We start from the raw sequence: 70,328 nt of genomic DNA, 5'->3' as shown, positions 1-70,328 counted from the left end.
ATTTCATCACGACTTTAAAAAGGTTCAGCATACCAAATGTAGGCTTTTGCTTGGAGTTCACTTCCTTAAATCTCCAGCTTTTCCTCTCAGACCTTGACCAGGATACCTTTTATGACAACTCAGCACAGGCTGAAGTTACAGGTTTCCTAAGATTGGTTCTATGTGAAGAGCATTCTGAGAGTCTGGGTATTTCTGCTCAGGGCTGTGCCTGGCTAGTGATGGCATTAAGCAATTGCTGGCAGAGTAATCTTTTAAGATGTGACCCTAATGAATGAAACTACCCCCACTGGCTAGTGTTAAGAGTCAGAAAATAATTATGTCTAATTAAGAACATATGGGTAGTCTCCACATACAGAGGACGTAGTTTACTCTGGTGGAACAAGTATGACTCCAAAGAAAGAGCAAGGGCATGGGATCAGCTCTGACAAGACCATGCTCAGACCACACCAACATTATAACCTCATCTCATCTGTGCTCCAGAACCTCTTTCACTCCTGATGTATCCAAAGAGCAGCACACAACTAGACCATCCAACATGGGGGTCTTGGGAGATGGAACCTCACCTGAACTCCATAGAGAAATTCCTCTGATTCATTATCTCCCTCCGAGTCGTCATCATTCCAGAATTGGCCTTTGATGTCCTAGTGATGAGAAATAAGGATAGCATGCTTTGTTGGGTCCCTATTATCCCATGGAAGCGGGTGGGATGATATGATGGGAAACAGATTCCCACAAAGATTGGGAAAAGACAGAATAACTGAAGCCCTGATCCCTTTACACCTTTCACCTCACCCTTTGGGAGAGTCTCAGTCTCTTCCTGATATGATCATATCCATAGACTAGCTCTTAGTGGGACAGAGGAAAACATCTAGGAAATTTTGGCCTTCTGAAGTCTCAGTATGATGATTGAGAGGCTCTGGTAGCCAGTAGGAGAGAAATGCAAATAACTTCAATGTCAAGGTTGATTCCTAAGCATATCTAGGTTCCAGTATAAGCTGGCCTCTTCCAGGATCATTACCTAAGACAGTTCCCAAGCATACCTAAGCTCTCGTCTCATTATTTTCTTTCTATCCTTTAAAGTACTTAACTCTCCTCTCTCTCCCCAAGAAAACCCACCTACACAAACACACCAAGTAATACTGTTTCTGTGCCCCTTCCCTTCCCTTTAACTTCAAATAGCCACTCTATCTTCCACAAGGGTAGAAGGGAAAATACCAAGAAAGGGTGAGATCTGCACTTTGTCTCCTCTACCCTTTGAACAATCAGTTGGAGAGGTGGGCAGTCAGTTCTCACCATTGGGTCAGTGGGTCACACACACTCTCAGGTCAGTGCTAGGCAGCACCCCTCCATACCACCAGCCGAACCAAGGTCAACGAAATCGGCATTTAGGAGACCACAAGAGGAGGGAAGGTAGGGCACGATGTCAGGGACAACTGGAGATCTGTTGGGATGGCTGCTGCTGTGGTGGTAACAAGTCACTGTCCTGTGGAAAGTAGAAAACAATGGGTTTCATCACCATTTAATAGCTGGGTGGTATATATACAGGCACACATATTTATGAATATGCTTTTCTTTTGAGACGGAGTTTTGCTCGTCATCTAGGCTGGAGTGCAATGGCTTGATTTTGGCTCACTGCAACCTTCACCTCCAGGGTTCAAGCAATTCTCATGCCTCAGTCTCCCAAGTAGCTAGGATTACAGGTGCCCGCCGCCATGCACAGCTAATTTTAATATTTTCAGTAGAGATGGGGTTTCACCACGTTGGCCAGGCTGGTCTCGAACTCCTGACCTCAGCTGATCTACTGGCCTCAGCCTTCCAAATTGCTGGGAATACAGGCGTGAGCCATTGCACCTGGCCATTAATACACTTTTATTATACATATAGATACTTGCATATAAAAAGACATGCTTGTATGCATATACATACACACTTGCACATGCAGTTCTTTATAGATAATGAAACACAAAAGCACTATATACAAGATATTGCTATTCTACTTAAACCGGAGAGCTGGGATTAGAGCAAGACCTTGCTCTAGCTCATAATGTTACAACTCCTAAAGCCAAAAGTGATGGTGGCAGGACAAGATGCTTATGTTTACTCTGTCAGTTAATTCTTCAGAGTACCAACTCACACCAGAGTTAAGATTCAGAATCGGATTATTTCTAGACTCTTTATTCTTAGTTATTTCTCCATATTGAGCCATTATCTCTCTTTAAACATCAGTATTACTAGCTATTATATGGCAATGATAGCTAACTTAAAAAGTCCTCAACGGCCGGGTGCAGTGGCTCACGCCTGTAATCCCAACACTTTGGGAGGCCAAGGTGGGTGGATCACCTGAGGTCAGGAGTTCAAGACCAGCCTGACCAATGTGGTGAAACCCTGTCTCTACTAAAAATACAGCTACTCAGGAGGCTGAGGCAGGAGAATCGCTTGAATCCAGAAGGTGGAGGTTGCAGTGAGCCGAGATTGCGCCATTGCACTCCAGCCTGGGCAACAAGAGCAAACACTCTGTCTCAAAACAAAAAGTCCTCAACAACAGTCACTGAACATCTTTTGGCAGTTATGATCTCAGTTGTCATTGCCAAAATAATGCCCTAGAGTCAGCTTGGAACCTGCTTCCCAAATAAAAATGCAATAATTATCCCAAAATATGCTTAGAAAAACACTTAATCCAGAGCCCTTTCATATACAGTTCCCTGCTTGCTTCTAATCTCACAGACTCCTAATCCTATACCAGCAACTTTTAGCCCCACTAAAGCCTCCACATATAGCAGAAAAACAAAACAAAACAAAAAACTCATCTGTGAAATTATGAAGGCTTTAATGGCTGAAGATGGCAAAGTTCCCCTAAGAGCAGGCTAAAAAAGCTTTCTGCTGATCTCTAGACCAGCAAGTTACTAGCTCTGCATATATCTCAGTTGAAGCTACTCCAACCTCAAACAGAGGTGTTCTTGGTCTCTAACACAGTTCTTCTTCTTCTTCTTCTTTTTGTTTACTGACAGAGTTTTGCTGTGTCGCCCAGGCTGGAGAGCAATGGCGTGATCTTGGCTCACTGCAACCTCCGCCTCGCGGCTTCAAGCAATTCTGTCTCGGCCTCCCAAGTAGCTGGGATTACAGGCGCCCGCCACCACGCCCAGCTAATTTTTGTATTTTTAGTAGAGTTGGGGTTTCACTATGTTGGCCAGGCTGGTCTCAAACTCCTGACCTCAGGTGATCCACTCACTCTGGCCTCCCAAAGTGTTGGGATTACAGGCGTGAGCCACTGTGCCTGGGCGGTCTCTAATAAAGTTCTACGGAATGTCACATTTCCAGATTAGTGATTCTCTGACTGGGGTTGGTGGACCTGTGGCATCAGTATCAACTAGGAACTTGTTAGAAATGCAAATTCTCAGACTCCTCCTAAGACCTACTGAATTAGAAACTACAGAAATGGCCAGGCACTGAGGCTCACGCCTGTAATCCTAGCACTTTGGGAGGCCCAGGTGGGCAGGTCACCCGAGGTCAGGAGGTCGAGACCAGCATGGTCAACACGGTGAAACCCCATCTCTACTAAAAATAAAAAATTAGCCAGGCATGGTGGTGCACACCTGTATTCCCAGCTATTCGGGAGGCTGAGGCAGGAGAATCATTTGACCCGAGGAGGCAGAGGTTGCAGCGAGCTGAGACTGCGCAAAAAAGAAGAAAGAAATTCCAGAAATTGGACCCAGTAATCTGTGTTTTAACACACCCACCAAGTTGTTCTGATGCATAAAATTTGAGAACCACTGTTCCAGTTCTAGATCCTTGTGTGTTCTAAGGACCTGTGGTTCATTCCTTAGATACCAACTTAAATCTGGTAACTATGCCAGGATGGGAACAAAAGGCACAATGCCAGAGCAGAGCCAGCATAGGAGTCTTCCAGCCGACAGTGTTGCCTGATCTCTCAGAAACAACATGCAAAAGGAAAGTATAACTGAAGTTCTTAGAGATGGAATGACCTGATCACTGAGATTTGTTTTAAAATACTACCCTGGCACACACACATAAAAAAAGGAGGGAGGATAATAGATGAAATAAATATAGCAAATAGCAAAATGTTGATTATCAATGAAGTTAAGTGACGTACATGAGGGTTTTCTGGTAATCCCTACCTCCCTACTTTTGTGTAAAGTTGAAAAGTTTCAAAATAAAGTTAAAAAAAAAAATCAGAAGCTACTCTAACGGACTCTCCTCAGAGTCAACTCTAAATGTTAACAGGAAGATTAACCAAGGCTCTACAACTGCCTCATTTTGCTGTTTGCTGTTCTTCAAACTCACCAAGCATATTCCCATCATATTCCCAAGCATATTCCCACCACAGGGCCTTCGTCCCTGCTGTTCCCTTTCTCGGAATGCTTTCCACCCACATATCCACATGGCTTGTTCCTTCACTCTTCCAGATCTCTGCTCAAAGGCCACCTTGACCATCCTATTTATTAAAACAGCAACAACTCAACACCCACATACTAGCACTCTCTATTTCCCTTCCCAGCTTTATTTTTTTCCACTTACCATGTTCTAACATATTATACACTCTGGTGGCAGAGGCTTTGACTGTTTTCAGTCTACATTCTTAGTCCCTTAAAACATTTCTTGAATGAGTGAATGAATGAATGAACCCTCTGCTGGATACTTAAGTCTAATGGGAGATATATACAATAACCTACATGTTTCTACACATAGACAAAAATCACACAAAAAATGATTTTAAAAACCAAAACTTCATTCACCTTCAAGAGTAGCTGAGAACCAGAATGTGAAGATCTTGGGGTGAGGTTCGTGAGATTTGAAAATAAACAGTCAAGTGCTGATCTGGATGATCACAGAGAAGTAAAGAGGGAGGCACTAAATGTCCAGCCTAGGTTGCCCTGGCGTGAGGGGTAGGATGATGGCAGCGTTAGGCCAGAAGTGCCAACTTTTCACGGTCTTTGTCGCTGCAGAAGTCAAGAAAAATTTAGCCTCTTTCCAAGGGCTGTTGCTGCTTGGTTTCTGTTGCTATCACAAGGAGAAAAAGGTAGTTGAGAGGGAGATTGTCTCGCTCAAGAAGAGACAGTTCAGAGATTACCAGCTTTTTCAAACCAGGCTGCTTTAGTGAAAGGGACTTGCTCCCTCTCCTCTCAATGCCCTTTCCTCTGGAGAGATGGAAAGTGGATTTAAAAGGTGAAGAGTTGGAAAAGGAAGGTGATGGGTCATGGAATTCACAGAATCACAGACACTTTTTAAAAAACAAGCCAGAAAGGTGGCCTAATTCAAAGCTTTCATATTACACACAGAATACTTAGACCTACAGAGGTCGAGCAATTTGCTTAAGGTTAGGAGTACAGAAGCACTGGGATGTAAAGACATTGGACAGGTCCTAATTACATCTAATCTTCACGTGGTGTGGTTATAATTAATTGCGTTGTTCATGAGTTAAGCGAGAAAGACCTATCTGATTTATCTAAATGAGGTAAAGAATGGGACCTTACAAAAGAAGTTGGGCCAAAAATAAGACATGATGAGTGTCCAGAGAAGGTGTTAAACTCAGCAGCTAACATAGCACGCTTTATGAATTTCCACGGGAATAAGTCAAATGTAAACGAGCAAGTCTGGATCACAAACGTCTTTCTCTAGGCCCATGGGCGCTTCTCTGGGTGTGACAACTTCACGTCTAGTCAAAGCAGCTTCAGAGCTCGCCGTTGAAATTGGGGGTTGGGCTCCCGGCTTTGTGGTCGTGGAAGAGGTTACCCCACTCCATTCCGTGTGCTCCCTTCTCAGGACTAGGCCACTAAACAAAGACTACTACGAAGAATCACTGGGGGGCGATTCCCGCAAGTCAGCGCTATCTCGGGCACCCAGTAGGGAGAGAGGACAGGGCTGCACCCCCTCCCCCCGAAAACACTCTCTGGCACCCGTGCTTCCAGGACAGGCCCTGAGGCCTCTCCCGGGGAAGCAGTTACACCGGTTCTCCGGGGCTCCCCTGAAGACCCCAAAAACACTCAACACCTGCCTCCCCAGGGAAGACGCTCTGTGCCCGATCTCTGCCGCTCGGTCGCCGGGCCTGAGAAGCTGTCCAGCCTAGGAGGGACTCTCGGAACCTCCCGGTCCAAGCCCCTCACTTCGTCCACCCCTGCGGAGGCGGGGCGAGCCCCGCACCCTTCCCGCGGCCCGGTCGCACCGCCCCGTGCCAGTGGTGGTGGCCCCACAGGCCAGCCTCGCGAGTACTCACGGCGACCCCGGGCCGCGCGCGGCCGCAGCCGACGGGACGAGCGGCCCGGGACGCCCCGCGGGGGCGGAGCGGCAGACCAAGGGGCGGGGGCCGGGCCTGGCGGGCGAGGTCGCACACCCCACGCCTCGTCGTTCCGTCACGGGCGCGCTCAGCCACTCTGCGCACGCTCGCGCAGTGACACCATGGCACGTGGCCCGCTCCTAACCAACAGCCTGACGGCCCGCTGCCGCCTGGGCGCGCCTCAGCCGCCGACGCCAGCCCTGGGACGCCTGCGCGACTGTCACTGGTCGGGAAGGGGTGCGGGGTGGCGCCTGCGCCATGGGTCGGGGAGGCAGTGGAGAAGGAAGAGGGACTCTGGGGGCGTGCGGGGAACCTTCCAAAGGAGAATGCTTGCATTTAGCGCCCCGTGTGGTTGGGAGGAACGAGCAGGGAGGGTAACCCAGATTGCTTGTAGGCTGGAAGTCCCCTCGCTGGAGGCTGGGGCTGGCAGGTAGAGACTGAGGGAAGTCCTGAGGCCTTGCTGACTGCTGGATTCTCTGGTTCGGTAGTGGAAGTCGAACACCTCGGGCTTTTAAAAATTCTGACATTTAACTTATTTGTTCCCCGGTAGCTGCAGCGTGATGGAAAGCACCCTGGCCTTCTAGTCAATCTGGGTCTGAAGCTTAGGTTCGGCACTTATTGATGGTCCAGCCTTAAACAATGACTTTCACTTTGTGAGTCTGATTTCTCCTCTTTGAGGTGGAAACAGTAACACGTGTTTCTTGGAGCCGTTGTGGTAAGGATGAACTGAGATAGTGTTACCTTGAACCGTATGAAATTGCTATTTTTGTAGTTTATAAACAGTCCAATACCTTCAATTTCATACAATTCCAACTAAGCCATGTCAAGTAACCAGCAGAGTACCTGGGACTAGGAAGTAGTCCATACATGGAAGCTGTAATTGTGGTTATTGTGGTTATTAACCCTAGACATGGCCAGACCTCCTTCATCCTTATCAGTCTTGGGGCTTCCACGTGACCCTCTTTTCTATCAGCACTAATGGGAAAAGGCTTATCTTAGACCTACTCTGTTTCCTCACTCCCTCTTTGTAGCTGGACACAGTACACACAAAGAAGGCTTTGGCCCTGAATGATATAAACATGTCATGTCTATCCCTCCTAAGCTGGTCTCAGAAGTTTCCCAGTTAACTTTTTGTTGTTGGTTGATTTACATTTGCACATTCTCAGCCTCTCCTTTCTAACTCCTTTCCCTTTTGATGTCCCCTCTGCTCACCTTGCCATTCAGCCTGGGCCACAACACTGTCTCAGTATGAGTTTGTTACACCTATTGCTTATAGTAACTGAAAAAAGTGAGGGATCAGTATAGCCTCGGTTTCAGAGTGTGGAAGTTCAGAGTAGTAGGGGAAGGAGTCGGGCTTGCTCTCTAAAACAACTCACCATCAAGGGCCCCATAATAGCTTTTGAGAACCAAGTGTGTATGGGAGTGTTGGAACATAAGCAGTGTGCCCATGAGTGACAAGTCCAACTCCAGTATTCAATAACCTTTAGAATTCCCCATTCCGAGCATACCACCAGCTCTTCTATATCATGAATCTCAGCCACCTCATAGTTTATCAGTATCTTCCAGGCTTCACCTGTTTTCCTACTTAGTCCAGATCCTTGGTCAGTCACTTTTAATCGCATTTTTGTTAATATGCTTGCACTGACTCTGTAAAAATCACACCCCTGGGTCATGCCAGCTATCTACTTTCTCTACTCTCCCATCCTAAACCAGGATAAAGGACGTCACCGAATCCTGCACACTTAAGTGGACACCATCTAGGTTAATTTAGCCCATGAACCCTATTCTGTGGGAATTATAGTTTCCACACCCACACTATGGATCCACAGGCCCCAGGGCCATGTTCATCTTATGTGACCCCTAGCACTCTAGCTGCAGTTTATTGAACTGTGAGTGGATTCCTGATCTAAGCTGTGTGAAGCAGATGTTCTCCTGAAAATCTGGGATTAGAGCTAACAGATTATGATTCTAACTGGACTGGTTTCTTAAGCAAAAGAGATATAGACTTAGGAGCTATGGTACCTCCCACCTACTATGATGAATGAGAAAAGGAAAAAGACCATCTGGGGACACAGAATGAAGCATGGAGAGGCAGAGACCAGAAATGGTGAGACTACTGTCTGCTTCCTGGCAGCTTCCCAGGCACCCCCCGTTTCTTCATTTTTTTTTTTTTTCTTTTTTGACAGGGTGTCACTCACTCTGTTACTCAGGCTGGAGTACAGTGGTGTCATCATAGCTTACTGCAGCCTCCAAGGTTCAAGTATGCATTAACATATCTGGCTAATTAATTTTGTGTGTGTGTGTGTGGAGATGGGGTCTCCCTGTGTTGCACAGGTTGATCTTGAACTCCTGAGCCCAAGCAGTCCTTCATCTTGTCCTCCCAAAGTGCTGGGATTACAGGTGTGAGCCACCACACCCTGCCCCAGGCACTTTCTGAGGCCCTCTGATCTTGGGGGACTAGGAGTCCGTTTTTATCTAGAATAAATGGCTTAAGCTAACTTAATGTGCGCTCAGTACAGAGCTCCTATAAATTCACTGTCTCCTCAGCAGAGCCCTCAGTGTACCCAGCAACCCTTCCACATGTCAGCCTCTCCCACCATCCCCCATTCTGCTTCACAGAAAAAATAAAGGCTATGGGTGCCAGCTATTTGGGTGGCTGAGGCAGGAGGATCTCTGGAGCCCAGGAGTTCAAGGCTACAGTGAACTGTGGTTATGGCACTGCACTCCAGCCTCAGCAATGGAACAAGAGACTCCCCATCTCTTTTTAAAAAATAAAATAAAAGGCCATGGGAGAACTGCCTCAATTTTCTGTCCCCTCCAAACATTTGAATCTCTCCCATCCTTTCTGTTTCAGAAGTGGCAAGGTCTGTCTTCAAATACAAAGTTAATCCTTTCACTGTGATCTGTATTTCATTCCTTTTTGCCTCTTTGGGAAATTTGCTGCTTCACTTATCTCTTTCTTTCATTTATATTCGACTTTTTCCTCTCCCTTACTCTTTGATCTCAGTATATAAACTTGATCAACTAGCCCAACCTTAAAAAGAAAATCCAGGCCGGGCGCGGTGGCTCAAGCCTGTAATCCCAGCACTTTGGGAGGCCGAGACGGGCGGATCACGAGGTCAGGAGATCGAGACCATCCTGGCTAACACGGTGAAACCCCGTCTCTACTAAAATACAAAAAAAAACCTAGCCGGGCGAGGTGGCAGACGCCTGTAGTCCCAGCTACTCCGGAGGCTGAGGCAGGAGAATGGTGTAAAACCCGGGAGGTGGAGCTTGCAGTGAGCTGAGATCTGGCCACTGCACTCCAGCCCGGGCGACAGAGCAAGACTCCGTCTCAAAAAAAAAAAAAAAGAAAAGAAAATCCAATTTGAATCCTATATGCCATGCTACTGATTTTTCTTGCCTCCAACCAAGCTTCTAGGAGTAGGCTATACTCTCCCTCTCCACTTCCTTGTCTTCAGTTATTCCTTAAATCTGGTGTCATCTGACCTCTCCCCACAATTTCTACTGAAAATACTTTCACCAAAGTGTCACAGGACTTACAAATGGACAAATCCATTGGGAATTTTCAGGCTTAATTTATATGATCACACAGTGTCATTTGGCATTGTCAATCGTCTTGCCCCTGCAATCGACCGCATGGTGTCATTTGACATTGTTGATCATCCTGCCCCTGCAACCCTTTCCTCTGTTGGCTCTTATGGGCTACACTCTTCCAGTTTCTTGCTACACCTCATAGTATCCTTCATAGTATCCTTATTATACTCCCTTTCCTTCATTCCCTACTTCAGTATAAAAGCAGCTCAGCCCATGCCCATTTCACCTGTTACTCTTCCTGGTGGCCTCCATGGCCACTTGAATGAGATCTTGATAATTTGGAGTTGCCCAGAAACAGAATCTCCTTCTTATGTTACAAGTCTTAGAAGTAAGCAGAGCCCATCTTTCATGACAGACAGTAAAAAGGTTGGATCTTTGCTTTCCCAGCTCTCTAGCTAAGACAGAGGCATGTGGCCTCGGCCTGGCCAAGCATCTTCCAGAAATGTAGATTCTGGAGTGATTCAGAGAAATAGAATCATAGAGAATTCATGCCAGTGGCAATGGTGACAGGAGAGCAGGGTCAGCTTTACCCCATGCCCAGGGACTCTCGTGGTGTGGGTACTGGTAGTGGTGACATCCCATGTCCAATAATGATGACAGCAGCAGTGGTCTTGTGGGACTGGTTCTGGCTTCTGAATTTGGCCTGTGCTCTGGTGGACTGGCCTCTCATTGTTCCTGCCTATTTTCCAAGCTTGGGTCTTTTGCCTGGCAATCCCGTGACCCACCTAGTACCCTTTCAACAAATGGCTTGTTTAAATCCACCTGAGTGACACACAGTTAGAGACTGGAACTCCCAAGTCTATATTTCCATCCTGTACTGCTGCTGCTGCTGCTGCTGCTTCTGCTGCTGCTGCTGCTGCTGCTGCTTCTTCTTCTTCTTCTTCTTCTTCTTCTTCTTCTTCTTCTTCTTCTTCCTCTTCCTCTTCCTCTTCCTCTTCCTCTTCCTCTTCTTCTTCTCCTCCTCCTCCTCTTCTTTTTTTTTTTTTTGACGGAGTCTCACTCTGTTGCCAGGCTGGAGTGTGGTGGTGTGATCTCTGCTCACTGCAACCTCTGCCTCCCAGGTTAAAGCAATTCTCCTGCCTCAGCCTCCTGAGTAGCTGGGACTACAGACGCACGCCACCACACCTGGCTAATTTTTGTATTTTTAGTAGAGACGGGATTTCACCATGTTGGCCAGAATGGTCTCAATCTCTTGACCTTGTGATCCACCCACCTCGGCCTCCCAAAGTGTTGGGATTACAGGCGTGAGCCACCACACCCGGCCTCCATCCTGTACTTCTTGAGTTTCAAGTTGACTTTGGTCAAGTTGTCTTTTGGACAACTCCACTTGGATATCACATAGGCAAACATCTTCTCACTGTATTTCTTTCATGTTCCTAACTTAGTAAATCTCACCTATGACTTATTCAGACTGAACCCTGAGAAGAAAGCATCTTAGACTTCTCCCAGCCTTATTTAAATGGAACCAATTTTACCTCATAAACATTCTAAATTTTACATCTTAATATGTCTTCTTCTTCTTTTTCTTTTTTCCAAACTCTGGCCTCCTGCCCTCTAGCTGCCTAAAAGCACAGAGACTCAGAAGCCAGAACAGGTCACAAGCCTGGGTCTAGCTTTCCCCAAGAGATATCTTAGGTGCTCAGCAGAAAATGCAAGAGACTAAAAAGAAAGTCTGTGGAATACTCAGCTTCCTGGGGAGTAGTAGACAGAGTCTCACTATGTGGCCCAGGCTGGTCTCAAACTCCTGGCCTAAAGTTATCTTCCTACCTCGACTCCCCAAAGTGCTAGGATTACAAGTGTGAGCAAATTAATACATCTTAAATCAATCCCTCCTTTATATTCCTATTCCTCCTTACCAGAACTATTGCATTTGCCTCCTAATAGACTCCTTATCCAGTATCTATTCCTCCAATCTATTCTCCACTTAGCTGCTTAGGGGATCTTTCTAAAACTCAAATCTGATCACGTCACTCCTCTATTAAATCCTTCAATGGGCCGGGCCTGGTGGCTTATGCCTGTAATCCCAGCACTTTGGGAGGCCAAGGCGGGTGGATCACTTGAGTTCAGGAGTTTGAGACCAGCCTGGCCAACATCATGAAACCCCGTCTTTACTAAAAATACAAAAATTAGTTGGGCGTGGTGGCAAACGCCTGTAATCCAAGCCACTCCAGAGGTGAAGGCAGGAGAACCACTTGAACCTGGGAAGCGGAGGTTGCAGTGAGCCGAGATCGCGCCATTGCACTCCAGCCTGGGCGAAAGAGCGAGACTCTGTCTCAAAAAATAAAATAAAATAAAAATAAAACCCTTCAATGTCTCTCTACTGCTCTCAGGATGAATACACCCTTTCTATAGATATGACCCTATTGGACTCTCACCACCCCCTCACATGCATCCTACACTCCAGCCTGGCCAGATTATACATTCTTATAGGCCATGCAGGACATACTTGTTTGTTTTTGGTTTTGTTTTTGCTTTGTTTTGTATTTTTTTTTTTTTTTTTTTTTTTTTTTTTTTTTTTTTTTTTTTTTTTTTTTTTTTTTTTTTTGAGATGGAGTTTTGCTCTTGTTGCCCAGGCTGGAGTGCAATGGCGCGATCTCGGCTCACTGCAACCTCTGCCTCCTGGGTTCAAGTGATTCTCTTGCCTCAGCCTCTCAAGTAGCTGGGATTACAGGCATGAACCACCACGCCAGGCTAATTTTGTATTTTTATTGGAGACAGGGTTTCTCCATGTTGGTCAGGCTGGTCTCGAACCCCCAACCTCAGGTGATCCGCCTGCCTCGGCAATCCCAAAGTGCTGCGATTACAGGCGTGAGCTACCACGCCCGGACGCATACTTTTATACTTTGTAAGTATTGGTAGTTAGTGGGGCTGACAATCACAATGCTACCTCCTGCCCCTTCTACTCCACACAAATGGATGCGTGACTCATTAGGTCGGGCAAAGGACTCCATCATCCTGACCAAAGTGATTAGTTCAGGTGTGGGTTTGTGACCTAAGCAAAGCCAACCATAATCTTCTGCTCAAAGTTTTGAGGTTAATGTACTAAGAGGATATGAGATTGAAGCTGCTGGTACCCAGCTCTCCCTGCCACAGGACAGAGAATGGGGCCAAGGCATAAAGAGAAGCAGAGCTCTGAGAAGTGGAATGAGAGAGACCTGATGACATTGTTTGAGCCCCTGAGATCAGCCTTGCCTGAGGTCAGTAATACCACCACATTTCTCAGTTCTCATCTTGCTTAAGTTTGTCTTGGTTTGCCTTGGTTCCTATAACTTGCTATTAAATCAGACCTAACACAGAAATGGAATGAAGTATGGAATTGATGGCACTGAAGTGAAGTTGAGGCAGTGGAGATCCCCACTTGGCTGGGGAACTGGAAATCCCTGCTATTTGATATCAAACCAGCTGGTTAAATGATCGTCTATTTTATCTTGAGATTCGAGTCATGTATCCATCAAAGTGGAGATTTCCAGCATGCACTGGAAAAAAAAAAAAAAAAAAAGCTTGGATGTTGGAGTATGTTGACCCCTTCTTGAGATTTTCAATAAGGTCCTCCAGTTTGACTTTCCTCCATGCTGGCAGAATCAGAACAGTATACAGCTTTGTTTAAAGTTGACATTTCTGCCTTTTTTTTTTTTTTTCTTTTTTGAGACAGAGTCTCTCTCTGTCACCCAGGCTGGAGTGCAATGGCGTGATCTTGACTCACTGCAACCTCCGCCTCCTGGGATTAAGCGATTCTCCTGCCTCAGCCTCCTGAGTAGCTGGGATTACAGGCACACGCCACCACGCCTGGCTAATTTTGTATTTTAGTAGAGACAGGGTTTCACCATGTTGGTCAGACTGGTCTCAAACTCCTGACCTCAGGTGATCCGCCCACCTTGGCCTCCCAAAGTGATGGGATTACAGGCATGAGCCACGCACCCCACTGCCTTTTCTGCTTTTGACCAGCAATCCAGGGTGCTAAAGCTCATATAATCATGCATCTCATAGACTATAACAGCCAAATCCTTTGCCCCAAACTAAAGAAAGAACAAAGGCCTAGAGGTGGAAAATCCAGTAGGAGATATTGGAGTGAGTTTAGGGTCTGGGAAGTTCCAAAAAAAAAAGGGAGAATTCTGATCCTCCAAGCTATACCTGAATGCTTCCCTTTCCACACCCCCAAATTAAATAAGATGTATTTGGCTTGGAATTCAGACAGTGTTGGGGGTTCTGGTGCCTGGGGACTCTGGCTGTGAATCCTGTGGGAGAGAATGGGATGTATTGGGCACGCACTTCATGCACCTTCTTGGATTCCCTAAGCCACCTCCTTCTTTCTCTGTCTTGGTTGGCACCCTGCCTGTGCTAAGTAGCCCTTCTACTTCCACATCTATAGTAGAAATGCCACGCAGCAGACCATGGGAGCTGACTTCCCAACAGCCACCCAGGGAGCAAATGATGCAACTGAGAAGTGCAGGGGAGTTAGCTCCTTGTGGGGTATAATCTTGGCCAACAGAAAACAGGAGAAAAGAGGGGAACAGAAGCATCAATTCCTTCTTAAATCTCCCTTTGGTGAACTGCCCCAAGGTGCCATTTCTCCTTGCAAACACCATGTGCTTGGCAAACAAGCCCGACAAGGGACCTTCTCTCTCCTAATGGCTCATATGAAGTGGCGGCCAGCACAGTACTGCATCATCTTGCATTGCCTTCGTTTCTTCTCCCTTTCACCATCCTGGACTTCCACCTCCCTGCAAATTGTCAGCACTTGCCTCAGTCTGCTTTCTAGAGTACTTGGGTTAAGATACGGAGACAAAATCAAAGCCCCCATCTCTACACTAAGTCCCAACAGTGGGGTAACATAAAGGTCCTGAGGACGTAGCTGAGTTTTCCTACTCAAATGCAGGGAATCCAGCCCAGACTGCTGGCTTCCTCTCGGGAATCCAGTGTCAGGTCACTGGGTCAGGCCATCTTGGGACTACTCCCCAGGAGGCTGAGGCTCATTCCACAGGCTTTCTTTTTACTCTCTTGCATTTTCTGCTGAGCGCCTAAGATACCCCGTGGGAAAAGCCAGACCCAGGCTTGTGGCCTGTTCTGTCTTCTGAGTTTCTGTTCTTTTAGGCAACTAGAGGGCAGGAGGCCAGAGTCTGGAAGTTCAAAGTCCCCTCTACAGATGGTCAGCTAAAGGCTTTGGTCAGCCCAGGGTTCTAGAGGGCAGAGGTTGCCATAATAGCTGTGTCTGGAGTTGGGGCTAGGGAGAAAAGGTGTGGCCCTCTGCCCCTTCTTAGTTTGCACTTGGCACAGACTTGGCCACCTCTTTGCAGATCCCAGCTGGCTCAGGCTGCAGGCTGGAAGGGCAGCAGAATGGCCCACATTGGTTCTTAGCTCCCTGAACTCATGCGGTTTCTTCCAAATAATACAGGGCTGTGTAACATAATTGTGCAAATATACTAGCCATGAATGAGGCCCAGAGGCCAGAAGCAGCCTGTGAGTCCCTGCTGGGTTTGGCTATGTCATGATGGGGGCAAGTGCAATCAGGACAGTGGTTGCTCAAAGATTACAGCCCAAGCTGGAAAGGATCAAGTGAGATTCTGTGAACTCCACATCACAGCACCCTCCTTTGGAAGGTATTATATGCATGTTCTGCTCCACTGAGGCCGGGGTGAGCCCCCAGGTCTGGTCAGAGGACATAGCAGAACCAGAGCTGCTTCAAGGTCAGAGATCACCAGTCCTATCTCAGACCAGAGGACTTTTCTCCCTACATCCAAGACACCCAGGTTGCATCCAGGAAGAGAAATTAATTATAGGGGCTCTACTGGAGGCTGAAGACTCTGCCCAGAGCCCCCAAGTTCTAGAGGTTCTCAGAGGGCCCCCAAAATTCAGTGTCAACTGATAGACTCCCCTGAGCAGTCTTTCAACAATGTGGGCTCAAGGAAATAATGGGCCACGGCCAGAGTTGGAGGAGTAGAGCAAGCTGCAGGTTGCTGGCCCAAGAGTACTTGACTGGTTGCTTCCATCCTGTCCTATGCATCTCCTTGGGGCTTGAGGTCTAGAAGCCGGTACTGCTAAGGGATTTTGACTATCTGGCCAAGACCAAGGTCACTGGAGCGTGAGTTGGCCAAGTGTTGAATGGGTAATCTCTCTTTGGGGGTAGTGAGCAGATTAAGGTTGATTTACCACCTTGGACAGGCCATTATGGAAACCATGAAGCTGAGGGGTAGGGGAATGGCCAAAGTGTCACCTGGTGTTAAGATACAGAAACCACATGAGCTAGATTGAGACTCACGGAGCAGGACGTTATCAAGGATCCCTCATGATGGTTACCACAAATCACAGAATCCTCACAACTGACAAACAAGGATCTGGGAATGCTTAATCTCTACGGCAACCTTTAAACCCAAAACTGGCTGGGCATGGTGGCTCACACCTGTAATCCCAGCACTTTGAGAGGTCAAGGGAGGTGTTATCACTTGAGGCCAGGAGTTCAAGACCAGCCTGAACAACATGGCGACACCCCATCTCTACTAAAAATATAAAAATTAGCCAGGTGTGGTGGTGGGCACCTGTAATCCCAGCTACTCAGGAGGCTGAGGCATGAGAATCACTTGAACCCAGGAGGTAGAGGTTGTAGTGAGCTGAGATCGCACCACTGCACTCCAGCCTGGGTGACAGAGGAAGACTGTCTCAATAAATAACCCAAAACCATGTCAAAAGGGAAGTGGGATGCTTCAGTTCCAAAGGTCCATCCTCTCAGGGATGTGCATAAAGAACAATGGACAAAGGAGACATTTCCCAGTGGAAAGGACCAAAAACAATAGGTTTTGTTGACCAAGAAATTCACTCCACTGTCCAGAAGGATGTGTTATATGCTGTAGATTAGCGACCATTGTATTCTCCTCTCCCCTATTCCAAATGGAAGGTTTTAAAATAACTGTTATAGCAAGGTGCAGTGACATGCACCTATAGTCCCAGCTAGTCAGAAGGCCGAGGTGAGAGGATCACTTGAGCCTAGTAGTTCAAATCTAGCCTGGGCAACATAGCAAGACTCCATCTTAATTTAAAAAAAGAATTAAAAATTATTCAGTTGTGTGTATCTGTAGTCCCAGCTTCTCAGGAGGCTGAAGCAGGAGAATTGCTTGAGCCCAGCAGTTCAGGTCCAGCCTGGACAACATTAGCAAGACCCCATCTCTTTAAAACATATTGTTATCCTCTTTCTCTCCATTATTTTACATTGGTTATAGGACAAGTATGGGGTAGCTAAGTTTATCTTTTATCCATAGATGGCAAAATCTTAAGAAGTCATATCCAGACCTGAGCAAGAATTGTCCATCACCAAGGGACCCTGGACTGAGGACTCAATAAAGCAACTGGATGTGATTCTGTTTTATCTCCCATTGGGAAATAGGTGAATGTGGTTTTTGTTGGGTCTGTGATTATTGCATTGTCAGGCAGACACATTTTTGAAATTGTATGTGTGTCAACAAAAGTATAGGTGGATGCAATAAAGGGTGGGATGTAGTGGATGCATATTATCTGCCCATCATCTCTTCCTTCTGGACCCATTTCTCCCCCTCCACACAGTCCTGATGAAAGTTGTCAATTATGGTGGCCTACTCTTCCATCCTAGTGGTGGGCATGTGTCCAAAGCTGGCCAAAGTCCTCCCTGGGATTTTAGAACTAGAACTAATGAGGCCAACATATGGAAGGAAGCGGAGCCAAGAGATGGAGGCATCATCCTTTGAACCCCTAGATCCAGCCATGCTTCAAGGCAGATACATCCTTTGATTTACAAGTTATGTAAACCAATTAATTCCAATTGGCCTAAACATGTTTGAGTTGGGTTTTTGACACTTGCAACTGAGAAGGTCCAGACTAATACATGCACACAGAGAGACACAAACACCATATTGTTCAAACTCATCAGACATTATATAAGTCTTCCATGACCTTACTGGGGTCAGCAAACTTTTTGTCTAAAGGACAAGATAGATATTTTAGGCTGTGTGGGCTATATATGGTCTCTGTTTCACTTTCTTGTTTCGTTTTGACGACCCTTCAAAAATGTAAAAAAAATTTCTTAGTTTGGTAGTTCATATAAAAATAGGCCACAGACCAGATTTGGCCCACAAGCCATCGTTTGCCAACCCCTGATCTAGACCATGTCAACCCTGAAGCTTTGGAACCACACAGTCTGCCAGTCCCTCGCCCATACTCTAGAGTATGAAGCAAGATACTTTAAATATCATTTTGGTTCAAGTGTCTTGACATGACTCAGTAATGGTAAGGTTCAGGGTAGCGTTAGGAATGGGAAAAGGGTCTTATCTTGTGCCCATTATCTGCCACGCAACAGGTACTGAATAAATGGTAATTACTATTATTTCTTGGTAATAAAGATAATTTTTCAAAATGATGGAGCTGTTGAAATGGCTTTGTCCAAATGTCTCAGTTCATCCTTGAAGACTTTTCCCCTTTTTTTTTTTTTTTTTTTTTTTTTTTTGTTGTTGTTGTTGTTGTTTTGAGACGGAGTCTCGCTCTGTCGCCCAGGCTGGAGTGCAGTGGCCGGATCTCAGCTCACTGCAAGCTCCGCCTCCCGGGTTTACGCCATTCTCCTGCCTCAGCCTCCGGAGTAGCTGGGACTACAGGCGCCCGCCACCTCGCCCGGCTAGTTTTTTGTATTTTAGTAGAGACGGGGTTTCACCGTGTTAGCCAGGATGGTCTCGATCTCCTGACCTTGTGATCCGCCCATCTCGGCCTCCCAAAGTGCTGGGATTACAGGTTTGAGCCACCACGCCCGGCCTGACTTTTCCCCTTCTTAATCTCCTTCAGAAAGTATTTCACAGACCTCCCCTACCAATAAAGTCTGAATTAGGTACTCTCCTTGTTAGCACAGACCTTCTATGGCCCTCCATTGTAACTGGATTATTTGTCTCTCTTTCCCCTTAACTCTGAGTACTTGGAACATGCCTGAGCCCCAACACGTAGCATAGTGCTTAGCACCTAGCCTGAGAGGACTCTGTGCCTCCATGTGAATATCAGTTTGAGGGTGCAGGTACTGTGTGTCTCTGTTTGTGTCCAGGATGGTCACTCTAGGTGTCAGCATTGTGCTGGTGTACATATACCCTCTGGTTCTTCTCTCAGTTGGAAAATATTTGTGGATGTCCATCACACCTTACCTGGTAATATTACTGCCAGATCTATGTTTCATTCCCATTCCCTCCAAAAATGAGTCGAAGACAGAAGAACAGGTGGGAACAAGTTTTCTTAGAAACTGTTATGAAGGAGGAGTCCTCCAACCCCACCCCCACATCTTTTACTATCTGACATGTTATCAGATCAGAGGCCTTCAGCCTCAGCAACATCTGGGGATTAGAGTGACCCCACACAGCTGGGGCCTCAGACTAAGCTGATCCATGTCTGTGGGGTGGAGGGGAAATCCTCCTGGGAAAAATATGTGCAAGGCCCTACAGGCCCAGGAAAGGCTGACCAAGGCAAGGTGAGTCATGGTGTTCTAAGCTGAATCTTTTGCCCATCTCACAGAAGCAGGCAGGAAGCACCACCATTGATCAGCTTTATATGGCACCCACTGTATACAACAGACAGACAAAGACAGACAGACAGAGCACACACCACTTCTAAGCTCAACACTGCTCACCAACTAGAAGCACCTCGGTTAAGCACATGTGAGACACTCTTGCATAGGAAAGATGTACTTTTTAAAGGAATGAAGAAGTATTTTGGCAAAACATCTACTTCCCTCTCAGGTCCGGGGTAAAGAGGGACCTCTAATTCTGAAGCTTCTACATGTTGAAAAATTTCCCCTTCTCAATGGCAGTATATACAGTAGCAAACCTTCCAAGTCTGTTGTCACAGCCCTCTACAGATATCCTGAATCTACTTTACAGGTGGGCAAACTTAGACTAAGAGACAGAAGGTAGCCTGGAGCAAGGGGACATTGGGACTGGTTCAAGGGGAAGGGAAACAAGAGGTGTCTCAGCTCAGCCAAAGGCAGGGCCTCTGTCTACCTGGATTGGCAAGGGAAAGGCTCAGGTGGCCAGAACTCCCTCTTTCTTCCTGCCTGGGGAAGCAGTGGTTCCACAGGAAAGGCAGTCCCACTCTTGCTGGCTAGGGGGCCTCCTGGGATGGCAAAGGCCAGGGTGGACCTGAGCTCCGCCTGGGGCCTCTTCCGGGATGCACTCTGAGTTTGAGGATTGTGGATTGCGGGTTCACTGCTTCCATAACTTTCTCATTACCTGCATATGAGCCTAGACCTCAAATCCTTAATTATTTTTAAAAGGGCAGGGTCGGGGAGTGGCTTCAGAGGGAATGAGACACAGAACAATCTTTCTACAGCCTCCCTCTGCCTAGGCTGGGGCTGTCAAGGGTCTCCTTCACCCTGTCTCCTAGGGATATTTAAAGGCAGCTTTTATGAGACTCTATACTGTCTTTTTTTTGTTGTTTGTCTTTTTTTGTTTGTTTCTTTGTTTTAATTTATATAGATATATATATTCTTAAAAAAGCAATAGTCCTTTGGTCCCTAAACTCTAAGGAATGATATGATTTTGAAAGAAGTGAATCCGGGCTTCCCTTGCGGAGAAGCCCTTGGCACCCCCAACGCCCTCTGCTGGTTCCCCTGGACAGTCACTCTTCACCAGCCCTAGTTGCTCTGCCAGCCTGCGCTCTATGCTGCAGGCACAGAACAACGCACTTGATAAAAACAATCCTTAGAGTGGCCTTAGCCCCAGGCACCAGCCTTGGGTCGGATCCACCTCCGTCTGTCCGCAGCTGCTCCTTTGGGAAGGGCTGCTCAAGCGTTTCTGTGCTTTTCCTCTCCTTTCTTCTCACTCTTCCGTTTCTGTTGTTGTGTATTAATTGATAAAGAGAGAGAGAAGAAAAAAGGCAAAAATCACCTTGGACGGCAAGACCAGAAGAGCAGCTTGCCCCCATCAGTGACATCTCGGATGAGTGGCTGGACCTCTCTTCCTGAAGAGCAGGGCTGCAGCAGGACCCAGGCAGCAGCCCAGTCCACTGAAGCCAGACTTGAGTCCTGAGCAAAAGACCCCAACCCCACATCCCCTCCAGAAGGCTCCTGGGGTAGCTCAAAGTGAGGCAGGGCCATGTGGGCCTTCTGAGACAGAAAATCTCTAAAAGTTGCAGGCAGCATCCTATGGACCCATGACCTTGCCAAAAATGTAAAAGAACTTGGCCCATCTCTCTCTCCATCACCCACCAGGCCCTGCAGATTCTACCTCTGAAGCATGTTTGCTTCTCTTCCTCCATCTCCATGTTCACTGCCATTATCTCAGCCCTTACTTCTAGTCCTTTCTCTGCTTAAGCTCCTCAATGGTTCTTTCTCATCTTCAGGATAAAGTCGAAACTCATGGCCTGAAGACTCTTGAAAACTGGCCCAGAGCTACTTTTCTAGTCTCATTTTCCAGCCTCCTGGACCCTCCCTACATACAGGTTCTCTACTCTCATTGGCTATCTCTGGAGTAGAACTGCTTCCCCAGGCAGAAAAGACTCTGATTGTCTCTCCTAGACTACGGGGCAGGAATGTTGTCTAATTGATCTACTTGGATTGAAGGAAAAGCAAAGTCACCATCTGAGGATTCCCCCTAGCTCCTGGCTCTTCTCTCTATCCCAGACTTTCTCAGAGGTGGATGCCTCCAAGGTCCCAAAAGGAGGACCATCAAAGCTGGGAGGGCCTCATCACTCAGGCCTCATCTACCTGGGGTCCATCAGGGACTCACCTTTCTGTGGCTGGTCGGTGAGAGCAGGTCAGTAAGGCCGGTTGGCATCCTTGGGCCGCTTTAGCTGGACCTTGAGCCTCTTCATGCCAATTTGAAAGCCATTCATTGCCTGAATAGCAGTCTGGGCACTAGTTGGATTGTCAAAACTAACAAACCCTGGAGGGTGTAGGCAAAGAGATTAGCTGGGAACTCTGCCTGGCAGGGCCTCTGACCCAGCCCCCTCCGGCCAGTTCCATCAAACACATACCCCTCCACTGTTTGCACATGGATATACAGTCATAGGCAGACGGCCTGAGATTCCTAAAGGTGTGATTCTTGGAAGGATAGGAGGCAACTCTGAGTGTGTGTGCAGGGTCAGTGTGTTGATCGGGATGTTTCCGTGTTTTTCCTGGCATGTGTTGGCTGTCTCCCTCCACAGCTCCCATTCTGGTCCTCAGAACATCGTTGGAGTTGGAAGAGATCTTTGGTCTCAGAACCAAACTCCTCGTGCCCTGGCCAGACTCCAAAGCTCTGACCTAGCTGGCCACATTCCCAGTGGACACCTGATCATCATCCCAGGTAAACCTGAAATAAAGCTTGTTCTTTTTTTTTTTTTTTTTTTTTTGAGATGGAGTCTTGCTCTGGCGCCCAGGCTATAGTGCAGTGGTGCCATCACAGCTCACTGCAAACTCTCCCTCCCGGATTCAAGAAATTCTCCTGCCTCAGCCTCTTGACTAGCTGGGATTACAGACACCCATCACCACGCCCAGCTAATTTTTGTATTTTTAGTAGAGATGGGGTTTTGCCATATTGGCCAGGCTAGTCTCAAACTCCTGACCTCAAGTGATTCACCTGCCTTGGCCTCCCAAAGTGCTGGGATTACAGGCATGAGCCACCGTGCCTGAACAAGGCTTGTTCTTGGCCTAAGCTTAGCCCCATCACTGGTTTGTGACCCCATTTTGTGCCATACATTCAATCTCAGGAAATCACTGCATTATGGAAAGACAATCGTAGGGTCTGTAGGGAATCCTTTATAGTCAGAGGTGGGAGAGGCCTAGGGGTAGGTTCTCAGCTCACCAAAACACTTGCTCTGGTTGGTGGCTCGATCCACAAAGACTTTAGCAGAGACAACGGCTCCAAAGGGCAGGAATGTCTGTATGAGTTCCGCATCACCAAACTCCTGAGGCAGGTGATAGATGAAGAGGTTACAGCCTTCCGGGCCTGCAGGAACAGTAGCAGGCTGGTTCAGGGGAGGGACCCTGAGTCCAGCCCCACCAGGCTCTGCTCTCCAGTCCCCAGTCCCTCACCTTCTCTCTGCTGCTGGGGCAGGGCTGAAGGCTGCTGGGGAAAAGCTGTGCTCACTGGGGCATAGGCCGACGGATAGGCTGCTGGAGACAGAGGTGGGAGTGGGCAGTGATCCCCAGGAGCCCTTCCCCAAGCAGGGTCCCAAGTGCCTGGCCGCTTTTGACCAATTCAGCCCAGTCCACCATAACCTTCACCCCAAGAGAGGTCGTTCTGCGAGTAGGAGGGGATGGGAGGCTCAACTCCTTGCAACAGAGCCTAAATCCCCCACAACTCTCCCTATTTCTTTCTGGGGCCCTTCAACCTCCCCCAGGCCGCGTAGCGCCAAGTGAAACCTGCGTAGTGGTGCATCCCAGCGTAGGCCTGCTGCAGGGGGTCAGCCACGCCGGGGCTCTGGGCTGGGGAGAGAGGGGCGCAAGGCCCACGGTGAAGGCAAGCGAGCGAGTGGAGTGGGTGAGAAGCTCAGGGAGTGTGGGAGGTGGACGGCGGCTGTGAGAGGCAGCAGGGAAGGAGGGGGATCTCTTCCCAGGGAAGCCAGGCCCTACCCCCCATCCCCCCGCTCCCCACTCCATTTCGGGGGGATTTGGGCGGAGCGGGGGGCCCACCTGGGTAAGGGGAGAGCCCGTTATTGTAGAGCGTATCGGAGCCCGGCTGGCCGTTGGTCTGGGGGGTCAGAGGGCCGAATCCATTGACCCCGATGGGCGCCGGAAGACCTGGGAGAGTGCCAGGGCCGCTGCCGGGCGGGGAGTTGGCTGCTGATGGCGGAAAAGGTCGGAGAGTCAGGACGCCGCCCGGCCCCGCCCGGACCCTCCCAGGCGCGCCCTAGTCCTTGGGCGCCGTACCTGCCGCGGGCAACAGAGGAGCAGCCACCAGGCTAAAGGCCGCCACGTGCTGCATCTGGGCCGCCACTGCCGCCACCGGGCCTAGGCCTGGGCCCTGTGCCGCGGCCAGCAGGGCCGCCTGGTGCTGCAGGATCTTTGGGAGGAAAGATGGGCGAGAGTGGAGGGCCAAGGGGCAGTCAGTTGCCCGTGCTCCTAGCCCCAGGCCTGGCCCACCCACCTGCGCGCCCTTGCACGCAGGTGCCGGGTACCTACCGCCGTGGTGTAGGCGCCGCAGGCCCCTAGCGGCAGTGGCGCGGGGTGGAAGGCGCCCAGCTGGCCGGCCATCTGCTGCATCCGCCGCAGCGCGCGCTCCCGGTCAGTGTCCGCCAGCTTGACCACAAGGCTGGACGAGGCGCCCTGGACAGGGCAGGGGAGGTCGTGGTGACCGGTTCTGACCCTGGCCCCGGCCCGGAGACGAGCGCCTTCCCAATCAGGTCCTTTCGCGGGGCACCGAGCACACTTGGGGAGGAGAAGCCCGTCCCCACCCCACTGGTCTCACCCTCAGCCCGGGGAGTCCGCCCTCACCGCCATGGTCCGGCTGCCGTGCAGACCCTGGATGGCCGCCTGAGCTTCCCCTTGACTCCCAAACTTCACAAAGGCACAGCCTGGGACAGGACAGAGGGAGCGGGTGGCTCAGGCCACAGGGGCCAAAGAGTCTTGTGGCCCAGAGTGAGGAAGGGTCACCAGGAAATCCCGGGGTCAGCTCAGGTCACCTTTACTGGTGCCGTCAGGACTCCTCAGGACCGTGCACTCCTCGATGTGGCCAAAGGGCTGGAACAGGCGTCTGACGTCCTCCTCACCCTGCTGCTTGCCCAGCATCCCCACAAACAGCTTTCGGTCCTCTGGAGACAAAGCCAGGAATGACCTGGGGACCCCAAGTCTTCCTAGATCCCCCAAGAGTAGCCCGAGGAACTTAGGAAGGTAGCTCACCAGTCTCACTCTGGGAAGCAGAGAGAGTGAGAAGGCCCTGAGCTTCCAGGGTTGGTTTTCATTGAGGGGCAGAATCTGGGGAAAGGATCTGGAGAAGGGACCTCAGCTCAGCTTTCCATCAGGAAAACCTGGGTCCTGGGGAAACCCAGAGAGTCTCAGGGCTGCTCTTGTGGGGAGTGATACAGTCTTGATATCTTTGACTGGGTACAGCCCTATACGCATGGTTTTACATGTTTGACCTTTCTGTTCTTAGAGTTTGGGAAACGCTGTTTCGGACCATTTCTGTAGTATTAAGGAAGAGGGTGCTCAGAGAAAGCCTTTCTATTCAGACTGGGTCCAGAGAAGAGAAGTACATCCTTGCTGGTCAGCCTGATAGTGCTGGCTAGAATCAATGCCCCTTCCTGCTCATATCAAGGAGGGTTCTGGATTTAGAAACAGCACACAAAACAGTCCTCTCATCCTACTGCCTCATCTTTAGGCACTGAGCACTGGCATGATGAATCCTTAACCTCTGCACCACATCCAACCTGGATGCCCCTCCCAAAGGCCTACAGAGAGCAGGACCTTGGTTTCCTGAGCCTCCAACATTAGCATTTTCCCTACTACAGTTGCTGAACCCCTGACCCCTTTCCTTAACTCCCACCTCCACCACCCTGTCCCTTCAGCAAGCTTCTAGTGCTGTGTCTGTATCCTTCCCTCTGATTCCCCTGTCCTCTTGCCCTTAATGCCTCCCAAAATGTTCATGATATTAGATAAAAAGTTCTGCCTGCAGACCTGGATTGCCATCAGAGAACCAGTCTGATTCCTCCCTGTGTCTACCCTTTCTATGGGAGTGGCAGAAATGCAGGAAAGGCATGCTGGGCCTGTGTACCTCGAAGAAAACTGGAGAGCTGGGGCTGGAAACTAGGGTTTTGTTGCATATCCAGCAAGTTAGGCCTCAGGAACACTCTCTGGGAGCCTGGGGTAGAGGGGTTCAGCCTGCTGTTAAAGTGTGGCTTTTTTCTCTAAACCAATGTAAATCTCTGAATTTGGGATGGGGCTTGACCATGTAGGGGACAATACAAGTTGGGAGAGAAGGAGTGGATAGGAAACTGGCTTCAGGCTTTATCTTCAAGAGCTTGGAGTGCAGGAAAACCCATCCTAAATGGTTCTATTCCTTGACCAGCTTGACTAGGCAGATGAGGGTCCTTGGATTCTGAGTGCAGGGGAAACAAGGCTAGTGGAGGGGGGTCATAGACTGAAGCCTGGGTGACAGCAAAGGAAGAACAGACTGTTCAGAACTGACTGAAGTTAGCAGGGGAGAAATCTCCAACAAGACTATGTGTGTGTCCATGTGTCACCCAGGTGTTGTGGGGTTTGGCCTAGGTTGCCCTGGGGATCCTGAGGTGTCTGTCTGTCTGACGATGCTATGTCTGTGTGGAGGGCAGGGGCTGAAGTTCATAAGAGGTGGGCAAAATGTGTTTTAGCAAAATTCTGCCCTCTGTCCAGAGAGGTACTACCTGATGATCCTTGGGGAGGGGATGGATAATGGACTTGTGGCTGGAATTCTGATGGAGGAAAGAAGGTCTCGCCACTGACCTTCTGTGATGAGAGTACAACCCAGTGGGTGTGCTTTGCTTCTGGGGGTGTCAACCATAGAATAGTGCCCTTGGAACAGACCACTGGTTTCCCAACCTTTTGAAAAATCAGTGGAATACATTGTTCTAACGTAAATATTAGGATGAAGCTCAAAATGTAAGAGAAAAGTAGAAACTGCTGTGACTGAAGCTAGAAAAGGAGGGGTGGAGTTCGTCTTGCTTGATCCTCCCCTAATACTCCCTAGAGGGGCTCCAAGGAAAGCCCTTTGAAATTACTGACCTAGAAGATAGAGAACAGAGTTCCAGCTGGTGTATGAGGGGGGATCTGAGATCATCCTGTTCAGGAGCCTGAGAAGACAGGAAAGGTCTTTCATGAGTCTCTTGACCAACCTGATGGCTTTGCCTTGACATTGGAAAATGGGCTCATTTTGCCAGAGAATGAAACCCCAAAAGATCATGCCATTGTTCTAAGTTATTTTGGGCTGCAGAAGGCCTGGGAGAGGCTGAGAAGAGTTTAGGGCCTTCATAGTTCCAAGGGGGGCTTCACAATGCCCTAATTTGTAGTGGAGCTGTGTCATTGGGTAGGGTCTGAAAAACGGTGATGGCACCCAGATAAGATGTCATACCACATGGACCAGAATCCAGGTAGCCCTGTGTAGGAAGAGAGACATCACAGGCTGAGATAGAGCCCATAAGACAGAAAAGAGGTTTGTACTGACAGTGGTGATCTGATCCTTCATCTGCTCTGCCTCTTGTTGCTTTTTCTGCTGATGGTGGTCAGTTCAAACTCATGTCTTGACCCATGAAATTTTCCGATCCTCTTTTCCAGTGAGAATCTCACAAGTTAAGAATTTTCAGCAGGGCACAGTGGCTCACGCCCATAATCCCAGCGCTTTGTGAGGCCAAGGTGGGCTGATCACTTGAGGTCAGGGGTTTGAGACCTGGCCAACATGGTAAAACCCCATCTCCACTAAAAATATAAAAATAGCCTGGCATGATGGCACATGCCTGTAATCCCAGTTATTCAGGAGACTGAAGTGGGAAAATGGCTTGAACCCGGGAGGCGGAGATTGCAGTGAGCCAAGATTATACCACTGCACTCCAGCCTGGGTGACAGAGTGAGACTCCATCTAAAAAAATTTTTTTTTCCATTTCTCTTTCAGGGCACTGACCCTATGGTTCTGGACTACTGGGATGTACAGAGTTTGGAATGGAAATGAGTACCTACCATGGGGTGGGCTCTAGGCTCCTGTTTCCCAGGTATCACCTTAAATCCTGGTATCGTCTTTGGCACTTTACAGGGACCTTGATTGTGTTTGACAGGAGGATAAGCTGGGTCACAGTGGTCATGAGCCTCAGGTGACCCAGAAATGGTGGGTTAAGTTTCTTAAGAGACCCAGTCAAAAAGAAGTACATGCTGGACCCCTAAGAGTAGCCCCCCAAACCCACAGATCTGAAGATTCTGATGGCTGATCATTGCCTCCAGAGAGAGATGATGATGGGATATAGCCCAAATAATTCAATTTCTTCTAGGTCAAATTCTATCATTTTGGTAAAAAGCGGATGCTACAAGAGGCAAATCAGAAATGTCTGAATAAAAGTATCCCATTAGTGGTGGGAAGGATCCTAGAAAGATGGGAATATCAAACATGGAGGCTCAACCGTCCTGGATTGGAAGGAATTAGAAAGCAGCATCAGTGTAGAGTTGAGACATAGTTGGAAAGCCATATGATTGAATGGTATAACTACATTTTCCTGTTGGCAACTGATGTGTACTGCTTGATCTTCTATCAAATGCTTATTTTTTTTTTTTTCTTTTTTTGAGACTGAGTCTTGCTCTGTCACCCAGGCTGGAGAACAATGGTGCGATCTCAGCTCACTGCAACCTCCTCCTCCCGGGTTCAAGTGATTCTCCTGCCTCAGCCTCCCGAGTAACTGGATTATAGGCACATGCCACCATGCCCGGCTAATTTTTGTATTTTTTAGTAGAAACGGGGTTTCACCATGTTGGCCATGCTGATCTCAAACTCCTGACCTCAGGTGATCCACCCACCTAGGCCTCCCAAAGTGCTGGGATTACATGCGTGAGCCACCACGCCCGGCCTCAAAAGCTTTTTGAATCCAAAACAAGTGGCTTAGGCTCCCAGAGGCCCATCTCCATGAAGCTGCCTTGTGCAGCTGGTCATATAGGTCGAGGATTCGAATGCAGCAAATGATGGGGTTGACATCCCAGTAATCATAGCATAATCAGTCCAGACTGCTTCTTCAGAAAGGGCACCAGGATGCTGTTCAAGGAAGGAGCCTCTGCTTCAAGTTGCTCCAAAGAAATTCCTGAGGTGTTCAAGTTTCTGGTTTCTAGGCCACTCACACCAAATCACCTCCATGTTGGTGAAATGTAATGATTGTAGGGACAGTGTAGGGAAAGATCCAGCCTTGGGGCACCAACTACCAGACACATCCTAAAAATACTGGTCCATTTTTCAGTTTAACCAACCCAGAAAGTCTTGCTGGTGGCAGTAGTTGTATTATAGCAAAGCAACTCTCTCCTGATACTCTTAGTGACGACTGCAGCATAAGAAGCCACGGGGAAAGTGACGGAAGGAAGCAGCCAGGACGAGCAGTCTCCTGGCCAGATGTAACAGGCATCAGGAGGGACTTAAATTACACACACACAAAAAACTCTTAGAACAAATAACCCAATTCAGCAAAGTTGCAAGAAATAAAATCGACACACAAAAATCATCACACTAGCAATGAAAAATCTGAAAATGAAATGAAGTGAAAGCAAAAGCCAGTCACAGTGGCTCACGCCTGTAATCCCAGCACTTTGGGAGACCAAGGCGGGCGGATCACATGAGGTCAGAAGTTCGAGACCAGCCTGGCCAACACGGTGAAACCCTGTCTCTACTAAAAATGCAAAAATGAGCCAGGCATGGTGGCATGTGCCTGTAGTCCCAGCAACTCACAAGGCTGAGGCAGGAGAATCTCTTGAACCTGGGAGGTGGAGGTTGCAGTGACCTGAGATTACGCCACTGCACTCCAGCCTGGGAGACAGAGCGAGACTCTGTCTCAAAAAAAAGAAAAAAAAAAAAAAGTCTGGGCGCAGTAGCTCACGCCTGTAATCCCAGCACTTTGGGAGGTCAAGGCGGGCAGATCACCTGAGGTCGGGAGTTTGAGACCAGCCTGACGAACATGGAGACCCCTCCTCTCTACTAAAAATACAAAATTAGCCAGGCGTGGTGGCACATGCCTATAATCCCAGCTACTTGGGAGGCTGAGGCAGGAGAAGCACTTGAACCCGGGAGGCGGAGGTTGCGGTGAGCCGAGATCGTGCTGTTGCATTCCAGCCTGGGTGACAACAGTGAACTCCGTCTCAAAAAAAAAAAAAAAAAAAAAAAAAAGAGAGTGAGAGAGAGATGAAAGCAAACAATTCTATTTGCAATAGCATTGAAAAGAATAAAATACTTGGAGGCTGGGCATGGTGGCTCATGCCTGTAAACCCAGCATTTTGGGAGGCTGAGGTGGGTGGATCACCAGGGGTCAGGAGTTTGAGACCAGCTTGGCCAACACGGTGAAATCCTGTCTCTACTAAAAATACAAAAATTAACCATGTGTAGGTGGCAAGCACCTGTAATCCCAGCTACTTAGGGGGCTGAGGCAGGAGAATCCCTTGAACCTGGGAGGTGGAGGTTTACAGTGAGCCGAGATTGAGCCACTGCACTCCAGCCTGGGTGACAGAGTAAGACAGTCTCAAAATACATAAATAAATGATAAGATAAAATAAAATCCTTGGGAATAAACCTAACCCAGAAGGTGAAAGACTCATACACTGGGCCGGGCGCGGTGGCTCAAGCCTGTAATCCCAGCACTTTGGGAGACCGAGACGGGCAGATCACGAGGTCAGGAGATCGAGACCATCCTGGCTAACACAGTGAAACCCCGTCTCTACTAAAAAATACAAAAAAACTAGAAGGGCGAGGTGGCGGGCACCTGTAGTCCCAGCTACTCGGGAGGCTGAGGCAGGAGAATGGCGTAAACCCGGAAGGCGGACCTTGCAGTGAGCCGAGATCCGGCCACTGCACTCCAGCCTGGGCGACAGAGCCAGACTCCGTCTCAAAAAAAAAAAAAAAAAAAAAAGACTCATACACTGAAAACTACAAAATGTTGCTAAAGAAATTAAGAGGTCAGGCTCAGTGGCTCACACACTTTGGGAGGCCGAGGCGGGCAGATCACAAGGTTGGGAGTTTGAGACCAGCCTGGCCAACATAGTGAAACCTCATCTCTACTAAAAATCCAAAAAATTAGCCAGGCATGGTGGTGGGTGTGTGTAATCCCAGCTACTCAGGAGGCTGAGGCAGAATTGCTTGAACCCAGGAGGCAGAAGTTGCAGTGAGCTGCAATCACGCCACTGCACTCCAGCCCAGGTGGTAGTGTGAGACTCTGTCTTAAAAAAAAAAAAAGAAGAAGAAGACACAAATAAATGAAAAGACAACCTGTGTTCATGGATTAGAAGACTTACTATTGCGAAGATGTCAATGCTACTCCAAGTGATCTAGAGATTTAATGTAATCTCTATAAATTCCCAATGGCATTTTTTGCAGAAATAGAAAAATCCTTTCTAAAATTCATATGGAATCTCAAGGGACTCCAAATACCCACCAATCTTGAAGAAGAAGAAGAACTCCCTGTTTTCAAAACGTATTACACAGCTATAGTAATCAGCACTATGGTACTGGCATAAAGATAAATATATAGACCAATGGAATAGAACACAAATCCCAGAAATAAACCCTCTTATATATGGTCAAATGATTTTTAACAAGGGAGACAAGATCATTCAATAAGGAAAGGACAGTCTTTTCAACAAATGGGGCTGGGAAAAATGGATATCTACATGTAAAAGAATGATGTTAGACTCTTACCTTTCACCATAAACACAAGATTAAATGAAAATGGATGAGTCCTAAATGTAAGAGCTAAAACAATAGATGTCTTAGAAAACTGAGGGGAAAAAGACTTCATGACTGGATTTGGCAATGATTTCTTGGATATGACACCAAAAGCACAGGCAACAAAAGTAAAAATAAATAAATTGGACTGACTACATCAAAATTATAAACTTTAACAAGGATATATTGGAGGGCAAAAACAAAAAACTAAAAAACTTCTGTCCATCAAAGGACACAACCCACAGAATGAAAGAGCAACCTCTGGAATGGGAGAACATATTTGCAAACAACATATCAAGATGAGAGGTTAACATCCAGAATATATAAAGAACTCGTGGCCGGGTGCGGTGGCTCACGCCTGTAATCCCTGCACTTTGGGAGGCCGAGGCGGGCGGATCACGAGGTCAGGAGATCGAGACCATCCTGTCTAATACGGTGAAACCCCATCTACTAAAAAAAAAAATACAAAAAATTAGCCGGGCGCAGTGGCGGTCTCCTGTAGTCCCAGCTACTCCGGAGGCTGAGGCAGGAGAATGGCATGAACCCGGGAGGCGGAGCTTGCAGGGAGCTGAGATCGCGCCACTGCACTCCAGCCTGGGTGACAGAGTGAGACTCTGACTCAAAAAAAAAAAAAAAAAAAAAAAAAAAAAAAAAAAAAAAAAAAAAAAAGAACTCGTACAACTAAATAGTAAAAACAACAACAAACACCAAACCTTCTATTTAATAATGGGCAAAGGATTCCTATAGACGTTTCTGCAAAGAAGAAATGCAAATGGCCAACAAACAAAAGAAAAGATGCTCAAAATGACTAATTGTTAAGGAAATGCAAATCAAAACTACAATGAGATATCACCCACCTCACACCGATTAGGATGACTGCTATCAAAGAAACAGAAAATCACAGCGTTGGCGAGGATGTGGAGAAATTGGAACTCTTGCACACTGTTGATAGGAATGTAAAATAGTGTCGCTGCTATGGAAAACAGCATGGCAGTTCCTCAAAAAATTAAAAATAGAATTGCCATATGACCTAGCAATACCTTTTCTGGGAATATATCCAAAAACATTGAAAGTAGGGTCTTTTCAAAAATTAATCTATAATTTTATTTCAATTGACCAATAATAATTGTATATATTTATGGGGTACAATGTGATGCTTTGATATATGTAGACATTGTGAAATGATTAAATGGAACTAATTAACATATTCTTCACCTTGCCTACTTATCACTTCTTTACGGTGAAAATGATTTAACTCTATTAGCAATTTTGAAATGCATATTGCATGATTATTAACTACAGTCTCCATGCTATGCAATAAATCACTAAAATTTCATCCTTCTGTTAAACTACCTACTGCTGTTTAACTTTCTATCCTTTGACTAACATCTCCCCTTTCTCCATACTGTAACCCCCCATGATGCCCCTAACTTCTGCCAACCACCATCCTACTCTCTGCTTCTCTGAGCTCCACTTTTTCAGGTTCCACATGTAAGTGAGATAATGCAGTGTTTGTCTTTCTGTGCCTGGGAAAACAAGATCTTGAAGAAATATTTTGTACACCTATATTCATAACAACATTAGTTACAAAAGCCAAAAGGTTGAAGGTACCCAAATATCCAACAGATGAATGGATAAACAAAATGTGGTGTATACATACAAAGACGTATTTATTCTGCCTTAAAAAGGAAGGAAATTCTGACACATCCTACAACATGAATGAACCTTCAAGATAGGCTAAGTGAAATAAGCCAGTCACAAAAGGACAAATACTGTGTGATTCCACTTATATAAGGTATCTAGAGTAGTCAAACTCACAGAAATAAATAGAATGATGGTTGCCAGGCTGAAGGAAGGGGAAATATAGAATCATTTAATGGATGCAGAGTTTCCGTTTTTGCAAGAAGAAAAAGTCCTGAGGATTGGTTACACAATGTGAATGTACTTAGCTCTAGCAACTGTACACCTAAAAGTGTTCTGACAATCAGCTTTGGGTGATCTGCTCTGAGCCAAGCCTAAGGAAAGCACCTCTCATTACCTTTGGGGGTAGAATGCATTTCAGGAAGTGAAGAGTTAACGTGAGGAAAGTGTCAAGTAGTACGGGTGAAACCTATCCAATCTTAGTTGGAAAATACTTTTTAGAATTAAATTCGTCTAAGGACCAATAACAGATATGACTGTCAACTGACTGTGACAGAACAGTTGTTGTTAGGGTCTATTTCTGATTTAGGCCAGAGAATATGTCCCAGTACTATGAAATTCTGAAAATTCTACCGCGAAATCCAAGAAAAATGGCTCTGCTAGTGAGATAGTCATATATGCATATATGGTTATACTCAAAATTCAGGCTGACATCGAACCAAACCCTTGCAAATTCAGGCAGAAATTACTTAAGCAATTATAAGATAGTGATAGGAGGGTTAATTGGATAACAGATAATTGGCTTTTGAATTGAACCAAATTGCAGGATTAAAAAACGAGATGCCTCAAAATATATTTTAAAATCCTCGGAGCATGTTTTAAGTTTGAACGTTAAAAGAAAATAACTAAAGTCAAAAGAGTGCATGGATTGATTACCTAACCTATTTCTGTACCTTAGGCATCTTGGATACATAAATATTTGCTGAGTAAAGGATACAGCCAAGTTGAGAAGTGGAACAAGCAGAGCAATCACCACTGTGATTTATGTATTGATTCTATGCTATGAAATTTGAAAGAGGAAAGAATATACAATTCAATCATTTTTAATATTTTGCTTTAGGACTAAAAAATACTTTTCCTATAAGATCGGTACTTACAGTTTAACTTATTGGTGTTTCCAAACTAGAGAAAATGTAAGTGAGGAAAAATCAGCTACAGTCCCTATGCTAAACAGCAAATATAACAGACTTATTTAGTTACCGTTGTCTGAGGGATGTGGGGATCCTTATTTCTGACCTCATATAATTTGTGGTTAACATTTTAAAAATACATGAACCTAGGCCAGGCGCAGTGGATCAGGCCTGTAATCCCAGCACTTTGGGAGGCTGAGGCCGGTGAATCGCTTGAGGTCAGGAGTTCAAGACCAGCCTGGGCAACATGGTGAAACCCCATTTCTACTAAAAACGCAAAAATTAGCCGGGTGCAGTGGCAGGCGCCTGTAGTTCCAGCTACTCAGGAGAGTGAGGCAGGAGAATCTCTTGAACCCAGGAGGTGGAGCTGTACCTTGCAGTGAGCCGAGTTGTACCTTGCAGTGAGCCGAGATCATGCCACTGCACTCCAGCCTGGGCAACAGAGTGAGACTCCGTCTCAAAAACAAAACAAAACAAAATAACATCAAAAATACATGAACCTTGAATTTTACCCATACAAACATTTTAATGTTCATGTTCAAATACACACAAATGCTGAGGGAAAAGTTTTTTTTTTTTTTTGAGATGGAGTCTCTCTCTGTTCAGGCTGGAGTGCAGTAGCACGATCTCTGCCCACTGCAACCTCCGCCTCCTGGATTCAAGCGATTCTCCTGCTTTAGCCTCCCAAGTAACCGGGATTACAGGCACACACCACCAAGCCCAGCTAATTTTTTTGTATTTTAATTTATTTTTATTGTTTTCTAGCATCATAAATTTCTTTTTTTTTTGTATTTTTGTAGAGATAGGGTTTCACTGTGTTGCCCAGGCTGGTCTCGAACTCCTGAGCTCAGCCAATCCACCTGCCTCGGTATCCCAAAATGCTAGGATTACAGGTGTGAGCCACCACGCCCAGCCCTGAGGGAAAAGTTTTTGACACTATGTGTATTTGATGTATGTTAGGCCATAGTTTCATTTTAGAAAGTTGGATGCATTTTCCTTTAATAGTGTACTGCTCAATGTGTAGCTGCCACAGTATGTAAAATATAGGCCTGAAGTGTGGAGTATAGGAACAGCGTGGAACTTAGCTACAGAATTTATGCAAACTCACTGGAATACATTAAAAGGCTGCTATAATATATTCCACAAAGACCCAGATGCACCTCTGGTACTCTGAGAAAAGTGTTGCCAAGGCTGCAAGGGATGGCCATGACAGAAAAGGACCTTGGCATCTTCCATCAGACAGATCCTGATGTATTGCTAATATTAATTGCATTGTAGGCATAGAATTAACAAGTGTTACCAATAACTATTAAAATTGATACAACAGGGGCCAGGCGCAGTGGTTCTTGCTTGTAATCCCAACGTTTTGGGAGGTCAAGGTGGGAGGATCATTTGAAGCCAAGAGTTTGAGACCAGCCAGGGCAACAAAGTGAGACCCTGTCCCTACAAAAAATAAAAATACAAAAAATTAGCTGGGCATAGTGGCATGCACCTGTAGTCCCAGTGACTCGGGGGGCGGAAGCAGGGCGATCACTTGAGCCCGGGGGTTCAAGGCTGCAGTGAGCTATGATGGTGCCACTGCCTTCTAGCCTGGGCAACAGAGTGAGACACTGTCTCTAAAAAAAATTAAAAAATAAACAGACAAATCAGTAAATAAATAAAAACATAAAATATATAATATGTGTGTTGGTTATTTCAACCACAAACCTCATGTTTATTGATTAAAAGTAAGACTACTACTACACTGTTACATCAAAAGTCAAGTGACAGAAGATAAAGTAGCTTTTTTTGTTAAAAAGCTAGGCTGGGTGTGGTGGCTCACACCTGTAATTCCAGCACTTTGGGAGCCAAAAGCAGACAGAGCACTTGTGGTCAGGAGTTCAAGACCAGCCTGGCCAACATGGCGAAACTTCGTCTCTACTAAAAATACAAAAATTAGCCGGGCGTGCTAGTGGGCACCTGTAATCCCAGCTACTCAGGAGGCTGAGGCAGGAGAATCGCTTGAACCCAGAAGGCGGAGGTTGCATTGAGTGGAGAGGGCGCCACTGCACTCCAGCCTGGGCGACAGCGAAACTGCATCTCAAAAAATAAAAATAAAAAAGCTCATGTGTGCACAGAGCAATCCTCCTTTATGGCAGATGGAAAAAGAAGCAATTATAGGTTGGGTAGGCTCTCACACTGCTGGTCTATTTTCAGAAATTGAATTAGTTGCCAACATTTAATATAATTAAAATGAACTTTTTTTTTTAGACAGGATCTCATTATGTCACCTAGGCTGGAGTGTAGTGGCGTCATCTTAACTCCTGGGCTCAAGTAATCCTCCTGCTTCAGCCTCCCGAGTAGCTGGGACTAAAGATGTATGCCACCACACCAGCTTATTTTTGTATATTTTTTGCAGAGATAGGGTTTTGCTATGTTGCCCAGGCTAGTCTCAAACTTGTGAGCTCAAGTCATCCTCCCACCTTGGCCTCCTAAAGTGCCGGGATTACAGGCACCAGCTTGCATGCCCAGCTGTAAATTATTTTATTAAATCATGGGGGTCTCACCCATTTAAGGTTACCTACCTGGGCTCCTGTAGTATTTGAGCTGATGATCCCTACTTGATGGGAAGAAAAATCATGCAATAATCCCTTCCAGAAGAAAGTGGAAGGTTTTGGAAGAATATGTTGGCCTTGATATCCCTTAGATTGTTTTCATTGACATCAGTACTCTTATCAGATAAAGAAGCCATTATTAACCAATGGTAAACTAAGGGATTTGATTTCAGGAATAATTTTAGAAAACACAGGCTCACTGGTGTAAATATATCTGGTCAGGTGTGACCATTGATTCTGAAGGTTTATAGAATGTTTGAGGTCACGGATATAAAACTTAAATGGGACAGGCTGTTCCACATTGTTGCCAAATGTTACATTTTAAAAGCAAAATCCAATGCCATTTTAAAAGTTGATTTTCTTTGTTTTCTTTTCTTTTTTTTTTTTTGTTTGTTTGTTTGTTTTGAGATGGAGTCTCCCTCTGTTGCTCAGGCTGGAGTGCAGTGACACGATCTTGGCTTACTGCAAGCTCTGCCTCCCGGGTTCAAGGCGTTCTCCCGCCTCAGCCTCCCAAGTAGATGAGACTACAGGTGCCCACCACCACACCCGGCTAATTATTGTGTTTTTAGTAGAGACAGAGTTTCACCGTGTTAACCAGGATGGTCTCGACCTCCTGACCTTGTGATCCTCCCACCTTGGCCTCCCAAAGTGCTGGGATTACAGGCATGAACCACTGTGCCCGGCCAAAAAGTTGACTTTCTAAACCATTAGGTTGTGTTAGGTTGTGACTTTCTAAAGCATTAGGTTGTGTTTGTTCTTGGAGGAACAAACTTCACAATGGAACCACAAAATCACCAGAACTGTGTGTGGGTTCTCAGACTGAGCATGAAGTCTGAGAGGGGTACAGAATTAGTAGGACTCAATACATGTTTATATCACTTGGGTTCCATTCTGTTCCTGAACTTGGGCAGTTTCTTTCAGCTAGCAAAGCCATGGCTGATCTTGGGTGGGACAGGAAGAGAGTCTTACCCAAGAGAAAGAGTCAGCAGACATCAGGGAGGGCTATAGGCTGATACACTGGAAGGATCTAAGATCCGAGGGTGAGAAAAACACCAAGAACTGACACCAGAAGCCAGCATTGCCTTTACAGCACGGAAGCTGACCAGAACCCAGCTGGTCGGAAGAAAGCACAGGCTCTCTACCTGTCCTATGTGGTTTTGTTTTTGTTTTGATACAGAGTTGCGCTCTGTTGCCCAGGCTGGAGTGCAGTGGCATGATCTTGGCTCACTACAACCTCCACCTCCCAGGTTCAAGTGATTCTCCTGCCTCAGCCTCCCAAGTAGCTGGGATTACAGGCATCCACTACCACACTTGGCTAATTTTTCTATTCGTAGTAGAGACGGGGTTTCACCATGTTGCCCAGGCTGGTCTCAAACTCCTGGCCTCAAATGATCCACCCACCTCAGCCTCCCAAAGTGCTAGGATTACAGGTGTGAGCCACCGTGTCCAGCCCACCTCCTGTTCTTAAGGAGCTCTGATTTTTCTCTACCAGGAAAGTGTAGCTATCAGAGATTTACATGGTCCTCAGCATAGAGGACTTACTATGGCTCATAAAGTCTGTTGTACCAGCCTCATCTTTTACCATGAACAACCAGGCAATTACAATGAAGGAATGGCCTCAATCCGGAGTAGACTGTGTTCTCTGATATCAGAAGGATCTAGAGAAGGAGAATAACCCCCACCTGATTCTTTTTTTTTTTTTTTTTTGAGATGGAGTCTCGCTCTGTCGCCCGGGCTGGAGTGCAGTGGCTGGATCTCAGCTCACTGCAAGCTCCGCCTCCCGGGTTTACGCCATTCTCCTGCCTCAGCCTCCCGAGTAGTTGGCGCGCCCGAGTAGCTGGGACTACAGGCGCCCGCCACCTCGCCCGGCTAGCTTTTTTTTTTTTTTGTATTTTTTAGTAGAGACGGGGTTTCACCGTGTTAGCCAGGATGGTCTCGATCTCCTGATCTCGCGATCCACCCGTCTCGGCCTCCCAAAGTGCTGGGATTACAGGCTTGAGCCACCGCGCCTGCGCCCCCCCCACCTGATTCTTAAAAAACAACAACAACGAAATCCTGAAAGTTCCATGTGGCAAAACAGGAATGATGTCTCTCCAAGGGTAAGTGGCAAGAACTCCCTTTATCACTGGCATCTGTTTAGGCCCTTCTTGCCTCTTCTGGGTCTGGGCTCCTCAGAACCCCAGCCCTGCTCAGTCTGAGTAGGGAAGGCTGAGCTATTTCTGGGGCTCAGCAACTCTAAGCCCCACCTGTCCCCTTGACCCAGGGAAGCTGTCATACTAAGCCATGGGTAGGACTGACTCCAGGTGTGGGCCCACCCTCCCTTACACGGGTCGCAGCCTGAGGTTGGTCAGACGGGGACGTTACCTCCTCGGCCCTCACTGGCAGCTGGCTTCACTTGGATCGGACGATTCATCTGAAAGACATCGGACCAACACACCCATTCAGCGTGACTGCCTGGTCCTGGAGCCCCCAGCTTCTCGACCCCTGGACTCCTCAGGATCTGAGCTCTAGCCCCTTTGAACTCTGCACTCCATCACTTCCGCACTGGGATTACAGATTTTCTCCAAGATTCCTTCCTTAAACCCAGGAATTTAGAAGGTGCTGAAACTGGCAGGGATGGGTGACAGGAACTTAGTGGTAAGCACAAGGTGGAATGAAGCGGCTAAAGAGACTTTTCTGCCTGGGGCTCTGGGTAGGGGCTATGTGAGGCCTGTCCCTCTGGCTTCTGGACTTACTTAAAGGCTTTGCATGAGAGAATTGGGAAGGAGGGTAGAATTGATACTGCAGATTTGTGTTTTATGTCTAAAATGGAGACTACCACGCTATGTGTCATTTAGATGAAAGAGTCTGGGAATCAGACTCAGTGCTATCTGCCCTCAACTTGTCATTTAATAGTTGTACGACTCTAAGTAAGCCATCCTTTCTCAGATTCAATTTTTCTTCTTCTCCTGTGTAGCTGAAATTACAGGCACGTGCCACCAGGCCCGGCTGATTTTTGTATTTTTAGTAGAGACAGGGTTTCTCCATGTTGGCCAAGTTAGTCTTGAACTCCTGACCTCAAGTGATTCGCCCACCTCAGCCTCCCAAAGTGCTGGGATTACAGGCGTGAGCCACTGCGCCTGGCCAGATTCAATTTTTCGAATGAGGAAAACATTCCCCAAGCTGCTGTATCACTAGAGTCTCCACACTCACCTGCTTCATCCCCTCCCTAGGGTCCTTTTCCCTGAGGATGCTGGAGTTTTCCAAGGCGCCATTCTCAGCCCTTTTTGTCTGGCTCTTCCTACTTTTCTTGGATAGTCTTGTCCACACCCACAGCCTCAGCTCCTCTCCACACAGGGTTGACTTAGAGCTCTGTATCTCCAGCCTGCATTCTCTTCTGAGCTTCAGAGCCATGTTACCAGCTGCCTGCTGGACATCCCCACTAGAAAGTCCCACGGGCGCCTTCACTCAACATACCCAAACAAGAGCTGATTTTTTTTTTTTGCCCCAACCTGATCCTCCCAGTCGCCCAAGTTATAAGCCTGGAAAGCAGCTTGACTTCTCTTTCCATCCCTTCCCCGCTCCCACCAACTTCACCTTTCAATTCAGGGGTTCCTGATGAGGTGTAGATAAAAATCACCAAGGAACCAGATGAGGCTCTTAAGTTGGGGGATTGTATAATTTGAAAATGCTCCTAGGTGATTTCAATATATCCCCCCCACATTCCCATCCCCCAACCACCCTGAGTGAATTCATGATTGAATCCCCATCTCACCTTCCTCTCATGGGTGTTGTGGGGATCACATGAGGTAATGGGGACGCAAAAGGTCTTTGTAAACTGCCAAGAGCTGGGTGCGTGGGAGGTGAGGAATTATTGTTGAGGGGCAGGCAGCTGAGTGCCGGGAGGAAAAAACAGCGGCCTTCCCGTTCATGGAGGAAGGGGTACTGATGCCCATCTGGCCTGAGAAGGTGATGATCTGACCCCCTCCCCTCAGGAAATGCTCTGCTTCTGCACCAATCAGGGGCCACTCCATCCCTTACCAATATGCTTGTTGCCGAGACAACAGGCAGCTTCCTGTTACCATAGCCACAAGTGCTACCCAGTAACCATGGTAACGCCCTGGCAGTCACAGTTGAGCAATTTCCTTTGGATCAAATTTGGGGGTGGGAGGGGCAGGGAGGGCTTACAAAAAAAAAGGGAAAGGAAAACAGGCCAAGCCTGAACCAGCGCAACTCCCCTCCCACCCAGGGCTCTGACACACCCACCCGCTGGTGGTGGAGCACCTGCAGTGTACCAGGCTGTGGGTGGGGGCCGAGACACCAACAGGACTCAGGTTGCAGTCTAGAGGGGATGACAGATCAATCCAAGCAGATCAGGGCGAACTTGACAGGTCTGGACTGGCCTGGACTAGGGACCAGGAGGACAGGACCCGTCCCTGGGCATGACCACCTGTGATTGTGGAGGAGAGACCAAGAAACAGAGCCATGGAGAGCAGAGACACAGGGAAAGATGAAGAAACACCGGCAGACAGAAATGTTGTGAGAGAAAGACAGTCCTAGAAAGGGGCAAGGAAAGAGAGTTACTGGAGGAGAGGGGAAGGAAAAGAGGAGATGAAGGGTCAGGAAGCAGGTGCAGGAGAGGCAGGGAGGAGCCTGGTAGGGAAGAAGGCCAGAAGAGTAGAAGCCTGGGGTGGGGGGCAGTGAGGGTGAGCAAAACCATCATTATTTTATTAGTTCTTAAATAGATCCTGAGAATTTCTTTCTGGAACCTAGAGTGACGAGCACACGTGACAGCAGCAGTTTCCATAGTAGCTTCCTCCCTGGCTGGGTTTCCTGGGAGATGGTGCTCTGGGGGACGCCCCCTTCTCTCCTCCTACCCACTTCACCACCCTTCAACAGAGAGTGGGCATCGGGTGGTACACACATGTTCTCCCCTGGACCTGACCTAGACCTTCCACCACTCAGGCATGCTGCCAGCATTTCCTGTATTCTGTGATGAGCCCCGGGCATCTCTTCATGGGAGACGGTGATGATCTGTATGGGGATTCTCTCATCATAGGCTCACAGAGGGGAAGATAATGTCACCATTTCCTGAGAGCCCACTCTGTGCCAGGCCCTTCCTGGGACTCTTCATTGTCTCTAAATCCTTCCAACCACTCTGCAAGGGAATACGAGTGTCCCCATATCATAGATGAGAAAGCTGAGGCTGAGGGAGGTGAAATCACTTGTCTAAGATCACATGGTGGGTAAGTGGTTGAGCTGGGATTTATCCCCAGGTCTGTCTGAGGCTGAAGCCCATGATTTTTGCATTGGAGTGCTGCTCAACTCCATTTTTTTTTTTTTTTTTTTTTTTTTAGACGGAGTCTTGCTCTGTCACCCAGGCTGGAGTGCTGTGGCCGGATCTCAGCTCACTGCAAGCTCCGCCTCCCGAGTTCACGCCATTCTCCTGCCTCAGCCTCCCGGGTAGCTGGGACTACAGGCGCCGCCACCTCGCCCGGCTAGTTTTTTGTATTTTTTAGTAGAGACGGGGTTTCACCGTGTTAGCCAGGATGGTCTCGATCTCCTGACCTCGTGATCCGCCCATCTCGGCCTCCCAAAGTGCTGGGATTACAGGCTTGAGCCACCGCGCCCGGCCTCAACTCCTTAAGGCATGAACACAAATAGTGAGGCACAGAGGGACCAGGGCCTTGGGGGAGTGCAAGGTCAAGGGCTGTGGAAAAGGCAGACTCCAGCTGAAAAATTTGACTCAGGAAAGCTGCATAGAAGAGGCAATGTTTGACCTGAGCCTTGCAGGACTGGGATCACTGGCCATGTAGAGATAATAGGAGAGGTAGGAGTGGTGGCTGAGCACGCTGAATGGCTAGGGTATGGACAGGGAGCTGCAAGTCTGAAGGAGCAAAGTTTCTGGTGAGCACCTGGCATGGGAGTAGCCAGGGGAGAGCAAATTGCTTCCTAGCAGATAGATGTGGATTTCAATCCTGGCTCTATCACTTGCTTCTCTAAGGTCTCTGAGCCTCAATATCCACATTAGTGAAGGGGGAATCATGATCTTACCTTGCAGAGTTGTGACGACAATGACAATTGCTAGATCTCAGTAGATACCACAGATATAAAAAGTTATTTTTTTTTTTGAGACAGAGTTTTGCTCTTGTTGCCCAGGCTGGAATGCAATGGCATAATCTTGCCTCACTGAAACCTCTGCCTCCAAATTCAAGCAAGTCTCCTGCCTCAGCCTCCTGAGTAGCTGGTATTACAGGCATGCGCCACCACGCCCGGCTAATTTTGTATTTTTAGTAAAGACAGCATTTCTCCATATTGGTCAGGTTGGACTTGAACTCCTGACCTCAGGTGATCCGCCTGCCTCAGCCTCCCAAAGTGCTGGGGTTACAGGAGTGAGCCACCGCACCTGGCTGGGTTTTTGTTGTTGTTGTTGTTGTTGTTGTTGTTGTTTTTATTGTTGTTAAGGATATGAAACTGAGAGGTAGGCAAGGGCCAGATTAGGGAAGGCTGTGAAAACCGCATGAAGGAATTTTGACTTTGACTTTGTTGTATTTCAAAGGCAATGAGGATCCAGGGAAGGGAAGGATTTTTAAAAAATTTTAAAACATTTTTATTTATTTATTTATTTTAGAGACTGAGTCTCACTCTGTCACCCAGGCTGGAGTGAAGTGGTGCCATCTCGGCTCACTGCAATCTCCGCCTCCCAGGTTCAAGCAATTCTCCTGCCTCAGCCTCCTGAGTAGCTGGGATTACAGACACCTGCCACCACGCCCAGCTAATTTTTGTATTTTTAGTAGAGACAGGGTTTCACCATGTTGGCCAGGCTGGTCTCAAACTCCTGACCTGTGGTCTTACTCTGCTGCCCAGGCTGGAGTACAGTGGTGCCATCATAGCTCAATACAAACTCCAAATCTTGGGCTAAGTGATTATTCCACTTCAGCCTCCCAAATAGCTGGGAATACAGGTATGTGCCACTATGCCCAGCTAATTTTAAAATTTTTTGTAGACACTGGGTCTCACTATGTTGCTCAGGCTGGTGTTGAACTCCTGGGCTCAAGCGATCCTTGGACCTTATCCTTTCAAAGTGCTGGGATTACAGGTGTGAGCCGCTATGACCAGCCAGGAAAGAGTTTTAAGTAGGGAAATCATCTAGTCAGTTTTGTCTTATGAAGGATCCCATAAGCTGTCACTATGTGGAGAAAGGATTGGAAAATGAGTAATTAGAGAAAAGACGATCAGAGGCACAGGTGAGAGGTGAGTGTGACCTGGATAGAAATAAATGAACAGATTTAACAGATGCATAGGAAGAATTAACTGGACTATAGTTCTACTGGATATGTGGACCTGGGAAGAAGAGGGCATATTGGCTGACTCTCAGGTTCATAGCTTGGGAGTTGGGGAAGGTGGGAGTTTGGGGGTACAAGGATGAACCTCTTGGGTTCCTCCTTCCCAGGGGAGGAACCTGAGAGAATAAGAACAGAATCGGGGAGAGCAGGGCTCTGAGCCTTCAGTCCCCACAGAGCAGTGGTGACGAAGGACACCTGGGATTTAGGTATGTTACGTGTGGCTGGAGGAGAAAGAGAGCTGCCCCCATGAGCTTCCTGGGCAACCGATTATATATACCTTATTCCTGCCATGGACAGAGGAGGGACATGGCAGTGGGATGAGGTAATCAGGAGTCCCCCTTGAGGAAAAGAGGACATTGCCTCCTGGGCCAAAAACTTGTCCTGGGACTTCAGGTGAGCTCTTGCCCTGGCTGAGCACCTGTTCTCTTAAGAATTTCCCAGATGGAGTCCAGGCCCATGTCTGCTTCAGAGCCCAGACCTGGAGGGGAATTCAAGGGATAGAATGTCAGAGAGAACAACCTATTCCAGGCAATGGAGTGGGGAAGGTTAGAGGCAGCAGAGACACGCACAGGGCCCTGGACCTTCTGCCCCAGTGAGCAGAAAGGAGAGCAAGACCCTACCTAACTCTCTGCCCTGACTTGTCTAAAATTCCTCCATTTGGGCTCAGCATCGCCCTTTTCAGACTCTTCTGCCCTGATGCCAACTATTCTTTTCACTCAGCACTCACACCCTCAACACTCCCCATTCCATGGGAAGACAGTTATTAGAACCTTCTTGAGGAAGGGAACACTGGTAGGTTTGGGAAAGGTGTCAGGAGGTGCAGGGCAGAGTGGGACAGAAAAAAGTCAAACGTCATCATTTTTAGTAGTTTGTTTTACCTCATCCCCTCCTCTAATTCAACCCACTGTCAAGTCCCATTGGTTCTAGAATCTATGTGGATATCCTGGACAGCTCTGAAGTCTAACCTCTCCTCTCCTTTCCTGGCCTATCTCCAGCTCTAGGCCAGCATCACCATTCATCTGCACTCAAGCAACATTGCACTAAAGGGTAATCCAGCCTCCAGTGTTCCTTCCTTTCCAACCCAACCTTCTTCACACCATAGTCAGAGTAATCTTTTCTTTTTCTTTCTTTCTTTCTTTTTTTTTTTTTTTTTTTTTGACACAGGATCTTGTTCTGGCTGTAGTGCAGTTAGCTCACTACAGCCTCAACCTCCAGGGCTCAAGCAACCCTCCCACCTCAGCCTCCCAAGTAACTGGGATTACAGGTGCACACCACCACACCTGGCTAATTTTTGAAAAATTTTTGTAGAGACAGGGTCTCACTATGTTGTCCAGGCTGGTCTCAAACTTCTGGGCTCAGCGATCCTCCAGCCTCAGCCTCCCAAAGTGCTGAGATTACAGGCATGAACCACTATGCCTGGCCCAGAGTAATCTTTTGAAACTAGTCTCTTACTCTTCTCTGCTTAAAATCCACCTCTGTTCCCCCATTGCAAGTTCCTGTTAAAGCCCAAGATTCTAAGACTGGCTGTCAAAACTTGTGAGTCTTGCTTCCACTGCTGCCCAACATGCACGATTCTCTCTACTCATGTGGAGCCTTAGCCATCTTTGCTAGACACCTTCCCTGCCAGTGTTCACACTGTCCCCAGAATTTCTTGTCTTTTAGGTTTCTAGATCCTCAAATATGATAAAATATGATCATGATTCAGCTCAGATAACATCTCCTCTGCAAAGCATCTACTCCCTCCCCATTTCTTTTTATTCTTTTTTCACTTATTTACTTATTTTATTTTGTATTTTGTATTTTAGTTGAGATGGGGTTTCACCATGATGGCCAGGCTGGTCTCAAACTTCTGACCTCAAGTGATCCGCCCGCCTTGGCCTCCCAAAGTGCTGGGATTACAGGTGTGAACCATCGCACCCGGCCTTTTCCTTTATGGTTTGACCCTGGGACTCCCTCCCCAAGTAAAAGTCTCTCAAGTCTCTCTTTTACTTGCCCAGATGTATGCCCCAGTGAGATGCAATGAGGCTCATTTTTAAGAAGCATCTTGAGGGCAAAGACTCAGACTCATTCATGAAGTGGTTGCTAGCACACGCAGTGCCTTTCTGTAAATATAAAAAGGCACTCCCCAGCCCTGGGATGAGTGAGAAAAAATGTGCTCTTTCCTCTGGGCTGACAAAGCCTTGAAATAATGAGCATGACTTGGTCAATAGAGCATGGCTGGATTTTTGCCCCCATCTGCCCTCTGCACCCAAGCTGTTTTGTGCAGGGTACAACCTGCAAAACCAAATGCACTCCCTCACTCAGTAAAATCTGCCTCCTTCACAGTGTTTGAAGGGATGGCTTCCCAAAGGAAGGGAAGTCAGGAACAGGGAGATAAACAAAGAGGGAGGCAGCTTCTGCATCCCAGAAGTGGGGCTGAGGCTAGGCCTCACCTTCTTCAGGTGGATTCTGGAGCATAAAGTGAGGCTAAAAGAAGGAATTCTGGCTTCATCAGGAAGAGGCTGCAGGAGGTGGGAGCCAGGTGGGACAGATCAACCGAGGTTTGAAGGAGTTCTCAAATAGTGAGGCAAGCTTTCATAGGGACAGAACATGTCAGGGGACAAATGGAGAGGAGCCAAGCAAGAGAAGGTGTCAGTCCATCAGAATCCATGACATTCTTGGCCGGGAGTGGTGGCTTACACCTGTAATCCTAGCACTTTGAGAGGCTGAGGCGGCAGATCACTTGAGGTCAGGAGTTCAAAACCAGCCTGACCAACATGGTGAAACCCCGTCTGTACTAAAAATACAAAAAAAAAATTAGCCAGGCGTGGTGGCGGGTGCCGGTAATCCCAGCTACTTGGGAGGCTGAGGCAGGAGAATCACTTGAACCCTGGAGGAGGAGGTTGCAGTGAGCTGAGATGGCACCACTGCACTGCAGCCTGGGCAACAGAATGAGACTGTGTCTCAAAAAATCCCAAAAAACAAAAAACAAACAAACTGTGAAATTTCCCCTGGGGTTTCAGACTTTTCTCTTTGGGGGCTGACCCAGCCTTTTCTGGTTCCATGGCGACAGTCCTGCCTGATGCCAGCAGGAATTCAGATTAAAGTCTTGTCCCTGCTTCTCCAGCAGGTGGCAGCTGTGCTCAGGACCCAGTGGTAGCAGAGAGCTGGGCAGTCCTCTCTCCATGCTAGTGGGCCTAAGGCCAGGTGACTAAAGTTGCTGCTGTCCCTGGCAGGCCCAGAGGAAAGATTGATGGCACAGGCATTGCTGGGGCTGGCCAACACAGTCATTGATTTTCATTTAGGAGAATAATTAAATATTAATTTTCACTTTGTTAAGCTGGAGAGGGCGAGTAAAGCCAATGCTAACAGTATCAGAGGAAGCTGGTCCATGTTGGAGACCTGCAGATGGAACAGTGAGAGGGGGAAGATGTCCCCAGTCACCATTCTCTCCAGAACCTAAGACCCCTGTCTGCTACCTAGTTATCTCAGGTCACAGTACAGTGGTTAAGTGAATGAGTTCTAGGGCCAGATTAACTGGGCCCAAAGTCCAGATACTCCCATTATTAACTATATGACATTGGGCAAGTCACTTGATTCTTATGACTTAGTTTTCTCACCTGTAAAATGGGAATGCCAATAACAATACCTTATTTAGGCCTGGCACGGTGGCTCATGCCTGTAATCCCAGCACTTTGGGAAGCCAAGGTGGGTGGATCACTTGAGACCAGAAGTTCAAGACTAGCCTGGCCAACATGGCGAAACCTCATCTCTACTAAAATTACAAAAATTAGTTGGGCACGGTGGTGTATACCTGTAATCCCAGCTACTCAGGAGGCTGAGGCAGAAGAATTGCTTAAACCCAGGAGGTGGAGGTTGCAGTGGGTCAAGGTCACGGCACTGCACTCCAGCCTGGGCAACATCACAAGACTCTGTCTCAAATACAAACAAACAATCTTCTTTATGGAGGATTAAATGACTTATACAGTGTAAAGTGGTAGGAAGACTAAGTATCAATAAATGCTCATTAATATTATTTGCTTTTCTCCTCCAGAAATTCTCGCAGTACTCTAAGGGCATCACAGCCCTTATCTCAGGTACCCTTGACCTCATGGAGCTCTCCAGGTACCCCTTATCTAGCAGAGCCCTGTGTCTTGTGGAAGAGAGATGTTTTTCCTCCCAAAGTTTATCTTAATTTTTTTTGGGGGGGGCCCTCCCATTTCCTGTCAGGGTAAAGCCTGGCATTTAAAGTTTCATCTTCAACTGCTGCCTTCTGTAGATCTTCCCTCCAGCTTCCCTCCATGCTCATGTGGGCCTCCCCTACAGTGCCAGCTGCATTTCACACCCACCTGTTCCATCTGTGTCTGCACCTTTACCATGCTGTTTCCCACATGGAATGTTACAGCTTGTCTCATTGACTCTCCGTTCTAGCAGCAGAAGTCATTTGCTCCCATGGTTAGATGAATGATGAGTTCTACTCCTACTCCTACTAATGCTGCTGTTACTATTACTGTTACTATCACTACTACCACCAGCTAACTCGTATTAAGTGCTTATTTTCTGCCAAGAACAGCATTGAGTACTTTAGTTCACCTAATGACTTAGTTCATTTAACCACGACAACAACCCTATGAGTTTAACTTTACAGATGAGAAAACTTAGGCGTAGCAGTAAAGACTTGCACAAAGTCACAAAGCTAGTGAGTGGTGGGACCTGGATCCACACACAGGTCTCTCTGACTCAGGAGCTTGCATACAGAGGATCAGTGATGGTGACAAGTTGGTGTTACTTGGCACTTAGTCCCCAAAAGTGAGGGTCAAGGTGCTTCAGTTACTGTGATTGGTTCTAGGAGCTGTCACCCCATTAACAGCTTGATTAGCTTTTGGTGAAGCTTGCTCCATTGCTTGGCAGCTTCAATTCAGAGAAGTAACTTCTTTATACTGAGCTGAAATCAGTGTCTGTTTCTTATATTAACTGATCCAAATCTTGCCTTCTGGGGCCACTCATAGAAAACCAAACCCCTCTTCTAGAATCTGAAGGTAGTTACCCCAACCCCAACAGTAGTACTTATTGAGATCTTACTCTGTGCCAGGCACTTGCTAAGCCTCAAGTAATCCTCACTACAGCCAAGTGAGCTAGGTGTTAGTATAACCCATTCCTCATATCTAAAGAAACTGAAGCTCAGGAGTCCAAGTAACGTGCCCAGAGACACAGAACTGACAAATGGCAGAGCTGGAATTCAAATCCAGTGGGTTTTTTGTTTGTGTGTGTGTGTGTGTGTGTGTGTGTGTGTGTGTGTATTTGTTTTTGAGACTGAGTCTCACTCTGTTGCCCAAGCTGGAGTGCAGTGGCATGATCTTGGCTCACTGCAACCTCCGCCTCCCACGTTCAAGTGATTCTCCTGCCTCAGCCTCCCAAGTAGCTGGAACTACAGGCATCTGCCATGTCCAGCTAGTTTTTGTATTTTTAGTAGAGACGGGGTTTCACCATGGAGGCCAGGCTGGTCTCGAACTCCTGATCTCAGGTGATCTGCCCGCCTTGGCCTCCCAAAGTGCTAGGATTACAGGCGTGAGCCACCACACTCAGCCTCAAAAACCAGTGTTTTTAATTATTAGCTTATGATGCCTCCTTATTAAAGTCCTTCTAAGCCCTATCTCCTCCAGTTAAATCATCCCAACTCCTCCAAACTATTATTCCAAATATATCTTGTGCCTTTACTTCATCCTCATCTCTCCTTTTTTTTTTTTGTTTTTTTTTGTTTGTTTGTTTTGTTTTTTGAAATGGAGTCTCGCTCTGTCGCCCAGGCTGGAGTGCAGTGGCACGATCTAGGCTCACTGCAAGCTCCACCTCCCAGGTTCACACCATTCTCCTGCCTCAGCCTCCCAAGTAGCTGGGACTACAGGTGCCCACCACCACGCCCGGCTAATTTTTTTGTATGTTTTTAGTAGAGAAGGGGTTTCACTGTGTTAGCCAGGATGGTCTCAATCTCCTGATCTTGTGACCCACCCGCCTTGGCCTCCCAAAGTGCTGAGATTACAGGCGAGAGCCACCGTGCCCGGCCAACTTTATCCTCATCTCGTTCTTGTAGGCAAACGACTCTCCTAAATCTGAGGCCCAGAACTGGACATAGTCCCAAGTTTGGCCTGTTAATGGCATTTAAATAGTGCTCTGTTCTAGACACACCGTTTCTTGGACAAGAGAAAACAAGGCTGTACAGCATGACTTGCTCTTGGTAAACCCATGCTAATTACTAATGATCACCCCTTCATTCTACCACATGGTCAATAGGTCCCAACTTGCCTCTTGTGGAGTGATTATGCATTAGCCAAGACCAGACCAGGTACCATTGGTGCCTATAAGCCTAGTAGAATCATGTCTCCCCTAACTTTAGCCGAGTGTTTGCAGTGTGGAGGGAAGACAATCTTAGTGAGTCAAGACACCAGAAAAAACCATTACAGGAAAAGGACTAGAGAGAAGTGCCAGCAAAGACCCTAGAGAAAAAGGGATTCCAGTCCAGCAGAACCTCTACCCCATGTATCTGAATACCTGCTCACACCAGTGACAAGTGACGCCCAAAGCCATAATCTGAGCCAAGTTGAATAAATTCTAGCTTAGCCCACAACACTGATGTCTCTCCTAAATATGGGTGGAGCGCCTGGCCCAAGGATCTTGAGCCCCTTTTTTGAGTGAGAAGATTGGATATAACAAAGAATTTGTTGCTCTTCGGGTATAGGAAGCCGTCTCCTAGAAAGATGATTCTGCTTCTAGTTCTTAGTCCCAACCCAGCCGCCACATGCTGCTTTGGCATGCACACAGGGCACTGTCCCCAGCCTGAGGTGATTCCCGCCCCCCAACCTGGAGAACTTACCCCTGGCAGGGTCTTCTGCTCGTGCAGTGCACTCTGGGCCTTGAGAGCAGAGTCCCGGGCGCAGTAGGTGAGGAAGGCACAGCCTGAGGAGGAAGAGGCTGGCTCAGGGAGTTTCCTGAAACCCCCAACTATTCTTCTTTGAAATACTCCACTAAGTTGACAAACTTAAGGCCACTCTCCTTTAAACAAGGACTCTGCTTTCTGAGAAGCCTTCTCTGCCTCCCACTTCTGGAGAGAGGGGCTTCCTGTGCCTGGGGACCAGTATCCCAGGCTCTGGCTGTCTTTCATTTGCTTCTGGCATCCTGCCCAGAGAACATATGTACCCACACCCAGTCACATGTGCATACAATCCCACATCTCCCCTCCCCACTCCAGTCATAAGTCCTGTTGGGGTTAAACCTCCCTAAGCAGCTTTATCATCATCTTTAACCCAGACTTCCCCTTCCTTTTTGGATTCAGACTCATGGAGTCTCCCAGGATCAGCCTCAATTCCTTCTCAACTCAGTTTCAGATGGGAGGAGGCAAAAGAGTAAAAGAAGGGTTGGGGGCCAACCCCAGCACCTCCCAGCTCTTTTCCATATCTCCCTCCCCTAAGTTTGAAGCTGGGGAATGGATTGATTTGAGACTTAGAAGATGGGATTGGTTTAATGGCTTCCCATAGGTGGTAGTTTCCAGGGACCCCCTAATCCTGTTCAAGGATCTTGATCTGTCAACCCTCCTAGGGCTTTGAGGTAGGGCTTCTTAAAGAGTTATTGTGCCCCAAATCTGGCTCCTCTAAAAGGGCCAGCAGATATGGGGCAGCGAAGAGGTCTAGGTTGAGCCAAAGTGTCAAGTTCAGCCCTCTCTTTGTTCAGCCTCAGGACCTGTAGCCTGCTAGGAAGCACTGAAGCAGCACTCTCCTCCTTTCCAACAGCCACAGAGCACTCATTCATTCAGAAAATATTTATTGAACACTTACTTATTATGGTGGGGCCTTTTGATGAGCTTGGGGATAGAGTGGCAACAAGACAGACACATTCCCTGCCCTCATGGGGATTAGACAAATCATGAGGGGCCACTAAACGAGTCCAAAGGGCTGAGTAATATCTCTAAGAAGGCATTGAGTCCTCAAGAACAAGAACACTGAGTCCTTAACAATCAGGTGATGAAAGGGACAGTGATTATTTCAGACAGAGGGAAAAGCATATATGAAGGCTGAATCAAGAATTTGGTGTGTTGGGGAAATGGATAGAAAGTTAGTGTGGTTGGAGGCTGGTGCATGGGGGCAGAGTGGCTAGTGAGGTATGCAGGAATCAAGTCATATGTAGCCTTGTGGGCCTCAGTCGGATTTTGAACTTTTTCCTAAGAGCAATGGAGAGCCACTTTAAAGGGTTTTAAGCAGATCTGTGAGATAAGATCTGTTTTCAAAAGGAGGCTTCTGAGTGTAGGAGGGAGAACGACTGAAGGAGGAGAAAGTGGATATGGTGAGCCATTAGGAACTTGGGGCAGATTTCCACTTAGACCTCAGCATATTAGAAAGGCAAATGGGACCATTTTTTTCTGGCCTCTTCTACAGGGCTGCCCCCTTAAGATGGGTTTATTGTCGGCCATTCATTGAGTTAAAGGGAACTTAGAGAACTGAGCAAAACTCTTATCATATCAACAGGGAAACTGAAGCCCAGAGAGTGGGTCAGTGGCAGGGCAGGATTTGGAATGTCTTAACTCCCAAGCTGGGGTTGTTTTCAAAGCACTTGGGTAACAAGTGGCTGCCTGCCTCGGTATCCAGCCATCGAAAGGAAAATGAGTCACTGTTGCTGGGGGGAGGATGAGGAAGATGTTGACTTGGAGACCCTCCACAATCATCTTGGAAGGTAACACTTGCCTTGGAGAGTTTTGATTTAGTTTGGAAATAAATCACCAAACACCTGATTCCACTTAACATTCCTGCTGTGTCTTTTGCCACCAACCCATATCACCCGACATCCAAATCGGGCAGGGTTGCCTGTCTGAAAGGCTCAGGGGCCCAGTTGCTGCCTAAAGAAGCCCCATGTGGACTAGCCGGGATGGAGGGTGGAAGAATGAAGGGAAGAAAAGACAGAGAAGCATGGTTTGAGAGACAGATGAATGAAAGTAACAGACAGAATTAGAGCTAAATGAAAAGAGAGAGGATGAGGGAACAGTTCAGACTCTTGATAGTGAGAAGAGTGAGATTTAAGGGTATTCTATACACTTCCCTTATTGTACAGATGGTCTACAAAGATTAGCTTTGTACTTACATACTGAAATCAATGTCTAAAAATAAGAAAATGAGTTGCTATAGAGGGATGGACAGACAGGCAGGTAGTGGGAGTGCATTAGAAGGAATCTAGAGGGTGTGGTATTGTTCTTTCACACACCCATTAACACAACCCCACCCCAAAGGGTGGAAGCTGTACTCCTAGCCAGACAGTCCTAACCCTTCTATTGGCATTTTCTCGAAGTGCCTACATTAGTGTGCCGAGGAACCCTACAAGGCCTCCAAGTTGAAGAGGTGGCAGTCTGATTCCAGCTCTCAGTCCTTAGGAATGTACCTTAAGCTGTTACGCAAGGCCCACCACTCCTCTCTTAGGAAGATCATGGAGGATAGTTGGTGACTCTTTCCCAGCAAAAATGTGAAACCACAGCGTGGTGGTGATGGTGGGGGAGGATATAAGAGGGTTTCTTCTCAAATCATCTCCCCTTCTCCTGCCCATGTATGACATGTGACTCTGGCTCTCTTACTCCAGCCCTGCTTAGACAGACTTTTCTGCATGTAAACAAGCCTCCTCCCTCTCTCTACAGGAAGAAAGGGGTGTGGCCGAACAGGACTGTGGTTCCTGTGTCTCTCTAGAAAGGGCAGGGAGAAGATCTCCTTCTGTCTCTTCAGCCTGACTCACCCTGAGAATGGGTCTGGATTGTGACCAGCCTGTGAGGGAGGGAAAGAAGGAGGCCATAAAGAGGATTGGGGAGGAGCAAAGAAGAGGCACAGGAGTAGGGGGATTACAGAAGGAAAGAAGTGTGGATTCAGCTGAGGGAAATCCAAGAGGAAAGGGACACAGGGTGGCAGGAGTTCCCAGCTGAGGTCAGGGTTCTGAACTGGAATCAGAAGAGGTGGACAGCATTGGGATTCTGGTAAAGGGCAGGAGAGATTGGGGCTGTGGTTGAACATGAGGGGGTATTTGGAACTGAGAGCCTCCTGGGAACTGAATTGGATTTTGTGTTAGACAGGTCTGGGTTCTGAAGAAGGGGAGGGTTTGAGTCTCCAGTGTTTTAGGTTGGCAGTCTGAGAGTCAAAAGAAGGCTCTTGAGGGGGATGGCCGGACTAGGAGGCCAGAAGGAGGGGTGCAAGTCCAAGATATGCATGTGAGTTGTTAGGCCTGAGTGAGGCGCCACCAGTTGGAGGATTCAGGAATGTTTGGGTTCAGGGTTTGGGAAATTGAGGGTATTCGAGATCTAGAAGGTGGAGTAAGTTTTCAAATTCCGGAATTTTAGGTCTGATGGGAGAGGTGGCGGAGAGGTCCAACTGAAAGGCAGGGACTGCTGGGATGTGAGAGGTGGAGGCCAGGAATTTGGAGGTTAGAGTGGAGAACATGTTAGGGGACCACAGTGATAATCAGAGGGAGGATGTCAGAGAGAAAATTCTGTGATTTGGGAAGGGGGCTGGGCTGAGGTGGGGCTGATATTGGACTGGTGTTGGACTGGCTCTCGGCAGGGCTAGGGCTGGGGCAGGGCTGGGGTCGGGCCACACTCTAATCGGACTGGGGTTGGGCTGGGCTGGGCTGACCCCGCGCACCTTTGTGGAGGCCGGTGAGCCGGTCCTTCAGCACCGTCAGCTCGTAGATGCGGCCGAACTCCTCGAACAGCGGCTTGAGGTCCTGCTCGTCCAAGCCCCGCGGGATCTGCCCCACGAAGAGCTTGATGGCGTCGTGGTCCTTCATGGGCACGGCGGGGCCGGGATGTAGCCCGCTCATGCCGACGCCGCTGTCCGCGGTGCTGAAACCCAGGCGCGGGCCGGGGCCAGCGGGCTGCGCTGACCCTCCCGGCGCCCGCGGCCATGTCCCGCCTGTCGCCTCCCGCTGGTCCCACCGGTCCCGCCTGTCGCACCGTTCCCTGGACCGGTGGCGAGGGCCAGAGGGGAGGGGGCGGGGCCGGGGCGGGAGGCGGGGGGGGCTGCTCAGGGTCGGGTGCCGGGTGAGGGGCGTAAGGGGTGGGGGCGGCTGAAAGGGCGGGGCCGGGCGGGGCGGGCCCGGGCGAGGTGGCGGAGGGAGCTGGGGTCGGCTGAGGTCCCGTGCGGCTCTCTCTGGGCTCCCGCCCGAGCTCTCGCCGGAGCCCGAGCCCCGAGCCCAGCCCCCGGTGCTTGGTGAACGGCAGACAGCGGCCGCCGAGTGCCTACGCAAATGATGCATTGTAATAAGGAACACGGCCCATCCAAGAGTGGGAGTTGATCGGGCTCGTCCGGGGGCGGGAGGGCCGGGCTCACCGCGCCTGCTTGACATGGCAACCGGACCCTCGAAAGGCCCTGTGTGTGTTCGAGTGTGTGGCGGGCGTGGCCGTGGATCGAGCGTGTGCGCCTTGGGCCGCGTGAGGGGAAGCAGCTCGTCATGCGTGATGGGTCTGCCGGAGTTGGATGCTAATCCCACTGCACACACTGGCACAACAGAGGCACACGCCAAGCACACACAGCCTCCAAACGCTCCGCCGTGCCTACGGGGGTGGAATGGGGATTCCCTTCTCCATTCCCACTATCAAGCCAGTCCCTCGAGCCAATCCCAACCCGCCCCAATCACACATCTCGTCCTTTGGGTGTCTTTACCACTTTCTTACAACCCTAGCCTCAAACACGTTCGCTCCCTTGCAGCACTTAAAAAAAAGAAAGAAAAAATAAAAAACCCTTAAACACCTCCTTGAACACGGATTCCTCCTTAGGAGAGGCATGGAACTTAGCCGTATTTACTCATAACCCGTTATGCACCAGGTGCCAGGTTCATCCCCAGTTCGGGAGTTCAGGAGGTTCTTTTTCCGGAAAAGGAAGCTGAGGTTCTGAGGGCAAGCAGGTAAGGGCCAGCCACCCCAACCATTTGTTGGCCAGCCAAAAGAAAAAATGGAAATCGGACCATAGCTGTGGTCAAATATTTAAAAGATACAAATCAATTACAATTTGTTAAATATGTTCCCCCTCTTATTTCACAAATACAGGTTCAGAATTAACGAATGAAAGAACGCACAATACAGCACGCTTTTATAGAGCTGAAAGTGCAAAATTATCAAGCTGATGGAATTTTATTACTCCTGCATATGTCTAGGTATTCTCTTCATGGATCAGTGATGTTTGCACAAAGTAGTAAAAACAAGTTTGGACAAAGATGCATACTTCATAAATTATATATTTATTCCATAATGTATTTCATGCCCTCTTTCAGTAAAAGTTGCTAATTATTTTAATAGAGGATTCTTTTTTTTTTTTTTTGATAAGGTTCTCATTCGTCCACCACAGGCTGAGCGTGTGCGATCTAAGATCACTGCAACCATCAAACCTCCTGGGTTCAAGTGATCCTCCCCACCTAAGCCTCCTGAATAGCTGGGATGAAGGGCACGCTACCATGCTGGCTAATTTTTATTTTTTTTTTTTTTTTTTTTTTTTTCAGAGACGGGAGTTTCACCATTCTGCCCCAGGCCTTGTCTAGAACTCCTGAGCTCAAGTGATCCCACTCACCTTGTGCCCCAGATGCTGGATTACAAGAGTGTGCCATCTTTCACCTGGCTTAATAGAGATTTTATACGTAACTTGTGTCTCGACTATCTCTAATAGAAACTGCGGAAACCCAGCAGTAGCAAGTGGAATCACAAAAAGTTCTTAAACAATAACTCAATCCAGAAGCGAATCATGAGTTTTAAGCATTGTTTTTGCTGGCTGAGCGTGGTGAAGACACCTGTAATCCCGCACTTTGGGAGGCCAAGCGCAGATCAACTTGAGGTCAGGAGTGTTGAGACCAGTCTGGCCAACATGGACAATATCCTGTCTCTACCAAAAATACAAAAATTAGCCAGGCTGGTGGCCGGATCCTCTACTCTGGAGGCTGAGGCAGGAAATCGTTGAACCCAGGAGGTGGAGTTCAATGAGCCCGGGAGTCAGTGTCAACTGCACTCCAGCCCTTGGGTGACAGAGTGAGACTACCATCCTCAAAAAAAAAAAAAAAAAAAAAAAAAAAAAAAAAAAAAAAAAATGCTGCAGCAAATTAAGATTTTAAAAACTTATTTTTCGGCCAGGATGTGGTGGCCACACGCTGTAATCCCAGCACTTCAGGAGGCTGAGGGGGGGATGTGCTTGAGATCAGGAGTTTGAGACCAGCCTGGCCCAACATGGCAAAACCCCATTTGACCTAAATGAATAAATAAAATAAAATAAATTATTTTTCTCCTTTAATAGAAAGTTACTCCTTGTAATAAGTTGACCATGAAATGGGTTACTGGAACATTTCATTTTCATTCAGTCCTATGTAATTTTTTTTTTATTTGAGACGGAGTCTTGCTGTGTCGCCCAGGCTGGAGTGCAGTGGCCTGATCTCAGCTCACTGCAAGCTCTGCCTCCCAGGTTTACGCCATTCTCCTGCCTCACCATGTTAGCCAGGATGGTCTCGATCTCCTGACCTCGTGATCCTCCCGTCTCGGCCTCCCAAAGTGCTGGGATTACAGGCTTGAGCCACCGCGCCCGGTCCAGCCTTGTATTTTTAGTAGAGATGCAGTTTCACCATGTTGACCAGGCTGGTCTTGACCTCCTGACCTCAAGTGATCTGCCTACCTCAGCCTCCCAAAGTGCTGGGATTACAAGTGAGAGCCACTGTGCCCGGCTCTATATGCTTGCTGATTTTGTCTAATAGTTTTATCAATTGTTGAGAGAAAGGTGTTGAAGGCTTCAATTGTAATTGTGGATTTGTATATTTCTCCTTTCAGTTCCATTATTTTTTGCCTCACATATTCTGTAGCTCTGTCATTTGGGGCATAAACATTAAAAACTGTGATGCCTTAGTGAATTGATACTTTTATTATTATGTAATGTCACTCTGTTCTTGGTAAACTTTTTGCATGGAGAGTTACTTTGATACTAATATAGCCATTTATGTTTTCTTTTGATTAATCTTTGCAAAATATACCTTTTTCTATCCTTTTACTTTTAAGCTACCTATATAGTTGTATTTAAGTGGGTTGATTTTAGACAGCATATAATTGGGTCTTTTTTTAAAGTCCACGTTACCAATCTTTGTCTTAGTTGACATATTTAGACCATTTACATTTAATGTAATTATTGGCATTACAGGTATGAGTCTGTAATTTACATTTAATTAACATTTACATTTAATGTAATTATTGGTATGTTAGGGCTTAAGACTGTCACTTAATTTTTTGTTTTCTTTTTGTTGCCTCTGTTCTTCATTTCTCTTTGCTTTATCTTTCTTCTTGTTTTTAGAGATGGGGTCTTGCTATGTTGCCCATAATGGTCTCAAACTCCTGGCCTCAATCCTTCCACCTTAGCCTCCCAAGTAGCTATGATTACAGGCATGAGCCACTACACCTGGTTCATTTCTGTTTTGTTTTTCCTGTGCTCTTGTGGATAAAGTGTTTCTTATTCTATACATACATAGCTTATCACAGTCTACTGGTATTGACATTTTGCCAGTTTGAATGAAGTGTAGAAACCTTACCTACTATTAAGTCCCTTTATCTTTCCCCATTTATAATTATCTTAAGTACTTCCTCTATATATTTCAGAACCACTTTAGACAATGTTATCCAATCACCATTTATAAAAAACTCCAGAAGCATTAAAGTCTATGGCATTTACCCATATTTTCCTTCTTTCAGTTGTTTTTTCTTCCTTTCTGATAGTTCAAGATTCCTTCTTTTATCATTTCCTTTACATTTTAAGAACTTCCTTTAGCCATTCTTTTAGAGTACTTATGTTGGTGACAGATTCTCTAAGTGTTCCTTCATCTGAGAATATCTTGATCTCCCCTCCATTTCTGAAGGACACTTTTGCTGGATATTGAATTTTGGTTTGACAGTTCTTTTCTTTCATCACTTGAAAAATGTGCCACTTCTTTCTGGCCTTTGTAGTATCTGATGAGAGATCCTGTTTTTCTCTTATACATAAGATATTGTCATCTCTTTCTTAATTCTATGTTTGTCTTTAACTTTCAGAAGTTTGATTATCATGTGTCCTGATATGGATTTCTTTGGCTTTATCCTGTTTTGGGCTCATTTTGTTTCTTTAATCTGTAGCTTTACATCTTTCGCTAAATTTGAATAGTTTTCAGCCACTATTTCTTCAAGTACTTTTTAAGCCCATCTCCCCTCTCCTCTCTCTCCATGACAGGAGTGTTAGATCTTTTGTTATAATCCCATAGGTCCCTGAGATTCTATCTATTTTCTTTTAAATCTATTTTCTCTCTGTTGTTCAGATTGGGTAAGTTCTATTGTTCTATCTTCAAGTTCACTGATGCTTTCCTCTATCATCTCTATTCTGGCATTGAATCCATTGAGTTTTTCATTTTGGTTGTATTTTTTAATTCTAAAATTTCCTTGTGGGCCAGGTTTGGTGGCTCACACCTGTAATCCCAGCACTTTGGGAGGCTGAGGCAGGCAGATCACGTGAGGTCAGGAGTTCGAGACCAGCCTGGCCAACATGGTGAAACCCTGTCTCTATTAAAAATATAAAAATTAGCTGGGTGTGGCAGCATGTCCCTGTAGTCTCAGCTACTTGGGGGACTGAGGCAGGAGAATAGCTTGAACCAGGAGGTGGAGGTTGCAATGAGCCAAGATCATACCACTGCACTCCCATCTGGGCAACAGAGTGAGACTCTGTCTGAAAAAAACAAATTTCCATGTGGTCTTCATTTACATTTTCTATTTTTTTCTAAGACTTTCTATTTTTCCATTTGTTTCAAGTGTGTTTGCAATTGCTTATGATGCATTTCATGATGGCTGCTTAAAAATTCTTGACAGATAATTCTAATATGTGTGTCAACATCTCTAATAAGTGTTGATGCTTATTGATTGACTTTTCTCATTAAAGTTGAGAGTTTCTCAATTCTTAGTATAATGAGAGATTTTCAATTGATTCCCGAACATTTTGGGTATTTTATTATGAGACTCTGGATCTTATTTAAATGTTATATCTAATTTAAACATGTTTAGCAGGCCTTCTTTGACCCCCAACTAGTGAGGAAACAAGGACACTACCTTGTTATTGTGAGATAAAGGTGGAAGTTAAGGTTTCCTACTAGGTCTCTGCTGAAACCACCTCGAATGAAAGGGAAAGTGGCCTCATTACTGCTGGGCGGGAGTGAAAGCTTCCAATTAGAGACTCCTATGATGCTACTCTATCAAGAAGGGAGAAGAGTCCCATGTGGTCTCCACTGAACCCATAAGAGGCGTATCTGTTAATGCTGGGTGGGTATACAAGTCCTAGTTCCTCGTTTGACATTCTCTGATGACACCTTGATGGCAGGTGGGAGAAGGGGCCTTGTTACATCCATAGCCTAGACTAGTTGAATCAGAATCGCTGGGGTGGGACTCAGGCATCAGCATGTTTTAAAGCTCCCTTGTTGAATCCAATGTGTGTGGAAGCAAGGTTAAGAATTACTGCTCTAGAAGTTCCTTTAGTCAAGAGACTGTTGGTGATAAGCTCTGCTTTGCTTATCTGGAAATTCTTTATTTCGAGTCACATCTTGAATAATAACTTAGTAAATATATAATTACAATTATTTTCTCTTACTTTCACTTTGAAGATATTATTTCACCATACTTTGGTTTCCATTTTTGCTTATGAGACATCAACTGGCAGTCAGTTTGCAGGTAGTTAGTGTTTCCCTGACTGCTCTTAAGATCTTTTGATTTCTTTTGGCAATCTTCACTTTTACAAGGATGTGTTTAATTGCTTAAAATGCCTTGTGCTTTCTAAATCTGCACATTTATGTTTTCCCTCAATTCTAGAGGATTGGCAGACATTGTTTCCTCAGTTATTTTCTTTCTCCCATGTGGTGTGATGTGCTGCCATTGTGATGTGATGGTTAGAACCTCCCTTCCCCCAACCCTTCAGTGAACAATGTGTTGTTATAGTTTAGGGGAGTGCTGTCCCCTTCAGAGTTTGCCTCAAGGTCATGCCCCTTCCCAGGGCAGTCCAAATTCAATGACTGATTAATACAGGATTATAAAGGTCTAGCTATCTCAGCCTAAATCACAACAATGCTGAAGGCCATTCTATTTGGGCTAAATTTAAAATAGTTGGATATGTAAAAATTTGAGTTTGGTGCCAATGGGCTTTTGAGCTAATGGGTCTCAGTCTGCTCTGAAGAAGTAAACAACATAGGGCCAATATACAGAGGTCATCTTTGGTTCATTTGCATAACATGGCCCCAGCACTGGCACTGAACATGTTGTCATCTCTTCAGGTGTTGGCCATTCCGGGTTTGTTCTCCCCAGGTACGTGTGTCTATTCAACCCGTAGTTTGAAGCCTTTTTATTTCAGGAAAAAAACAAAACAAAACAAAACAAAACTGTTAGGCCGGGCACGGTGGCTCTTGCCTGTAATCCCAGCTCTTTGGGAGGCCAAGGCGGGTGGATCACTTGACGTCAGGAGTTCAAGACCAGCTTGGCCAATATGGTGAAACGCCGCCTCCACTAAAAATACAAAAATTAGCCGGGCGTGGTGGTGGGCGCCTGTAATCCCAGCTACTTGGGAGGCTGAGGTAGGAGAATTGCTTGAATTCAGGAGGCAGAGGCTGCAGTGAGCCAAGATTACGCCACTGCCCTCCAGCCTGAGTAACAGAACAAGACTACAAGACTCCCTCTCAAAAAAAAAAAAAGTATGAAAGTATAGTTTTAGTATATGTTCTGTTCTGTTGCTTTCCCTTTCCTCTTCAGGAAATCCTATCATACATATGTTAGATCTTCTGCCTATTTTGTGTGTGTGTGTGTGTATTTTTTTTTTTTTTAAATCACTTTCTCCCAAAACCTTTTCATCTCTTTCTTCTTTAATTTTTTTTTTTTTTAAATCCTCCATGGCCAGGCGTGGTGGCTCACACCTGTAATCCCAACACTTCAGGAGGCCAAAGAGGGCAGATCACCTCCATTTAATCTTCTGTTTGTCCAAAGGTATTATCCATTGTCATTTTTGAATTTTTTCTAGAGTTGTGAAACTTCTAGAATAGACTTTATTTCTGAAATAACTTTTCATTTATTCTACTTCCCTCCTGCATTCTGTAACCTCACTTTTAAACATCTTATTTTTTCCAATCATCACATTTTGAATTTTTCTAATTCTTATATTTGTTTTTCATAGTCCCTTTTCTTTTCTTAATGGTTTTCTTTTGTTTTAAGGGTAAATCATTCTGTCATGCTTTCATTGGCAATAGGGACATTATGGTATTATTCCCTATCCTCCTCTTTTATGTATGGACTTCAATTGAGTAGTTTTAATTGCTTTTTTTTTTTTTTTTTGAGATGGAGTTTCGCTCTTGTCACCCAGGCTGGAGTGCAGTGGCATGATCTCGGCTCACTGCAACCTCCGCCTCCCAGGTTCAAGTGATTCTCCTGCCTCAGCCCCCCAAGTAGCTGGGATTACAGGCACACGCTACTATACACCTGGCTAATTTTGTATTTTTAGTGGAGATGGGATTTTGCCATGTTGGCCAAGCTGGTCTTGAACTCCTGACCTCAGGTGATCCACCTGCCTTGGCCTCCCGAAGTGCTGGGATTACAGGGGTGAGCCACTGCGCCTGACCTAATTGCTCATTTTTAAGTGCAATGAGTTGTTCTGTTTAGAAAGGGCAATAGGAAGAATAGCCTTTTTCTTTTCTTTCTTTCTTTTTTTTTTTTTTTGTGATGGAGTCTCGCTCTGTCACCCAGGCTGGAGTGCAGTGGCGCGATCTCGGCTCGCTGTAACCTCCATCTCCCAGGTTCAAGCGATTCTCCTGCCTCAGCCTGTTGAGTAGCTGGGATTACAGGCGCCCGCCACCACACTCAGCTAATTTTTCTTTTTTGACCATGTTGACCAGGCTGGTCTCGAACTCCTGACCTTAAGTGATCTGCCCGCTTTGGCCTCCCAACGTGCTGGGATTTCAGGCATGAGCCACCACGCCCAGCCAAGAATAGCTTTTCTAGCTTCAAAGGTTTAGAGTTTTCTTTACCTTTCTTAAAATAGGTGATACAAATATGATCTTTGACTCCGGAGACAGGCATCCTCTGCTACTCCACCTACTTCTATCTGGACCTTCTCTCTTTTGTTTTTCCCTTATTGTCTCTGCCAAGTTCTATTTGGATTCTACTGCCAGCAGTTTCTCCTCTATTTGGGCTCTGTCTTGGTAGGAAGAGTTGATTTGTTAGCCTCAAGATCTTATAAAGTTCAGACCACTCCAATATCTCCAGAACTTTAAAAATTAGAACAGAAATCAGTGAAATTGAAAACAAAGAGAAAAAAATCAACAAAATCAACAGCTGGTTCTTTGAAAAGATAATAAAATTAACAAACCCCTAGCCAGGCTAACCAAGAAAAAAATAAGACACAAATTATTAATGTCAAAAATTAGAGATGGGGCTCACTCCTGTAACCCCAGTATTTTGGGAGGCTGAGGCAGGCAATTGCTTGAGTCCAGGAGTTCAAGACCAGCCTGGGCAACATGGGGAAATCCTGTCTCTACAAAATATAAAAATTGGCTGGGCTTGGTGGCACATGTTTGTAGTGCCAGCTACTTGGGAGGCTTTGGTGGGAGGATGAGCTGAGTCTGGGTTGGTCAAAGCTGCAGTGAGCCGTGATTGTGCCACTACACTCCAGCCTGGACAGAATGAGCCCCAGTCTCAAAACAAAACAAAACAACAACAACAACAACAACAACAACAAAATAGAGATAGGCCATCACTATTGATTCCATGAGCATCAACAAGATAATAATGGAGCCTGGGCGTAGTGGCTCATGCCTGTAATCTCAGCACTTTGGGAGGCCGAAGCAGCCAGATCACTTGAGGTCAAGCATTCGAGACCGGCCTGGCCAACATGGAAAAACCCCATCTCTACTAAAAATACAAAAATTAGTGGGGCATGGTGACGGGTGCCTGTAATCCCAGCTACTTAAGAGGCTGAGGCAGGAGGAAAATCGCTTGAACCTGGGAGGCAAAGGTTCAGTGAGCCAAGATCGTGACACTGCACTCCAGCCTGGGTGACAGAGGTAATGACTCCATCTAAAACAAAAAAAAAAAAAGGGGGATAATAAAGGAATATTATGAACAATTCTATGCCCACAAATTTGTCACCCAGGCTAAAGTGCAGTGGTGCAATCCCGGCTCACTGCAGCCTCCACCTCCTGGGCTCAAGTGATTCTCTTGCCTCAGTCTCCTGAGAAGCGAGGATTATAAGCACGTACCACCACACCTGGGTAATTTTTTTAAAAAATTTTTTTTGTAGAGATGGAGTCTTGCTATGTAGGCCAGGGTGGCTAATTTTTATTATTTATTTTCTCTCCTTATTTGAAATTTAATTTTCTTTGTCTAGTTTCCAAAGGTGGAAGCTGATTATTGATTTCATATATTTCTCCCTTTGGAATATATACATTCAATGCTACAGGTTTCTCTTAGAGCATTGCTTTTACTACATCCCACAAATTTTGGTAAGTTGTATTTTTCATTTTCATTTAGTTTAAAATATTTTCAAAATTTCTCGAGTCTTTTTCTTTTCTTTTTTCTTTTTTGAGGTGGGGTCTTACTCTGTCACCCAGGCTAGAGTGCAGTGGCATGATCATTGCTGTATTAGTTAGAGTTCTCTAGAGGGCCAGGACTAATAGGACAGATGTATATATGAAAGGGAGTTTATTAAGGAGTATTGACTCACACGATCACAAGGTGAAGTCCTACAATAGGTCGTCTGCAACCTGAGGAGCAAGGAGCCAGTCTGAGTCCCAAAACCTCAAAAGAGGGAAGCTGACAGTGCAGCCTTCAGTCTGTGGCCAATGGCCATAGAGTCCCTCGCAAACCACTTAAGTCCAAGAGTCCAAAAGCTGAAGAACTTGGAGTCCGATGTTTGAAGGCAGGAAGCATCCAGCACAGAAGAAAGATGAAGACCAGAAGACTCAGCCAGTCTGTCCTTCCACTTTCTTCTGCCTGCTTTATTCCAGCTGCACTGGCAGCTGATTAGATTGTGACCATTGGAATGAGGATGGGTCTGACTTGTTAATCTCCTTTGGCAACATCCTCACAGACATACAGAGGAACAATACTTTGCATCCTTCAATCCAATCAAGTTGACACTCGATATTAACCATCACAGTAGCTCACTGCAGCCTTGACTGCCTGGGCTCAAGTGATCCTCCCACCTCAGCTTCCCGAGTAGCTGGGACCACAAGTGTGTGCCACACCCAGCTAATTTATTATTTATTTATTTTTTAGAAATGGGGTATCACTATGTTGCCCAGGCTAGTTTTGAGTCTTTTCTTTGGCCTATGTCTTATTCAGAAGTGTATTGGTTAATAAGCTACTCCGGAGGCTGAGGCAGGAGAATCGCGTGAACCTGGGAGGCGGAGGTTGCAGTGAGCCAAGATCGCACCACCGCACTCCAGCCTGTGCGACAGCGTGAGACTCCATCTCCAAAAAAAAAAAAAAAAAAAGAAAAGAAAATGCCCAGGCGCAGTGGCTCACGCCTGTAATCCCAGCACTTTGGGAGGCCAAGGCGGGCAGATCATAAGGTCAGGAGTTCAAGACCAGCCTGGCCAATATGGTGAAACCCTGTCTCTACTAAAAAAATACAAAAAAAAAAAAAAGTGTATTGGTTAATCTTTAAATATTCGGGTATTTTCAAGCTATATTTCTGTTATTGAATTCTGCTTAATTATTTTTTGTGATTTGAGGGCATACACTGTATGATTTCAAGCTCTTTAAATATGTTAAGGAGTGTTTTATGCCCAAAAATGCAGTCTATCTTGGTGAATATTCCATGTGAACTTGAAATGAATGTTTAAACCCAGTTGACTCATGTTGCTGTACACTTCAACTATGTCACTACCAGTCTTTCTCCTGGATCTGTTAACTCCTAATACAGGGCTGTCAAAGACTCCAACTGTAAGAGCAGATTTGTGTATTTCTTTTTGCAGTTCTATCAGTTTTTTTTCTCTCCTATGTATTTTGATAGTAGGGCATACACATAAAGGATTATGTCTTCTTGAAGAACTGATCTCTTTATCATTGTGTAATAGCCCTTTTTTTTTTTTTTTTTTTTTTTTTGAGACAGGGTCTTGCTCTGTCACCAAGGCTGAAGTGCACTGTTGTTGCAATCATGGCTCACTGCAGCCTTGAACTCTCAGGTTCAAGTGATCCTCTCGCCTCACCCTTCTGAGTAGCTGGGACTACAGGCACATACCACCACGCCTGGCTAACTTTTGTATTTTTTGTAGAGATGGCATTTTACCATATTGCCCAGGCTGGTCTCAAGTGATCCTCCTGCCTCGGCCTCCTAAAGTGCAGGGGTTACAGGCATGAATCATCGCACCTGGCCCTCTTTATCCTTGATAATTTTCCTTGCTCTGAAGCTGACTCCATCTGAAACTAACACAGCTTTCTTTTTTCTTTCATAGAGATGGGGGTCTCACTATATTGCCCAGGCTAGTCTCAAACTCCTGGCCTTAAGTGATCCTCCTGCCTTGACCTTCCAAAGAGATGGGCTACCATGCTCAGCCGCCAGCCTTCTTTTGATTAGTGTTAGCATGATGCATCTTTCTCCATTCCTTTACTTTTAACCCATCTGTGTCCATATTTAAAGTTGATTTCTTATAGACAACAGAAGTTGGGTCGTTTTCAAATTATTATTATTATTATTATTAGAGTCAGGGTCTCTCTGTCGCCCAGGCTGCAGTTCAGTGGCGCAATCACAACTCACTGCAGCCTCGACCTCCTGGGGTCTGGTGATCTTCCTGCCTCTGCCTCTGCCTCAGCCTCTGCCTCAGCCTCCGGAGTAGCTGGGACTACAAGCACGTGCCACCACACTGGCTTTTTGTACTTTTTATAGAGATGGGGTTTTGCCATGTTGCCCAGGCTGGTCTTGAACTCCTGGGCTCAAGCAGTCTGCCCACCTCGGCCTCCCAAAGTGCTGGAATTACAGGCACAAGCCACTGTGCCTGGCCCTTTTTTTAAAAGTTCGTGTGTTTAGACCATTGATAAAGTTGCCCTTGCTATTTCTTTCATTTCTCTTTCTTTTTTTGTCTTCTTCGGTTTTAACTGATCATTTAATATAATTCCATTTTCTCTTTTCTCTTAATATAGCAGTTATACTTTTTTGGGGGCACAGGGTCTCACTCTGTCCCTCAGGCTGGAGTACACTGGCATAATCATGGCTCACCGTAGCCTCAACCTCCCAGGCTCAATCGATTCTCCCCCTTTTGCCTCTTAAGTAGTTGGGACTACAAGTCTGCACCACCATGCCTAGCTAATTTTTAAATTTTTTTTTTAGTAGAGATGGGGTCTCACTATGTTGCCCTGGTTGCTCTCAAACTCCTGGATTCAAGTGATTCTCCTGTCTTGGCTTCCCAAAGTGCTGGGATTACAGGTGTGAGTCACTGCACTCAAGCCTTCTTAAAAAAATTTTTAGTTGCTGCCCTAAATTTCACACTATACATTTATAAGTAATCCAAGTCCTCTTTTCTTTTGTTTTCTTTCTCTCTTCCATTCTTCTCTTTCATTCTTCTTTCTTACTTTTCTTCTCTCTCTCTCTCATCCCCCTCTCTCTTTCTTTCTTTCGAGACAGGGTTTTTCTCTGTCACCCAGGCTAAAGTGCACTGGTGCAATCATAGCTCACTGCAGCCTCACCTCCCAGGCTCAAACAATCCTCCTGCCTCAGCCTTCTGAGTAGCTGGGCTAATTTTTATTTTCTGTAGAGTATACAGGTCTTGCTATGTTGCCCAGGCTGGTCTTGAACTCTTGGCCTCAAGCAATCCTCCCCATCTTGTTCTTCCAAAGCATTGAGATTACCAATTCCTCTCTCCCGTTCTTTTTTTTTTTTTTCTTTTTTCTTTTCTTCTTTTTTTGACAAGGTCACCCAGGCTGGAGTGCAATGGTGTGATCTCGGCTCACTGCAACCTCTGCCTCCTGGGTTCAAGTGATTTGATTCTCCTGCCTCAGCCTCCCAAGTAGTTGGGATTACAGGCGCATGCCACCATGCCCAGCTAATTTTTGTATTTTTAGTAGAGATGGGGTTTCACCATGTTGGCCAGGCTGGTTTCAAACTCCTGACCTTGTGATCCGCCCACCTCAGTCTCCCAAAGTGCTGGGATTATAGGCATAAGCCACTGTGCCTAGCCTCATTCTTTATAACATTGCTGTCATGTATTTCACTTATTCGTAAGGTAATCACTGAATACATTGCTGGTATTATTATTTCAAACAAACTGCTATTTGTTAGATCACTTCAGATTAAGAAAAATAAAATGTTTTATCTTCATTTACTCTTTCTCTAATGCTCCTCCTTTCTTCCTATAGCCCCAAGTTTTTTCATATAGCCCCTAGATCATTTTCTCTCTCTTTAAATAACTTCTTTAATTTTCTTGCAAGGCAGATCTACTGGTGATAAATTTTCTCAAGTCCTCTTTGTCTGAGAAAATCTATTTCTTCTTCACTTCTGATGGATAATTTTGCCAGAAACAGAATTCTAGGCTGCTGGGTTTATCCCCCCTTTTTTTCTTTCTTACATATTTCACTTCACTCTCTTCTTGCTTGCATGTTTTCTGAAGAGAAGGCCAATGTAATCCTTATCCTTGTTCCCCTATAGGCAGGGGTTATTTTTCTCTGACTCCTTTCAATATTTTGTCTTTGATTTTCTGCAGTTTTGAATATAATAATGTATAGATGTAGATTATTACTTGGCATTTATCCTGCTTGGTGCTATCTGAGACTCTTGGATCTGTGGTTTGTTGCCTGTCATTAATTTTGTAAAATTCTTGATTGTTATTACTCCCTTAATATTCTCTTCATGTGCCTGGTTATTTCTGATTATATGATAGGCATTGTGTTTGAAAAATATTTTTAGAAATAATTGGAGGTCTAGGGGTACATTTTCCTTCTACAGAATGGATATACATTTGTTTCTGGAAGGCATCTAGGGGCTCTAGCAATCTGAGATAATCAAACTAATTTTAGTGATTCAGATGATTCAAATCTAAGCAGTTTCTGCAATGAATGGTCTGTTTTCAGTTTATCTTGATAGAGTTTGGTCTTTTGAGGTCTCAACCCAAAAAGTGGAGAGTTTTCCAGGGTCCTTTTTGTAGGCCCTGGATTAAACCTTTATTTTTCATTTTATTTACTTATTTTTTCCTACCTCCTGGAATCAAAAGGAATGGACTACAACTTCTAATCCCCAACCCTGTGAGGTTGTCAAAAGTGCTTCAGAGCATTTTATCAGCCTTATTTGGAATTGGCAGTTGCACCCAGAAGAGACATGCCCCCAAATGCTAGGTTTACTGTTCAGGGTTTTAGTCTTTCTTACATCTCATCCAAGTAATGTTTCATAATATTTTACCATTCCAATGCCTTCAAGCTTTTCTCATTGTCTCCAGTGGTAAGATTGTTCCAAATTATCTAGTCTATCACTATGAGAAAGTAGCCTTCATATATATGTGTGTGTGTGTGTGTGTGTGTGTGTGTGTGTATTTTTTTCTTTTTTCCTTTTTTTTTGAGACAGAGTCTAGCTCTGTTGCCTAGGCTAGAGTGCAGTGGTGCAATCTCAGCTCACTGCAAGCTCCACCTCCTGGGTTCATGCTATTCTCCTGCCTCAGCCTCCTGAGTAGCTGGGACTATAGGCGCCCACCACCATGCCCGGCTAATTCTTGTATTTTTAGTAGAGACAGGGTTTCACCTTGTTAGCCAGGATGGTCTCGATCTCCTGACCTCGTGATCCACCTGCCTTGGCCTCCCAAAGTGCTGGGATTACAGGCGTGAGCCACCGTGTCCGGCCTATACTTTTTATTTTATTTTCTGAGACAGAGTCTCACTCTGTTGCCCAGGCTGGAGTGCAGTGGTGCATCTCGGCTCACTGCAACCTCCGCCTCCCAAGTTCAAGTGATTCTCTTGCCTCAGCCTCCTGAGTAGCTGGGATTATAGGCGTGCACCACCATGCCCACCTAATTTTTGTATATTTAGTAGAGCTGGGGTTTTACTATGTTGGCCAGGCTGGTCTCAAACTCCTGACCTCAGGTGATCCACCCACCTTGGCCTCCCAAAGTTCTGGGTTTACAGGCGTGAGCCACTGCACCCGGCCAGCCTTAATTTTTGAAATGATTTTATCTTTTCTTGTATGTATATCTGTAGTATTTTACTCATATTTGAATAAATGTAAGAAAATTTGAATAAAGTGAATTTTCCTGAACCAGTGATTAGCATTAAATTCAGGTAGTTTGGAGTCTTTAGGCTCTTTCTTCTTGTTTCACTAGTTTGTGCCTTTTGTTTTAAATGCACCTTGTTGCTCTTTATGGTTTTTAGAGCA

General features: G+C 46.5%; 2 protein-coding genes across 18 annotated transcripts in view; both read right to left on the bottom strand.

Moving 5' to 3' along the window:
• The window catches only part of PARP6 (poly(ADP-ribose) polymerase family member 6), a 34,466-nt gene extending 28,364 nt beyond the window's left edge, over positions 1-6,102 (bottom strand). For 6 of the 7 annotated variants that reach the window (XR_001889886.1, XR_001889887.1, XM_017895776.1 and 3 more), the window contains exons 1-4: positions 6,014-6,102; positions 4,755-5,019; positions 1,294-1,483; positions 564-641 (exon numbers count right to left, since the gene is read on the bottom strand). Coding sequence is in view for 5 of the 7 variants with exons in the window: in XM_017895776.1 (XP_017751265.1) it covers positions 564-641; positions 1,294-1,296 (81 nt within the window). In the remaining 2 variants the exon portion in view is untranslated. Of the gene's footprint in view, positions 1-563; positions 642-1,293; positions 1,484-3,593; positions 3,624-4,754; positions 5,020-6,013 lie in introns of those variants that run through there. The other variant, XM_017895777.1, reaches the window with a different exon arrangement.
• A 12,997-nt stretch (positions 6,103-19,099) lies between these two features.
• CELF6 (CUGBP Elav-like family member 6) lies at positions 19,100-55,157 on the bottom strand. 11 transcript variants are annotated; one of them, XM_017895782.1, is made up of 13 exons: positions 54,612-55,157; positions 50,822-50,904; positions 39,014-39,062; positions 24,482-24,610; positions 24,294-24,373; positions 23,982-24,125; positions 23,730-23,862; positions 23,493-23,642; positions 23,223-23,285; positions 22,893-22,973; positions 22,663-22,806; positions 21,607-21,762; positions 19,100-20,711 (listed from the first exon to the last, which is right to left on the bottom strand). In XM_017895782.1, the coding sequence occupies exons 1-12, from the start codon at positions 54,787-54,789 to the stop codon at positions 21,635-21,637; spliced, it is 1,362 nt and encodes a 453-aa protein (XP_017751271.1). In that variant the 5' UTR covers positions 54,790-55,157; the 3' UTR covers positions 19,100-20,711; positions 21,607-21,634. The 11 variants fall into 11 exon arrangements, with proteins under 11 accessions (XP_017751271.1, XP_017751272.1, XP_017751277.1 ...); XM_017895783.1 differs by having other exon boundaries at positions 22,893-22,970; positions 54,612-54,932; XM_017895788.1 differs by lacking the exon at positions 54,612-55,157 and adding an exon at positions 26,556-26,623 and having other exon boundaries at positions 50,822-50,867.
• Between the last annotated feature and the right edge of the window lie 15,171 nt (positions 55,158-70,328).

The sequence above is a fragment of the Rhinopithecus bieti genome, unplaced genomic scaffold, assembly GCF_001698545.2.
Source record: "Rhinopithecus bieti isolate Rb0 unplaced genomic scaffold, ASM169854v2 scaffold_27022, whole genome shotgun sequence".
Lineage (NCBI taxonomy): Eukaryota > Metazoa > Chordata > Mammalia > Primates > Cercopithecidae > Rhinopithecus > Rhinopithecus bieti.
Note: the sequence above shows the minus strand (reverse complement) of the source record. Positions and strands in the feature narration are given on the sequence as shown.

Excerpts from the sequence above, each read along its gene's own strand:
- CELF6 (XM_017895782.1), bottom strand. The coding sequence starts at position 54,789 with ATGAGCGGGCTACATCCCGGCCCCGCCGTGCCCATGAAGGACCACGAC. Across the intron at positions 24,126-24,293 it reads ACGGCAGCCGGACCATGGCG|GGCGCCTCGTCCAGCCTTGT; the intron begins GTGAGGGCGGAC and ends TGCCCTGTCCAG. Across the intron at positions 22,807-22,892 it reads GCCCCAGCAGCAGAGAGAAG|GCCCGGAAGGCTGTAACCTC; the intron begins GTGAGGGACTGG and ends CTGTTCCTGCAG.